Consider the following 70050-nt stretch of genomic DNA (forward strand, 5'->3'; position numbering starts at 1 on the left):
CTAAGTTCGAAAAATCCTACCGAGTGGTGAGAAAGCCTCTCACTCGAGGGCTTAGCTGTAGTCCAGTACTCGCCTAAGTTCGAAAAATCCTACCAAGTGTTGAGCCAGCCTCTCATCTCGGGGGCTTAGCTGCAGTCCAGTACTCGCCTAAGTTTGAAAAATCCTACCGAGTGGTGAGCAACCCTCCCACTCAGAGGCTTAGCTGCAGTCCAGTACTCGCCTAAGTTTGAAAAATCCTACCGAGTGGTGAGCAACCCTCACACTCGGAGGCTTAGCTGCAGTCCAGTACTCGCCAAAGTTTGAAACATCCTACCGAGTGGTGAGCAACCCTCACAGTCGGAGGCTTAGGTGCAGTCTAGTACTTGCCTAAGTTTGAAAAATCCTACCGAGTGGTGAGCAACCGTCACACTCGGAGGCTTAGCTGCAGTCCACTACTCGCCTAAGTTTGAAAAATCCTACCGAGTGGTGAGCAACCCTCACACTCGGAGGCTTAGCTGCAGTCCAGTACTCGCCTATGTTTGAAAAATCCTACCGAGTGGTGAGCAGCCCTCTCACTCGAGGGCTTAGCTGCAGTCCAGTACTTGCCTAAGTTCGAAAAATCCTACCGAGTGGTGAGAAAGCCTCTCACTCGAGGGCTTAGCTGTAGTCCAGTACTCGCCTAAGTTCGAAAAATCCTACCAAGTGTTGAGCCAGCCTCTCATCTCGGGGGCTTAGCTGCAGTTCAGTACTCGCCTAAGTTTGAAAAATCCTACCAAGTGGTGAGCAACCCTCCCACTCGGAGGCTTAGCTGTAGTCCAGTACTTGCCTAAGTTTGAAAAATCCTACTGAGTGGTGAGCAACCCTCACACTCGGAGGCTTAGCTACAGTCTAGTACTCACCTAAGTTTGAAAAATACTACCTAGTGGTGAGCAACCCTCTCACTCGGGGGATTAGCTGCAGTCTAGTACTCACCTAAGTTTAAAAAATCCTACCGAGTGGTGAGCAACCCTCTCACTCGGGGTTTTAGTTCCAGTCCAGTACTCGCCTATGCTTGAAAAATCCTACCGAGTGGTGAGCAACCCTCCCACTCGGGGGCTTAGCTATAGTCCAGTACTCGCCTAAGTTTGAAAAATCCTACCGAGTGGTGAGCAACCCTCACACTCGGAGGCTTAGCTGCAGTCCAGTACTCGCCTATGTTTGAAAAATCCTACCGAGTGGTGAGCAGCCCTCTCACTCGAGGGCTTAGCTGCAGTCCGGTACTTGCCTAAGTTCAAAAAATCCTACCGAGTGGTGAGAAAGCCTCTCACTCGAGGGCTTAGCTGTAGTCCAGTACTCGCCTAAGTTCGAAAAATCCTACCAAGTGTTGAGCCAGCCTCTCATCTCGGGGGCTTAGCTGCAGTCCAGTACTCGCCTAAGTTTGAAAAATCCTACCGAGTGGTGAGCAACCCTCCCACTCAGAGGCTTAGCTGCAGTCCAGTACTCCCCTAAGTTTGAAAAATCCTACCGAGTGGTGAGCAACCCTCACACTCGGAGGCTTAGCTGCAGTCCAGTACTCACCTAAGTTTGAAAAATCCTACCGAGTGGTGAGCAACCCTCACACTCGGAGGCTTAGGTGCGGTCTAGTACTTGCCTAAGTTTGAAAAATCCTACCGAGTGGTGAGCAACCCTCAAACTCGGAGGCTTAGCTGCCGTCCAGTACTCGCCTATGTTTGAAAAATCCTACCGAGTGGTGAGCAACCCTCACACTCGGAGGCTTAGCTGCAGTCCAGTACTCGCCTATGTTTGTAATATCCTACCGAGTGGTGAGAAGCCCTCTCACTCGAGGGCTTAGCTGCAGTCCAGTACTTGCCTAAGTTCGAAAAATCCTACCGAGTGGTGAGAAAGCCTCTCACTCGAGGGCTTAGCTGTAGTCCAGTACTCGCCTAAGTTCAAAAAATCCTACCAAGTGTTGAGCCAGCCTCTCATCTCGGGGGCTTAGCTGCAGTCCAGTACTCACCTACGTTTGAAAAATCCTACCAAGTGGTGAGCAACCCTCCCACTCGGAGGCTTAGCTGCAGTCCAGTACTCGCCTAAGTTTGAAAAATCCTACCGAGTGGTGAGCAACCCTCACACTCGGAGGCTTAGCTGCAGTCCAGTACTCGCCTAAGTTTGAAAAATCCTACCGAGTGGTGAGCAACCCTCACACTCGGAGGCTTAGTTGCAGTCTAGTACTTGCCTAAGTTTGAAAAATCCTACCGAGTGGTGAGCAACCCTCACACTCGGAGGCTTAGCTGCAGTGCAGTACTCGCCTAAGTTTGAAAAATCCTACCGAGTGGTGCGCAACCCTCACACTCGGAGGTTTGTTGTAGTCTAGTACTCGCCTAAGTTAGAAAAATCCTACCGAGTGGTGATCAACCCTCACACTCGGAGGCTTAGCTGCAGTCCAGTACTCGCCTAAGTTTGAAAAATCCTACCCAGTGGTGAGCAACCCTCTCACTCGGGGGCTTAGGTGCAGTCTAGTACTCGCCTAAGTTTGAAAAATCCTACCGAGTGGTGAGCAACCCTCCCACCCGGGGTTTTAGTTGTAGTCCAATACTCTCCTATGTTTGAAAAATCCTACCGAGTGGTGAGCAACCCTCCCACTCGGGGCTTAGCTATAGTCCAGTACTCGCCTAAGTTTGAAAAATCCTACCGAGTGGTGAGCAACCCTCACACTCGGAGGCTTAGCTGCAGTCCAGTACTCGCCTATGTTTGAAAAATCCTACCGAGTGGTGAGCAGCCCTCTCACTCGAGGGCTTAGCTGCAGTCCAGTACTTGCCTAAGTTCGAAAAATCCTACTGAGTGGTGAGAAAGCCTCTCACTCGAGGGCTTAGCTATAGTCCAGTACTCGCCTAAGTTTGAAAAATCCTACCGAGTGTTGAGCAAGCCTCTCATCTCGGGGGCTTAGCTGCAGTCCAGTACTTGCCTAAGTTTGAGAAATCCTACCGAGTGGTGAGCAACCCTCCGACTCGGGGAATTAGCTGCAGTCCAGTACTTGCCTAAGTTCGACAAATCCTACCGAGTGGTGAGAAAGCCTCTCACTCGAGGGCTTAGCTGTAGTCCAGGACTCGCCTAAGTTTGAAAAATCCTACCGAGTGTTGAGCCAGCCTCTCATCTCGGGGTCTTAGCTGCAGTCCAGTACTCGCCGAAGTTTGAAAAATCCTACCGAGTGGTGAGCAACCCTCCCACTTGGAGGCTTAGCTGCAGTCCAGTACTCGCCTAAGTTTGAAAAATCCTACCGAGTGGTGAGCAACCCTCACACTCGGAGGCTTAGCTGCAGTCCAGTACTCGCCTAAGTTTGAGAAATCCTACCGAGTGGTGAGCAACCCTCACACTCGGAGGCTTAGCTGCAGCCCAGTACACGCCTAAGTTTGAAAAATCCTACCGATTAGTGAGCAACCGTCACACTCGGAGGCTTAGCTGCAGCCTAGTACTCGCCTAAGTTTGAGAAATCCTACCGAGTGGTGAGCAAACCTCACACTCGGAGGTTTAGCTGCAGTCCAGTACTCGCCTAAGTTTGAAAAGTCCTACCGAGTGGTGAGCAACCCTCTCACTCGGGGGCTTAGCTGCAGTCCAGTACTCGCCTAAGTTTTAAAAATCCTACCGAGTGGTGAGCAAACCTCTCACTCAGGGGCTTAGCTGCAGTCCAGTACTCGCCTAAGTTTGAAAAATCCTACCGAGTGGAGAGAAACCCTCGCAATTGGGGGTTTAGCTGTAGTCCAGTACTTGCCTATGTTTGAAAAATCCTACCGAGTGGTGACCAACCCTCACACTCGGAGGCTTAGCTGCAGTCCAGTACTCGCCTAAGTTTGAAAAATCCTACCGTGTAGTGAGCAACCCTCACACTTGGAGGTTTAGCTGCAGTCCATTACTCGCCTGAGTTTGAAAAATCCTTCCGAGTGGTGAGCAACCATCACACTCGGAGGCTTAGCTGCAGTCCAGTACTCGCCTAAGTTTGAAAAATCCTACCGTGTTGTGAGCAACCGTCACACTCGGAGGCTTAGCTGCAGTCCAGTACTCGCCTAAGTTTGAAAAATCCTACCGAGGGGTGAGGAACCCTCACACTCGGAGGCTTAGCTGCAGTCCAGTACTCGCCTAAGTTTGAAAAATCCTACTGAGTGTTGAGAAACCCTCTCACTCGGGGTTTTAGTTGCAGTCTAGTACTCGACTATGTTTGAAAAATCCTACCGAGTGGTGAGCAACCCTCTCGCTCGGGGGCTTAGCTATAGTCCAGTACTCGCCTATGTTTGAAAAATCCTACCGAGTGGTGAGCAACCCTCACACTCGGAGGCTTAGCTGCAGTCCAGCACTCGCCTATGTTTGAAAAATCCTACCGAGTAGTGAGCAGCCCTCCCACTCGAGGACTTAGCTGCAGTCCAGTACTTGCCTAAGTTCGAAAAATCCTACCGAGTGGTGAGCAACCCTCCCACTCGGGGGCTTAGCGGCAGTCCAGTACTCGCCTAAGTTTGAAAAATCCTACCGAGTGCTGAGCAACCCTCACACTCGGAGGCTTAGCTGCAGTCCAGTACTCGCCTAAGTTTGAAAAATCCTAGCGAGTGGTGAGAAAGCCTCTCACTCAGGGGCTTAGCTGTACTCCAGTACTCGCCTAAGTTCGAAAAATCCTACCGAGTGGTGAGAAAGCCTCTCACTCGAGGGCTTAGCTGTAGTCCAGTACTCGCCTAAGTTCGAAAAATCCTACCAAGTGTTGAGCCAGCCTCTCATCTCGGGGGCTTAGCTGCAGTTCAGTACTCGCCTAAGTTTGAAAAATCCTACCAAGTGGTGAGGAACCCTCCCACTCGGAGGCTTACCTGTAGTCCAGTACTTGCCTAAGTTTGAAAAATCCTACCGAGTGGTGAGCAACCCTCACACTCGGAGGCTTAGCTACAGTCTAGTACTCACCTAAGTTTGAAAAATACTACCTAGTGGTGAGCAACCCTCTCACTCGGGGGATTAGCTGCAGTCTAGTACTCACCTAAGTTTAAAAAATCCTACCGAGTGGTGAGCAACCCTCTCACTCGGGGTTTTAGTTGCAGTCCAGTACTCGCCTATGTTTGAAAAATCCTACCGAGTGGGGGGCTTAGCTATAGTCCAGTACTCGCCTAAGTTTGAAAAATCCTACCGAGTGGTGAGCAACCCTCACACTCGGAGGCTTAGCTGCAGTCCACTACTCGCCTATGTTTGAAAAATCCTACCGAGTGGTGAGCAGCCCTCTCACTCGAGGGCTTAGCTGCAGTCCGGTACTTGCCTAAGTTCGAAAAATCCTACCGAGTGGTGAGAAAGCCTCTCACTCGAGGGCTTAGCTGTAGTCCAGTACTCGCCTAAGTTCGAAAAATCCTACCAAGTGTTGAGCCAGCCTCTCATCTCGGGGGCTTAGCTGCAGTCCAGTACTCGCCTAAGTTTGAAAAATCCTACCGAGTGGTGAGCAACCCTCCCACTCGGAGGCTTAGCTGCAGTCCAGTACTCCCCTAAGTTTGAAAAATCCTACCGAGTGGTGAGCAACCCTCACACTCGGAGGCTTAGCTGCAGTCCAGTACTCACCTAAGTTTGAAAAATCCTACCGAGTGGTGAGCAACCCTCACACTCGGAGGCTTAGGTGCGGTCTAGTACTTGCCTAAGTTTGAAAAATCCTACCGAGTGGTGAGCAACCCTCAAACTCGGAGGCTTAGCTGCCGTCCAGTACTCGCCTAAGTTTGAAAAATCCTACCGAGTGGTGAGCAACCCTCACACTCGGAGGCTTAGCTGCAGTCCAGTACTCGCCTATGTTTGTAATATCCTACCGAGTGGTGAGCAGCCCTCTCACTCGAGGGCTTAGCTGCAGTCCAGTACTTGCCTAAGTTCAAAAAATCCTACCGAGTGGTGAGAAAGCCTCTCACTCGAGGGCTTAGCTGTAGTCCAGTACTCGCCTAAGTTCAAAAAATCCTACCAAGTGTTGAGCCAGCCTCTCATCTCGGGGGCTTAGCTGCAGTCCAGTACTCACCTACGTTTGAAAAATCCTACCAAGTGGTGAGCAACCCTCCCACTCGGAGGCTTAGCTGCAGTCCAGTACTCGCCTAAGTTTGAAAAATCCTACCGAGTGGTGAGCAACCCTCACACTCGGAGGCTTAGCTGCAGTCCAGTACTCGCCTAAGTTTGAAAAATCCTACCGAGTGGTGAGCAACCCTCACACTCGGAGGCTTAGTTGCAGTCTAGTACTTGCCTAAGTTTGAAAAATCCTACCGAGTGGTGAGCAACCCTCACACTCGGAGGCTTAGCTGCAGTGCAGTACTCGCCTAAGTTTGAAAAATCCTACCGAGTGGTGCGCAACCCTCACACTCGGAGGTTTCTTGTAGTCTAGTACTCGCCTAAGTTAGAAAAATCCTACCGAGTGGTGAGCAACCCTCACACTCGGAGGCTTAGCTGCAGTCCAGTACTCGCCTAAGTTTCAAAAATCCTACCCAGTGGTGTGCAACCCTCTCACTCGGGGGCTTAGCTGCAGTCTAGTACTCGCCTAAGTTTGAAAAATCCTACCGAGTGGTGAGCAACCCTCTCACTCGGGGTTTTAGTTGTAGTCCAATACTCTCCTATGTTTGAAAAATCCTACCGAGTGGTGAGCAACCCTCCCACTCGGGGCTTAGCTATAGTCCAGTACTCGCCTAAGTTTGAAAAATCCTACCGAGTGGGGAGCAACCCTCACACTCGGAGGCTTAGCTGCAGTCCAGTACTCGCCTATGTTTGAAAAATCCTACCGAGTGGTGAGCAGGCCTCTCACTCGAGGGCTTAGCTGCAGTCCAGTACTTGCCTAAGTTCGAAAAATCCTACTGAGTGGTGAGAAAGCCTCTCACTCGAGGGCTTAGCTATAGTCCAGTACTCGCCTAAGTTTGAAAAATCCTACCGAGTGTTGAGCCAGCCTCTCATCTCGGGGGCTTAGCTGCAGTCCAGTACTTGCCTAAGTTTGAGAAATCCTACCGAGTGGTGAGCAACCCTCCCACTCGGGGAATTAGCTGCAGTCCAGTACTTGCCTAAGTTCGACAAATCCTACCGAGTGGTGAGAAAGCCTCTCACTCGAGGGCTTAGCTGTAGTCCAGGACTCGCCTAAGTTTGAAAAATCCTACCGAGTGTTGAGCCAGCCTCTCATCTCGGGGGCTTAGCTGCAGTCCAGTACTCGCCTAAGTTTGAAAAATCCTACCGAGTGATGAGCAACCCTCCCACTCGGAGGCTTAGCTGCAGTCCAGTACTCGCCTAAGTTTGAAAAATCCTACCGAGTGGTGAGCAACCCTCACACTCGGAGGCTTAGCTGCAGTCCAGTACTCGCCTAAGTTTGAGAAATCCTACCGAGTGGTGAGCAACCCTCACACTCGGAGGCTTAGCTGCAGCCCAGTACACGCCTAAGTTTGAAAAATCCTACCGACTAGTGAGCAACCGTCACACTCGGAGGCTTAGCTGCAGCCTAGTACTCGCCTAAGTTTGAGAAATCCTACCGAGTGGTGAGCAAACCTCACACTCGGATGTTTAGCTGCAGTCCAGTACTCGCCTAAGTTTGAAAAGTCCTACCGAGTGGTGAGCAACCCTCTCACTCGGGGGCTTAGCTGCAGTCCAGTACTCGCCTAAGTTTTAAAAATCCTACCGAGTGGTGAGCAAACCTCTCACTCAGGGGCTTAGCTGCAGTCCAGTACTCGCCTAAGTTTGAAAAATCCTACTGAGTGGAGAGAAACCCTCGCAATTGGGGGTTTAGCTGTAGTCCAGTACTTGCCTATGTTTGAAAAATCCTACCGAGTGGTGACCAACCCTCACACTCGGAGGCTTAGCTGCAGTCCAGTACTCGCCTAAGTTTGAAAAATCCTACCGTGTAGTGAGCAACCCTCACACTAGGAGGTTTAGCTGCAGTCCAGTACTCGCCTGAGTTTGAAAAATCCTACCGTGTAGTGAGCAACCATCACACTCGGAGGCTTAGCTGCAGTCCAGTACTCGCCTAAGTTTGAAAAATCCTACCGTGTTGTGAGCAACCGTCACACTCGGAGGCTTAGCTGCAGTCCAGTACTCACCTAAGTTTGAAAAATCCTACCGAGGGGTGAGGAACCCTCACACTCGGAGGCTTAGCTGCAGTCCAGTACTCGCCTAAGTTTGAAAAATCCTATTGAGTGTTGAGAAACCCTCTCACTCGGGGTTTTAGTTGCAGTCCAGTACTCGCCTATGTTTGAAAAATCCTACCGAGTGGTGAGCAACCCTCTCGCTCGGGGGCTTAGCTATAGTCCAGTACTCGCCTAAGTTTGAAAAATCCTACCGAGTGGTGAGCAACCCTCCCACTCGGGGGCTTAGCGGCAGTCTAGTACTCGCCTAAGTTTGAAAAATCCTACCGAGTCCTGAGCAACCCTCACACTCGGAGGCTTAGCTGCAGTCCAGTACTCGCCTAAGTTTGAAAAATCCTAGCGAGTGGTGAGAAAGCCTCTCACTCAGGGGCTTAGCTGTACTCCAGTACTCGCCTAAGTTCGAAAAATCCTACCGAGTGGTGAGCAAGCCTCTCACTCGAGCGCTTAGCTGCAGTCCAGTACTCGCCTAAGATTGAGAAATCCTACCAAGTGTTGAGCAACCCTCCCACTCTTGGCTTAGCTGCAGTCCAGTACTTGCCTAAGTTAGAAAAATCCTACTGATTGGTGAGCAACCCTCACACTCGGAGGCTTAGCTGCAGCCCAGTACACGCCTAAGTTTAAAAATCCTACTGATTGGTGAGCAACCCTCACACTCGGAGGCTTAGCTGCAGCCTAGTACTCACCTAAGTTTGAAAAATCCTACCGAGTGGTGAGCAACCCTCTCACTCGGGGGCTTAGCTGCAGTCTAGTACTCGCCTAAGTTTGAAAATCCTACTGAGTGTTGAGAAACCCTCTCACTCGGGGTTTTAGTTGCAGTCCAGTACTCGCCTATGTTTGAAAAATCCTACCGAGTGGTGAGCAACCCTCCCACTCGGGGGCTTAGCGGCAGTCCAGTACTCGCCTAAGTTTGAAAAATCCTACCGAGTGCTGAGCAACCCTCACACTCGGAGGCTTAGCTGCAGTCCAGTACTCGCCTAAGTTTGAAAAATCCTACCGAGTGGTGAGAAAGCCTCTCACTCAGGGGCTTAGCTGTACTCCAGTACTCGCCTAAGTTCGAAAAATCCTACCGAGTGGTGAGCAAGCCTCTCACTCGAGCGCTTAGCTGCAGTCCAGTACTCGCCTAAGTTTGTAAAATCCTACCGAGTGTTGAGCCTGCCTCTCATCTCGGGGGCTTAGCTGCAGTCCAGTACTTGCCTAAGTTTGAAAAAATCCTACCGAGTGGTGAGCAACCCTCCCACTCGGGGGCTTAGCTGCAGTCCAGTACTTGCCTAAGTTCGAAAAATCGTACCGAGTGGTGAGAAAGCCTCTCACTCGAGGGCTTAGCTATAGTCCAGTACTCGCCTAAGTTTGAAAAATCCTACCGAGTGTTGAGCCAGCCTCTCATCTCGGGGGCTTAGCTGCAGTCCAGTACTCGCCTAAGTTTGAAAAATCCTACCGAGTGGTGAGCAACCCTCCCACTCGGAGGCTTAGCTGCAGTCCAGTACTCGCCAAGTTTGAAAAATCCTACCGAGTGGTGAGCAACCCTCACACTCGGAGGCTTAGCTGCAGTCCAGTACTCGCCTAAGTTTGTGAAATCCTACCGAGTGGTGAGCAACCCTCACACTCGGAGGCTTAGCTGCAGCCCAGTACATGCCTAAGTTTGAAAAATCCTACCGATTGGTGAGCAACCCTCACACTCGGAGGCTTAGCTACAGTCTAGTACTCACCTAAGTTTGAAAAATACTACCTAGTGGTGAGCAACCCTCTCACTCGGGGGATTAGCTGCAGTCTAGTACTCACCTAAGTTTAAAAAATCCTACCGAGTGGTGAGCAACCCTCTCACTCGGGGTTTTAGTTGCAGTCCAGTACTCGCCTATGCTTGAAAAATCCTACCGAGTGGTGAGCAACCCTCCCACTCGGGGGCTTAGCTATAGTCCAGTACTCGCCTAAGTTTGAAAAATCCTACCGAGTGGTGAGCAACCCTCACACTCGGAGGCTTAGCTGCAGTCCAGTACTCGCCTATGTTTGAAAAATCCTACCGAGTAGTGGGCAGCCCTCTCACTCGAGGGCTTAGCTGCAGTCCGGTACTTGCCTAAGTTCGAAAAATCCTACCGAGTGGTGAGAAAGCCTCTCACTCGAGGGCTTAGCTGTAGTCCAGTACTCGCCTAAGTTCGAAAAATCCTACCAAGTGTTGAGCCAGCCTCTCATCTCGGGGGCTTAGCTGCAGTCTAGTACTCGCCTAAGTTTGAAAAATCCTACCGAGTGGTGAGCAACCCTCCCACTCGGAGGCTTAGCTGCAGTCCAGTACTCCCCTAAGTTTGAAAAATCCAACCGAGTGGTGAGCAACCCTCACACTCGGAGGCTTAGCTGCAGTCCAGTACTCACCTAAGTTTGAAAAATCCTACCGAGTGGTGAGCAACCCTCACACTCGGAGGCTTAGGTGCGGTCTAGTACTTGCCTAAGTTTGAAAAATCCTACCGAGTGGTGAGCAACCCTCACACTCGGAGGCTTAGCTGCAGTCCAGTACTCGCCTAAGTTTGAAAAATCCTACCGAGTGGTGAGAAACCCTCACACTCGGAGGCTTAGCTGCAGTCCAGTACTCGCCTATGTTTGTAATATCCTACCGAGTGGTGAGCAGCCCTCTCACTCGAGGGCTTAGCTGCAGTCCAGTACTTGCCTAAGTTCGAAAAATCCTACCGAGTGGTGAGAAAGCCTCTCACTTGAGGGCTTAGCTGTAGTCCAGTACTCGCCTAAGTTCGAAAAATCCTACCAAGTGTTGAGCCAGCCTCTCATCTCGGGGGCTTAGCTGCAGTCCAGTACTCACCTACGTTTGAAAAATCCTACCAAGTGGTGAGCAACCCTCCCACTCGGAGGCTTAGCTGCAGTCCAGTACTCGCCTAAGTTTGAAAAATCCTACCGAGTGGTGAGCAACCCTCACACTCGGAGGCTTAGCTGCAGTCCAGTACTCGCCTAAGTTTGAAAATTCCTACCGAGTGGTGAGCAACCCTCACACTCGGAGGCTTAGTTGCAGTCTAGTACTTGCCTAAGTTTGAAAAATCCTACCGAGTGGTGAGCAACCCTCACACTCGGAGGCTTAGCTGCAGTGCAGTACTCGCCTAAGTTTGAAAAATCCTACCGAGTGGTGCGCAACCCTCACACTCGGAGGTTTGTTGTAGTCTAGTACTCGCCTAAGTTAGAAAAATCCTACCGAGTGGTGAGCAACCCTCACACTCGGAGGCTTAGCTGCAGTCCAGTACTCGCCTAAGTTTGAAAAATCCTACCCAGTGGTGAGCAACCATCTCACTCGGGGGCTTAGCTGCAGTCTAGTACTCGCCTAAGTTTGAAAAATCCTACCGAGTGGTGAGCAACCCTCTCACTCGGGGTTTTAGTTGTAGTCCAATACTCTCCTATGTTTGAAAAATCCTACCGAGTGGTGAGCAACCCTCCCACTCGGGGCTTAGCTATAGTCCAGTACTCGCCTAAGTTTGAAAAATCCTACCGAGTGGTGAGCAACCCTCACACTCGGAGGCTTAGCTGCAGTCCAGTACTCGCCTATGTTTGAAAAATCCTACCGAGTGGTGAGCAGCCCTCTCACTCGAGGGCTTAGCTGCAGTCCAGTACTTGCCTAAGTTTGAAAAAATCCTACCGAGTGGTGAGCAACCCTCCCACTCGGGGGCTTAGCTGCAGTCCAGTACTTGCCTAAGTTCGAAAAATCCTACCGAGTGGTGAGAAAGCCTCTCACTCGAGGGCTTAGCTATAGTCCAGTACTCGCCTAAGTTTGAAAAATCCTACCGAGTGTTGAGCCAGCCTCTCATCTCGGGGGCTTAGCTGCAGTCCAGTACTCGCCTAAGTTTGAAAAATCCTACCGAGTGGTGAGCAACCCTCCCACTCGGAGGCTTAGCTGCAGTCCAGTAGTCGCCTAAGTTTGAAAAATCCTACCGAGTGGTGAGCAACCCTCACACTCGGAGGCTTAGCTGCAGTCCAGTACTCGCTTAAGTTTGTGAAATCCTACCAAGTGGTGAGCAACCCTCACACTCGGAGGCTTAGCTGCAGCCCAGTACATGCCTAAGTTTGAAAAATCCTACCGATTGGTGAGCAACCCTCACACTCGGAGGCTTAGCTACAGCCTAGTACTCGCCTAAGTTTGAGAAATCCTACCGAGTGGTGAGCAAACCTCACACTCGGAGGTTTAGCTGCAGTCCAGTACTCGCCTAAGTTTGAAAAGTCCTACCGAGTGGTGAGCAACCCTCACACTCGGAGGCTTAGCTGCAGTCCAGTACTCGCCTAAGTTTGAAAAATCCTACCGAGTGGTGAGAAACCCTCACACTCGGAGGCTTAGCTGCAGTCCAGTACTCGCCTATGTTTGTAATATCCTACCGAGTGGTGAGCAGCCCTCTCACTCGAGGGCTTAGCTGCAGTCCAGTACTTGCCTAAGTTCGAAAAATCCTACCGAGTGGTGAGAAAGCCTCTCACTCGAGGGCTTAGCTGTAGTCCAGTACTCGCCTAAGATCGAAAAATCCTACCAAGTGTTGAGCCAGCCTCTCATCTCGGGGGCTTAGCTGCAGTCCAGTACTCACCTACGTTTGAAAAATCCTACCAAGTGGTGAGCAACCCTCCCACTCGGAGGCTTAGCTGCAGTCCAGTACTCGCCAAAGTTTGAAAAATCCTACCAAGTGGTGAGCAACCCTCACACTCGGAGGCTTAGCTGCAGTCCAGTACTCGCCTAAGTTTGAAAAATCCTACCGAGTGGTGAGCAACCCTCACACTCGGAGGCTTAGTTGCAGTCTAGTACTTGCCTAAGTTTGAAAAATCCTACCGAGTGGTGAGCAACCCTCACACTCGGAGGCTTAGCTGCAGTGCAGTACTCGCCTAAGTTTGAAAAATCCTACCGAGTGGTGCGCAACCCTCACACTCGGAGGTTTGTTGTAGTCTAGTACTCGCCTAAGTTAGAAAAATCCTACCGAGTGGTGAGCAACCCTCACACTCGGAGGCTTAGCTGCAGTCCAGTACTCGCCTAAGTTTGAAAAATCCTACCCAGTGGTGAGCAACCCTCTCACTCGGGGGCTTAGCTGCAGTCTAGTACTCGCCTAAGTTTGAAAAATCCTACCGAGTGGTGAGCAACCCTCTCACTCGGGGTTTTAGTTGTAGTCCCATACTCTCCTATGTTTGAAAAATCCTACCGAGTGGTGAGCAACCCTCCCACTCGGGGCTTAGCTATAGTCCAGTACTCGCCTAAGTTTGAAAAATCCTACCGAGTGGTGAGCAACCCTCACACTCGGAGGCTTAGCTGCAGTCCAGTACTCGCCTATGTTTGAAAAATCCTACCGAGTGGTGAGCAGCCCTCTCACTCGAGGGCTTAGCTGCAGTCCAGTACTTGCCTAAGTTTGAAAAAATCCTACCGAGTGGTGAGCAACCCTCCCACTCGGGGGCTTAGCTGCAGTCCAGTACTTGCCTAAGCTCGAAAAATCCTACCGAGTGGTGAGAAAGCCTCTCACTCGAGGGCTTAGCTATAGTCCAGTACTCGCCTAAGTTTGAAAAATCCTACCGAGTGTTGAGCCAGCCTCTCATCTCGGGGGCTTAGCTGCAGTCCAGTACTCGCCTAAGTTTGAAAAATCCTACCGAGTGGTGAGCAACCCTCCCACTCGGAGGCTTAGCTGCAGTCCAGTAGTCGCCTAAGTTTGAAAAATCCTACCGAGTGGTGAGCAACCCTCACACTCGGAGGCTTAGCTGCAGTCCAGTACTCGCCTAAGTTTGTGAAATCCTACCGAGTGGTGAGCAACCCTCACACTCGGAGGCTTAGCTGCAGCCCAGTACATGCCTAAGTTTGAAAAATCCTACCGATTGGTGAGCAACCCTCACACTCGGAGGATTAGCTACAGCCTAGTACTCGCCTAAGTTTGAGAAATCCTACCGAGTGGTGAGCAAACCTCACACTCGGAGGTTTAGCTGCAGTCCAGTACTCGCCTAAGTTTGAAAAGTCCTACCGAGTGGTGAGCAACCCTCTCACTCGGGGGCTTAGCTGCAGTCCAGTACTCGCCTAAGTTTGAAAAATCCTACCGAGTGGTGAGCAAACCTCTCACTCAGGGGCTTAGCTGCAGTCCAGTACTCGCCTAAGTTTGAAAAATCCTACCGAGTGGAGAGAAACCCTCGCACTCGGGGGCTTAGCTGTAGTCCAGTACTTGCCTATGTTTGAAAAATCCTACCGAGTGGTGACCAACCCTCACACTCGGAGGCTTAGCTGCAGTCCAGTACTCACCTAAGTTTGAAAAATCCTACCGAGTGGAGAGAAACCCTCGCACTCGGGGGCTTAGCTGTAGTCCAGTACTTGCCTATGTTTGAAAAATCCTACCGAGTGGTGACCAACCCTCACACTCGGAGGCTTAGCTGCAGTCCAGTACTCGCCTAAGTTTGAAAAATCCTACCGTGTAGTGAGCAACCCTCACACTCGGAGGCTTAGCTGCAGTCCAGTACTCGCCTAAGTTTGAAAAATCCTACCGACTGGTGAGCAACCCTCACACTCGGAGGCTTAGTTGCAGTCTAGTACTTGCCTAAGTTTGAAAAATCCTACCGAGTGGTGAGCAACCCTCACACTCGGAGGCTTAGCTGCAGTGCAGTACTCGCCTAAGTTTGAAAAATCCTACCGAGTGGTGCGCAACCCTCACACTCGGAGGTTTGTTGTAGTCTAGTACTCGCCTAAGTTAGAAAAATCCTACCGAGTGGTGAGCAACCCTCACACTCGGAGGCTTAGCTGCAGTCCAGTACTCGCCTAAGTTTGAAAAATCCTACCCAGTGGTGAGCAACCCTCTCACTCGGGGGCTTAGCTGCAGTCTAGTACTCGCCTAAGTTTGAAAAATCCTACCGAGTGGTGAGCAACCCTCTCACTCGGGGTTTTAGTTGTAGTCCAATACTCTCCTATGTTTGAAAAATCCTACCGAGTGGTGAGCAACCCTCCCACTCGGGGCTTAGCTATAGTCCAGTACTCGCCTAAGTTTGAAAAATCCTACCGAGTGGTGAGCAACCCTCACACTCGGAGGCTTAGCTGCAGTCCAGTACTCGCCTATGTTTGAAAAATCCTACCGAGTGGTGAGCAGCCCTCTCACTCGAGGGCTTAGCTGCAGTCCAGTACTTGCCTAAGTTTCAAAAAATCCTACCGAGTGGTGAGCAACCCTCCCACTCGGGGGCTTAGCTGCAGTCCAGTACTTGCCTAAGCTCGAAAAATCCTACCGAGTGGTGAGAAAGCCTCTCACTCGAGGGCTTAGCTATAGTCCAGTACTCGCCTAAGTTTGAAAAATCCTACCGAGTGTTGAGCCAGCCTCTCATCTCGGGGGCTTAGCTGCAGTCCAGTACTCGCCTAAGTTTGAAAAATCCTACCGAGTGGTGAGCAACCCTCCCACTCGGAGGCTTAGCTGCAGTCCAGTAGTCGCCTAAGTTTGAAAAATCCTACCGAGTGGTGAGCAACCCTCACACTCGGAGGCTTAGCTGCAGTCCAGTACTCGCCTAAGTTTGTCAAATCCTACCGAGTGGTGAGCAACCCTCACACTCGGAGGCTTAGCTGCAGCCCAGTACATGCCTAAGTTTGAAAAATCCTACCGATTGGTGAGCAACCCTCACACTCGGAGGCTTAGCTACAGCCTAGTACTCGCCTAAGTTTGAGAAATCCTACCGAGTGGTGAGCAAACCTCACACTCGGAGGTTTAGCTGCAGTCCAGTACTCGCCTAAGTTTGAAAAGTCCTACCGAGTGGTGAGCAACCCTCTCACTCGGGGGCTTAGCTGCAGTCCAGTACTCGCCTAAGTTTGAAAAATCCTACCGAGTGGTGAGCAAACCTCTCACTCAGGGGCTTAGCTGCAGTCCAGTACTCGCCTAAGTTTGAAAAATCCTACCGAGTGGAGAGAAACCCTCGCACTCGGGGGCTTAGCTGTAGTCCAGTACTTGCCTATGTTTGAAAAATCCTACCGAGTGGTGACCAACCCTCACACTCGGAGGCTTAGCTGCAGTCCAGTACTCACCTAAGTTTGAAAAATCCTACCGAGTGGAGAGAAACCCTCGCACTCGGGGGCTTAGCTGTAGTCCAGTACTTGCCTATGTTTGAAAAATCCTACCGAGTGGTGACCAACCCTCACACTCGGAGGCTTAGCTGCAGTCCAGTACTCGCCTAAGTTTGAAAAATCCTACCGTGTAGTGAGCAACCCTCACACTTGGAGGTTTAGCTGCAGTCCAGTACTCGCCTAAGTTTGAAAAATCCTTCCGAGTGGTGAGCAACCATCACACTCGGAGGCTTAGCTGCAGTCCAGTACTCGCCTAAGTATGAAAAATCCTACTGAGTGGTGAGAAACCCTCTCACTCGGGGTTTTAGGTGCAGTCCAGTACTCGCCTATGTTTGAAAAATCCTACCGAGTGGTGAGCAACCCTCTCGCTCGGGGGCTTAGCTATAGTCCAGTACTCGCCTAAGTTTGAAAAATCCTACCGAGTGGTGAGCAACCCTCACACTCGGAGGCTTAGCTGCAGTCCAGCACTCGCCTATGTTTGAAAAATCCTACCGAGTAGTGAGCAGCCCTCCCACTCGAGGGCTTAGCTGCAGTCCAGTACTTGCCTAAGTTCGAAAAATCCTACCGAGTGGTGAGCAACCCTCCCACTCGTGGGCTTAGCGGCAGTCTAGTACTCGCCTAAGTTTGAAAAATCCTACCGAGTGCTGAGCAACCCTCACACTCGGAGGCTTAGCTGCAGTCCAGTACTCGCCTAAGTTTGAAAAATCCTACCGAGTGGTGAGAAAGCCTCTCACTCAGGGGCTTAGCTGTACTCCAGTACTCGCCTAAGTTCGAAAAATCCTACCGAGTGGTGAGCAAGCCTCTCACTCGAGCGCTTAGCTACAGTCCAGTACTCGCCTAAGATTGAGAAATCCTACCGAGTGGTGAGCAACCCTCTCACTCGGGGTTTTAGTTGTAGTCCAGTACTCGCCTATGTTTGAAAATTCCTACCGAGTGGTGAGCAATCCTCCCACTCGAGGGCTTAGCTATAGTGCAGTACTCGCCTAAGTTTGAAAAATGCTAGCGAGTGGTGAGCAACCCTCACACTCGGAGGCTTAGCTGCAGTCCAGTACTCGCCTATGTTTGAAAAATCCTACCGAGTGGTGAGCAGCCCTCTCACTCGAGGCCTTAGCTGCAGTCCAGTACTTGCCTAAGTTCGAAAAATCCTACTGAGTGGTGAGAAAGCCTCTCACTCGAGGGCTTACCTGTAGTCCAGTACTCCCCTAAGTTTGAAAAATCCTACCGAGTGTTGAGCCTGCCTCTCATCTCGGGGGCTTAGCTGTAGTCCAGTACTTGCCTAAGTTTGAAAAATCCTACCGAGTGGTGAGCAACCCTCCCACTCGGGGGCTTAGCTGCAGTCCAGTACTTGCCTAAGTTCGAAAAATCCTACCCAGTGGTGAGCAACCCTCTCACTCGGGGGCTTAGCTGCAGTCTAGTACTCGCCTAAGTTTGAAAAATCCTACCGAGTGGTGAGCAACCCTCTCACTCGGGGTTTTAGTTGTAGTCCAATACTCTCCTATGTTTGAAAAATCCTACCGAGTGGTGAGCAACCCTCCCACTCGGGGCTTAGCTATAGTCCAGTACTCGCCTAAGTTTGAAAAATCCTACCGAGTGGTGAGCAACCCTCACACTCGGAGGCTTAGCTGCAGTCCAGTACTCGCCTATGTTTGAAAAATCCTACCGAGTGGTGAGCAGCCCTCTCACTCGAGGGCTTAGCTGCAGTCCAGTACTTGCCTAAGTTTGAAAAAATCCTACCGAGTGGTGAGGAACCCTCCCACTCGGGGGCTTAGCTGCAGTCCAGTACTTGCCTAAGCTCGAAAAATCCTACCGAGTGGTGAGAAAGCCTCTCACTCGAGGGCTTAGCTATAGTCCAGTACTCGCCTAAGTTTGAAAAATCCTACCGAGTGTTGAGCCAGCCTCTCATCTCGGGGGCTTAGCTGCAGTCCAGTACTCGCCTAAGTTTGAAAAATCCTACCGAGTGGTGAGCAACCCTCCCACTCGGAGGCTTAGCTGCAGTCCAGTAGTCGCCTAAGTTTGAAAAATCCTACCGAGTGGTGAGCAACCCTCACACTCAGAGGCTTAGCTGTAGTCCAGTACTCGCCTAAGTTTGTGAAATCCTACCGAGTGGTGAGCAACCCTCACACTCGGAGGCATAGCTGCAGCCCAGTACATGCCTAAGTTTGAAAAATCCTACCATTGGTGAGCAACCCTCACACTCGGAGGCTTAGCTACAGCCTAGTACTCGCCTAAGTTTGAGAAATCCTACCGAGTGGTGAGCAAACCTCACACTCGGAGGTTTAGCTGCAGGCCAGTACTCGCCTAAGTTTGAAAAGTCCTACCGAGTGGTGAGCAACCCTCTCACTCGGGGGCTTAGCTGCAGTCCGGTACTCGCCTAAGTTTGAAAAATCCTAGCGAGTGGTGAGCAAACCTCTCACTCAGGGGCTTAGCTGCAGTCCAGTACTCGCCTAAGTTTGAAAAATCCTACCGAGTGGAGAGAAACCCTCGCACTCGGGGGCTTAGCTGTAGTGCAGTACTTGCCTATGTTTGAAAAATCCTACCGAGTGGTGACCAACCCTCACACTCGGAGGCTTAGCTGCAGTCCAGTACTCACCTAAGTTTGAAAAATCCTACCGAGTGGAGAGAAACCCTCGCACTCGGGGGCTTAGCTGTAGTCCAGTACTTGCCTATGTTTGAAAAATCCTACCGAGTGGTGACCAACCCTCACACTCGGAGGCTTAGCTGCAGTCCAGTACTCGCCTAAGTTTGAAAAATCCTACCGTGTAGTGACCAACCCTCACACTTGGAGGTTTAGCTGCAGTCCAGTACTCGCCTAAGTTTGAAAAATCCTTCCGAGTGGTGAGCAACCATCACACTCGGAGGCTTAGCTGCAGTCCAGTACTCGCCTAAGTTTGAAAAATCCTACTGAGTGGTGAGAAACCCTCTCACTCGGGGTTTTAGGTGCAGTCCAGTACTCGCCTATGTTTGAAAAATCCTACCGAGTGGTGAGCAACCCTCTCGCTCGGGGGCTTAGTTATAGTCCAGTACTCGCCTAAGTTTGAAAAATCCTACCGAGTGGTGAGCAACCCTCACACTCGGAGGCTTAGCTGCAGTCCAGCACTCGCCTATGTTTGAAAAATCCTACCGAGTAGTGAGCAGCCCTCCCACTCGAGGGCTTAGCTGCAGTCCAGTACTTGCCTAAGTTCGAAAAATCCTACCGAGTGGTGAGCAACCCTCCCACTCGGGGGCTTAGCGGCAGTCCAGTACTCGCCTAAGTTTGAAAAATCCTACCGAGTGCTGAGCAATCCTCACACTCGGAGGCTTAGCTGCAGTCCAGTACTCGCCTAAGTTTGAAAAATCCTACCGAGTGGTGAGAAAGCCTCTCACTCAGGGGCTTAGCTGTACTCCAGTACTCGCCTAAGTTCGAAAAATCCTACCGAGTGGTGAGCAAGCCTCTCACTCGAGCGCTTAGCTGCAGTCCAGTACTCGCCTAAGATTGAGAAATCCTACCGAGTGTTGAGCAACCCTCCCACTCTTGGCTTAGCTGCAGTCCAGTACTTGCCTAAGTTAGAAAAATCCTACTGATTGGTGAGCAACCCTCACACTCGGAGGCTTATCTGCAGCCCAGTACACGCCTAAGTTTAAAAATCCTACGGATTGGTGAGCAACCCTCACACTCGGAGGCTTAGCTGCAGCCTAGTACTCACCTAAGTTTGAAAAATCCTACCGAGTGGTGAGAAACCCTCTCACTCGAGGGCTTAGCTGCAGTCTAGTACTCGCCTAAGTTTGAAAAATCCTACCGAGTGGTGAGCAACCCTCTCACTCGGGGTTTTAGTTGTAGTCCAGTACTCGCCTATGTTTGAAAATTCCTACCGAGTGGTGAGCAATCCTCCCACTCGAGGGCTTAGCTATAGTGCAGTACTCGCCTAAGTTTGAAAAATCCTAGCGAGTGGTGAGCAACCCTCACACTCGGAGGCTTAGCTGTAGTCCAGTACTCGCCTATGTTTGAAAAATCCTACCGAGTGGTGAGCAGCCCTCTCACTCGAGGCCTTAGCTGCAGTCCAGTACTTGCCTAAGTTCGAAAAATCCTACTGAGTGGTGAGAAAGCCTCTCACTCGAGGGCTTACCTGTAGTCCAGTACTCCCCTAAGTTTGAAAAATCCTACCGAGTGTTGAGCCTGCCTCTCATCTCGGGGGCTTAGCTGCAGTCCAGTACTTGCCTAAGTTTGAAAAATCCTACCGAGTGGTGAGCAACCCTCCCACTCGGGGGCTTAGCTGCAGTCCAGTACTTGCCTAAGTTCGAAAAATCCTACCGAGTGGTGAGAAAGCCTCTCACTCGAGGGCTTAGCTATAGTCCAGTACTCGCCTAAGTTTGAAAAATCCTACCGAGTGTTGAGCCAGCCTCTCATCTCGGGGGCTTAGCTGCAGTCCAGTACTCGCCTAAGTTTGAAAAATCCTACCGAGTGGTGAGCAACCCTCCCACTCGGAGGCTTAGCTGTAGTCCAGTACTCGCCTAAGTTTGAAAAATCCTACCGAGTGGTGAGCAACCCTCACACTCGGAGGCTTAGCTGCAGTCCAGTACTCGCCTAAGTTTGAGAAATCCTACCGATTGGTGAGCAACCCTCACACTCGGAGGCTTAGCTGCAGCCCAGTACACGCCTAAGTTCGAAAAATCCTACCGATTGGTGAAAAACCCTCACACTCGGAGGCTTAGCTGTAGCCTAGTACTCGCCTAAGTTTGAGAAATCCTACCGAGTGGTGAGCAAACCTCACACTCGGAGGTTTAGCTGCAGTCCAGTACTCGCCTAAGTTTGAAAAGTCCTACCGAGTGGTGAGCAACCCTCTCACTCGGGGGCTTAGCTGCAGTCCAGTACTCACCTAAGTTTGAAAAATCCTACCGAGTGGTGAGCAAAACTCTAACTCAGGGGCTTAGCTGCAGTCCAGTACTCGCCTAAGTTTGAAAAATCCTACCGAGTGGAGAGAAACCCTCTCACTCGGGGGCTTAGCTGTAGTCCAGTACTTGCCTAAGTTTGAAAAATCCTACCGAGTGGTGACCAACCCTCACACTCTGAGGCTTAGCTGCAGTCCAGTACTCGCCTAAGTTTGAAAAATCCTACCGTGTAGTGAGCAACCCACACACTTGGAGGTTTAGCTGCAGTCCAGTACTCGCCTAAGTTTGAGAAATCCTACCGAGTGGTGAGCAAACCTCACACTCGGAGGTTTAGCTGCAGTCCAGTACTCGCCTAAGTTTGAAAAGTCCTACCGAGTGGTGAGCAACCCTCTCACTCGGGGGCTTAGCTGCAGTCCAGTACTCACCTAAGTTTGAAAAATCCTACCGAGTGGTGAGCAAAACTCTAACTCAGGGGCTTAGCTGCAGTCCTGTACTCGCCTAAGTTTGAAAAATCCTACCGAGTGGAGAGAAACCCTCTCACTCGGGGGCTTAGCTGTAGTCCAGTACTTGCCTAAGTTTGAAAAATCCTACCGAGTGGTGACCAACCCTCACACTCTGAGGCTTAGCTGCAGTCCAGTACTCGCCTAAGTTTGAAAAATCCTACCGTGTAGTGAGCAACCCACACACTTGGAGGTTTAGCTGCAGTCCAGTACTCGCCTAAGTTTGAAAAATCCTTCCGAGTGGTGAGCAACCATCACACTCGGAGGCTTAGCTGCAGTCCAGTACTCGCCTATGTTTGAAAAATCCTACCGTGTTGTGAGCAACCGTCACACTCGGAGGCTTAGCTGCAGTCCAGTACTCGCCTAAGTTTGAAAAATCCTACCGAGGGGTGAGGAACCCTCACACTCGGTGGCTTAGCTGCAGTCCAGTACTCGCCTAAGTTTGAAAAATCCTACCGAGTGGTGAGCAACCCTCTCACTCGGGGTTTTAGTTGCAGTCCAGTACTCGCCTATGTTTGAAAAATCGTACCGAGTGGTGAGCAACCCTCTCGCTCGGGGGCTTAGCTATAGTCCAGTACTCGCCTAAGTTTGAAAATCCTACCGAGTGGTGAGCAACCCTCACACTCGGAGGCTTAGCTGCAGTCCAGCACTCGCCTATGTTTGAAAAATCCTACCGAGTAGTGAGCAGCCCTCTCACTCGAGGGCTTAGCTGCAGTCCAGTACTTGCCTAAGTTCGAAAAATCCTATCGAGTGGTGAGCAACCCTCCCACTCGGGGGCTTAGCTGCAGTCCAGTACTCGCCTAAGTTTGAAAAATCCTATCGAGTGCTGAGCAACCCTCACACTCGGAGGTTTAGCTGCAGTCCAGTACTCGCCTAAGTTTGAAAAATCCTACCGAGTAGTGAGAAAGCCTCTCACTCAGGGGCTTAGCTGTACTCCAGTACTCGCCTAAGTTCGAAAAATCCTACCGAGTGGTGAGCAAGCCTCTCACTCGAGCGCTTAGCTGCAGTCCAGTACTCGCCTAAGATTGAGAAATCCTACCGAGTGTTGAGCAACCCTCCCACTCTTGGCTTAGCTGCAGTCCAGTACTTGCCTAAGTTAGAAAAATCCTACTGATTGGTGAGCAACCCTCACACTCGGAGGCTTATCTGCAGCCCAGTACACGCCTAAGTTTAAAAATCCTACGGATTGGTGAGCAACCCTCACACTCGGAGGCTTAGCTGCAGCCTAGTACTCACCTAAGTTTGAAAAATCCTACCGAGTGGTGAGAAACCCTCTCACTCGAGGGCTTAGCTGCAGTCTAGTACTCGCCTAAGTTTGAAAAATCCTACCGAGTGGTGAGCAACCCTCTCACTCGGGGTTTTAGTTGTAGTCCAGTACTCGCCTATGTTTGAAAATTCCTACCGAGTGGTGAGCAATCCTCCCACTCGAGGGCTTAGCTATAGTGCAGTACTCGCCTAAGTTTGAAAAATCCTAGCGAGTGGTGAGCAACCCTCACACTCGGAGGCTTAGCTGTAGTCCAGTACTCGCCTATGTTTGAAAAATCCTACCGAGTGGTGAGCAGCCCTCTCACTCGAGGCCTTAGCTGCAGTCCAGTACTTGCCTAAGTTCGAAAAATCCTACTGAGTGGTGAGAAAGCCTCTCACTCGAGGGCTTACCTGTAGTCCAGTACTCCCCTAAGTTTGAAAAATCCTACCGAGTGTTGAGCCTGCCTCTCATCTCGGGGGCTTAGCTGCAGTCCAGTACTTGCCTAAGTTTGAAAAATCCTACCGAGTGGTGAGCAACCCTCCCACTCGGGGGCTTAGCTGCAGTCCAGTACTTGCCTAAGTTCGAAAAATCCTACCGAGTGGTGAGAAAGCCTCTCACTCGAGGGCTTAGCTATAGTCCAGTACTCGCCTAAGTTTGAAAAATCCTACCGAGTGTTGAGCCAGCCTCTCATCTCGGGGGCTTAGCTGCAGTCCAGTACTCGCCTAAGTTTGAAAAATCCTACCGAGTGGTGAGCAACCCTCCCACTCGGAGGCTTAGCTGTAGTCCAGTACTCGCCTAAGTTTGAAAAATCCTACCGAGTGGTGAGCAACCCTCACACTCGGAGGCTTAGCTGCAGTCCAGTACTCGCCTAAGTTTGAGAAATCCTACCGATTGGTGAGCAACCCTCACACTCGGAGGCTTAGCTGCAGCCCAGTACACGCCTAAGTTCGAAAAATCCTACCGATTGGTGAAAAACCCTCACACTCGGAGGCTTAGCTGTAGCCTAGTACTCGCCTAAGTTTGAGAAATCCTACCGAGTGGTGAGCAAACCTCACACTCGGAGGTTTAGCTGCAGTCCAGTACTCGCCTAAGTTTGAAAAGTCCTACCGAGTGGTGAGCAACCCTCTCACTCGGGGGCTTAGCTGCAGTCCAGTACTCACCTAAGTTTGAAAAATCCTACCGAGTGGTGAGCAAAACTCTAACTCAGGGGCTTAGCTGCAGTCCAGTACTCGCCTAAGTTTGAAAAATCCTACCGAGTGGAGAGAAACCCTCTCACTCGGGGGCTTAGCTGTAGTCCAGTACTTGCCTAAGTTTGAAAAATCCTACCGAGTGGTGACCAACCCTCACACTCTGAGGCTTAGCTGCAGTCCAGTACTCGCCTAAGTTTGAAAAATCCTACCGTGTAGTGAGCAACCCACACACTTGGAGGTTTAGCTGCAGTCCAGTACTCGCCTAAGTTTGAGAAATCCTACCGAGTGGTGAGCAAACCTCACACTCGGAGGTTTAGCTGCAGTCCAGTACTCGCCTAAGTTTGAAAAGTCCTACCGAGTGGTGAGCAACCCTCTCACTCGGGGGCTTAGCTGCAGTCCAGTACTCACCTAAGTTTGAAAAATCCTACCGAGTGGTGAGCAAAACTCTAACTCAGGGGCTTAGCTGCAGTCCTGTACTCGCCTAAGTTTGAAAAATCCTACCGAGTGGAGAGAAACCCTCTCACTCGGGGGCTTAGCTGTAGTCCAGTACTTGCCTAAGTTTGAAAAATCCTACCGAGTGGTGACCAACCCTCACACTCTGAGGCTTAGCTGCAGTCCAGTACTCGCCTAAGTTTGAAAAATCCTACCGTGTAGTGAGCAACCCACACACTTGGAGGTTTAGCTGCAGTCCAGTACTCGCCTAAGTTTGAAAAATCCTTCCGAGTGGTGAGCAACCATCACACTCGGAGGCTTAGCTGCAGTCCAGTACTCGCCTATGTTTGAAAAATCCTACCGTGTTGTGAGCAACCGTCACACTCGGAGGCTTAGCTGCAGTCCAGTACTCGCCTAAGTTTGAAAAATCCTACCGAGGGGTGAGGAACCCTCACACTCGGTGGCTTAGCTGCAGTCCAGTACTCGCCTAAGTTTGAAAAATCCTACCGAGTGGTGAGCAACCCTCTCACTCGGGGTTTTAGTTGCAGTCCAGTACTCGCCTATGTTTGAAAAATCGTACCGAGTGGTGAGCAACCCTCTCGCTCGGGGGCTTAGCTATAGTCCAGTACTCGCCTAAGTTTGAAAATCCTACCGAGTGGTGAGCAACCCTCACACTCGGAGGCTTAGCTGCAGTCCAGCACTCGCCTATGTTTGAAAAATCCTACCGAGTAGTGAGCAGCCCTCTCACTCGAGGGCTTAGCTGCAGTCCAGTACTTGCCTAAGTTCGAAAAATCCTATCGAGTGGTGAGCAACCCTCCCACTCGGGGGCTTAGCTGCAGTCCAGTACTCGCCTAAGTTTGAAAAATCCTATCGAGTGCTGAGCAACCCTCACACTCGGAGGTTTAGCTGCAGTCCAGTACTCGCCTAAGTTTGAAAAATCCTACCGAGTAGTGAGAAAGCCTCTCACTCAGGGGCTTAGCTGTACTCCAGTACTCGCCTAAGTTCGAAAAATCCGACCGAGTGGTGAGCAAGCCTCTCACTCGAGCGCTTAGCTGCAGTCCAGTACTCGCCTAAGATTGAGAAATCCTACCGAGTGTTGAGCAACCCTCCCACTCTTGGCTTAGCTGCAGTCCAGTACTTGCCTAAGTTAGAAAAATCCTACTGATTGGTGAGCAACCCTCACACTCGGAGGCTTAGCTGCAGCCCAGTACACGCCTTAGTTTGAAAAATCCTACTGATTGGTGAGCAACCCTCACACTCGGAGGCTTAGCTGCAGTCCAGTACTCGCCTATGTTTGAAAAATCCTACCGAGTGGTGAGCAGCCCTCTCACTCGAGGCCTTAGCTGTAGTCCAGTACTCGCCTAAGTTTGAAAAATCCTACCAAGTGTTGAGCCTGCCTCTCATCTCGGGGGCTTAGCTGCAGTCCAGTACTTGCCTAAGTTTGAAAAATCCTACCGAGTGTTGAGCAACCCTCCCACTCGGGGGCTTAGCTGCAGTCCAGTACTTGCCTAAGTTCGAAAAATCCTACCGAGTGGTGAGAAAGCCTCTCACTCGAGAGCTTAGCTATAGTCCAGTACTCGCCTAAGTTTGAAAAATCCTACCGAGTGTTGAGCCAGCCTCTCATCTCGGGGGCTTAGCTGCAGTCCAGTACTCGCCTAAGTTTGAAAAATCCTACCGAGTGGTGAGCAACCCTCCCACTCGGAGGCTTAGCTGCAGTCCAGTACTCACCTAAGTTTGAAAAATCCTACCGAGTGGTGAGCAACCCTCACACTCGGAGGCTTAGCTGCAGTCCAGTACTCGCCTAAGTTTGAGAAATCCTACCGAGTGGTGAGCAACCCTCACACTCGGAGGCTTAGCTGCAGCCCAGTACACGCCTAAGTTCGAAAAATCCTACCGATTGGTGAGCAACCCTCACACTCGGAGGCTTAGCTGCAGCCTAGTACTCGCCTAAGTTTGAGAAATCCTACCGAGTGGTGAGCAAACCTCACACTCGGAGGTTTAGCTGTAGTCCAGTACTCGCCTAAGTTTGAAAAGTCCTACCGAGTGATGAGCAACCCTCTCACTCGGGGGCTTAGCTGCAGTCCAGTATTCGCCTAAGTTTGAAAAATCCTACCGAGTGGTGAGCAAACCTCTCACTCAGGGGCTTAGCTGCAGTCCAGTACTCGCCTAAGTTTGAAAAATCCTACCGAGTGGAGAGAAACCCTCTCACTCGGGGGCTTAGCTGTAGTCCAGTACTTGCCTAAGTTTGAAAAATCCTACCGAGTGGTGACCAACCCTCACACTCTGAGGCTTAGCTGCAGTCCAGTACTCGCCTAAGTTTGAAATTTCCTACCGTGTAGTGAGCAACCCTCACACTTGGAGGTTTAGCTACAGTCCAGTACTCGCCTATGTTTGAAAAATCCTTCCGAGTGGTGAGCAACCATCACACTCGGAGGCTTAGCTGCAGTCCAGTACTCGCCTAAGTTTGAAAAATCCTACCGTGTTGTGAGCAACCGTCACACTCGGAGGCTTAGCTGCAGTCCAGTACTCGCCTAAGTTTGAAAAATCCTACCGAGGGGTGAGGAACCCTCACACTCGGAGGCTTAGCTGCAGTCCAGTACTCGCCTTTGTTTGAAAAATCCTACCGAGTGGTGAGCAACCCTCTCGCTCGGGGGCTTAGCTATAGTCCAGTACTCGCCTAAGTTTGAAAAATCCTACCGAGTGGTGAGCAACCCTCACACTCGGAGGCTTAGCTGCAGTCCAGCACTCGCCTATGTTTGAAAAATCCTACCGAGTAGTGAGCAGCCCTCTCACTCGAGGGCTTAGCTGCAGTCCAGTACTTGCCTAAGTTCGAAAAATCCTATCGAGTGGTGAGCAACCCTCCCACTCGGGGGCTTAGCTGCAGTCCAGTACTCTCCTAAGTTTGAAAAATCCTACCGAGTGCTGAGCAACCCTCACACTCGGAGGCTTAGCTGCAGTCCAGTACTCGCCTAAGTTTGAAAAATCCTACCGAGTGGTGAGAAAGCCTCTCACGCAGGGGCTTAGCTGTACTCCAGTACTCGCCTAAGTTCGAAAAATCCTACCGAGTGGTGAGCAAGCCTCACACTCGAGCGCTTAGCTGCAGTCCAGTACTCGCCTAAGATTGAGAAATCCTACCGAGTGTTGAGCAACCCTCCCACTCTTGGCTTAGCTGCAGTCCAGTACTTGCCTAAGTTAGAAAAATCCTACTGATTGGTGAGCAACCCTCACACTCGGAGGCTTAGCTGCAGCCCAGTACACGCCTAAGTTTGAAAAATCCTACTGATTGGTGAGCAACCCTCACACTCGGAGGCTTAGCTGCAGCCTACTACTCACCTAAGTTTGAAAAATCCTACCGAGTGGTGAGCGAACCTCACACTCGGAGGTTTAGCTGCAGTCCAGTACTCGCCTAAGTTTGAAAAGTCCTACCGAGTGGTGAGCAACCCTCTCACTCGGGGGCTTAGCTGCAGTCCAGTACTCGCCTATGTTTGAAAAATCCTACAGAGTGGTGAGCGAAGCTCTCACTCAAGGGCTTAGTTGCAGTCCAGTACTCGCCTAAGTTTGAAAAATCCTACCGAGTGGAGAGAAACCCTCTCACTCGGGGGCTTAGCTGTAGTTCAGTACTTGCCTAAGTTTGAAAAATCCTACCGATGGTGACCAACCCTCACACTCGGAGGCTTAGCTACAGTCCAGTACTCGCCTAAGTTTGAAAAATCCTACCGTGTAGTGAGCAACCCTCACACTTGGAGGTTTAGCTGCAGTCCAGTACTTGCCTAAGTTTGAAAAATCCTTCCGAGTGGTGAGCAACCATCACACTCGGAGGCTTAGCTGCAGTCAACTACTCGCCTAAGTTTGAAAAGTCCTACCGTGTTGTGAGCAACCCTCACACTAGGAGGCTTAGCTGTAGTCCAGTACTCGCCTAAGTTTGAAAAATCCTACCGAGTGGTGAGGAACCCTCACACTCGGAGGCTTAGCTGCAGTCCAGTACTCGCCTAAGTTGGAAAAATCCTACCGAGTGGTGAGCAACCCTCTCACTCGGGGTTTTAGTGGCAGTCCAGTACTCGCCTATGTTTGAAAAATCCTACCGAGTGGTGAGCAACCCTCCCGCTCGGGGGCTTAGCTATAGTCCAGTACTCGCCTAAGTTTGAAATATCCTTCCGAGTGGTGAGCAACCCTCACACTCGGAGGCTTAGCTGCAGTCCAGTACTCGCCTATGTTTGAAAACTCCTACCGAGTAGTGAGCAGCCCTCTCACTCGAGGGCTTAGCTGCAGTCCAGTACTCGCCTAAGTTTGAAAAATCCTACCAAGTGGTGAGCAACCCTCACACTCGGATGCTTAGTTGCAGTCTAGTACTCGCCTAAGTTTGAAAAATCCTACCGAGTGGTGAGCAACCCTCCCACTCGGGGGCTTAGCTGCAGTCCAGTACTCGCCTAAGTTTGAGAAATACTACCAAGTGGTGAGCAACCCTCACACTCGGATGCTTAGTTTCAGTCTAGTACTCGCCTAAGTTTGAAAAATCCTACCGAGTGGTGAGCAACCCTCACACTCGGAGGCTTAGCTGCAGTCCAGTACTCGCCCAAGTTTGAAAAATACTACCAAGTGGTGAGCAACCCTCTCACTCGGGCGCTTAGCTACAGTCTAGTACTCGCCTAAGTTTGAAAAATCCTACCGAGTGGTGAGCAACCCTCTCACTCGGGATTTTAGTTGCAGTCCAGTACTCGCCTATGTTTGAAAAATCCTACCGAGTGGTGAGCAACCCTCCCACTCGGGGGCTTAGCTATAGTCCAGTACTCGCCTAAGTTTGAAAAATCCTACCGAGTGGTGAGCAACCCTCACACTCGGAGGCTTAGCTGCAGTCCAGTACTCGCCTATGTTTGAAAAATCCTACCGAGTGGTGAGCAGCCCTCTCACTCGAGGGCTTAGCTGCAGTCCAGTACTTGCCTAAGTTCGAAAAATCCTACTGAGTGGTGAGAAAGCCTCTCACTCGAGGGCTTAGCTATAGTCCAGTACTCGCCTAAATTCAAAAAATCCTACCGAGTGTTGAGCCAGCCTCTCATCTCGGGGGCTTAACTGCAGTCCAGTACTCGCCTAAGTTTGAAAAATCCTACCGAGTGGTGAGCAACCCTCCCACTCGGAGGCTTAGCTGCAGTCCAGTACTCGCCTAAGTTTGAAAAATCCTACCGAGTGGTGAGCAACCCTCACACTCGGAGGCTTAGCTGCAGTCCATTACTCGCCTAAGTTTGAAAAATCCTACCGAGGGGTGAGGAACCCTCACACTCGGAGGCTTAGCTGCAGTCCAGTAGTCGCCTAAGTTTGAAAAATCCTACCGAGTGGTGAGCAACCCTCCCACTCGGGGCTTAGCTATAGTCCAGTACTCACCTAAGTTTGAAAAATCCTACCGAGTGGTGAGCAACCCTCTCGCTCGGAGGCTTAGCTGAAGTCCAGTACTCGCCTAAGTTTGAAAAATCCTACCGAGTGGTGAGCAGCCCTCTCACTCGAGGGCTTAGCTGCAGTCCAGTACTTGCCTAAGTTCGAAAAATCCTACTGAGTGGTGAGAAAGCCTCTCAATCGAGGGCTTAGCAATTGTCCAGTACTCGCCTAAGTTCGAAAAATCCTACCGAGTGGTGAGCAACCCTCACACTCGGAGGCTTAGCTGCAGTCCAGTACTCGCCTAAGTTTGAAAAATCCTAACGTGTTGTGAGCAACAGTCACACTCGGAGGCTTAGCTGTAGTCCATTACTCGCCTAAGTTTGAAAAATCCTACCGAGGGGTGAGGAACCCTCACACTCGGAGGCTTAGCTGCAGTCCAGTACTCGCCTAAGTTTGAAAAATCCTACCGAGTGGTGAGCAACCCTCCCACTCGGGGCTTAGCTATAGTCCAGTACTCGCCTAAGTTTGAAAAATCCTACCGAGTGGTGAGCAACCCTCTCGCTCGGAGGCTTAGCTGAAGTCCAGTACTCGCCTAAGTTTGAAAAATCCTACCGAGTGGTGAGCAGCCCTCTCACTCGAGGGCTTAGCTGCAGTCCAGTACTTGCCTAAGTTCGAAAAATCCTACTAAGTGGTGAGAAAGCCTCTCAATCGAGGGCTTAGCTATTGTCCAGTACTCGCCTAAGTTCGAAAAATCCTACCGAGTGGTGAGCAACCCTCCCACTCGGGGGCTTAGCTGCAGTCCAGTACTCGCCTAAGTTTGAAAAATCCTACCGAGTGCTGAGCAACCCTCACACTCGGAGGCTTAGCTGCAGTCCAGTACTCGCCTAAGTTTGAAAAATCCTACCGAGTGGTGAGAAAGCCTCTCACTCAGGGGCTTAGTTGTACTCCAGTACTCGCCTAAGTTCGAAAAATCCTACCGAGTGGTGAGCAAGCCTCTCACTCGAGCGCTTAGCTGCAGTCCAGTACTCGCCTAAGATTGAGAAATCCTACCGACTGTTGAGCAACCCTCCCACTCTTGGCTTAGCTGCAGTCCAGTACTTGCCTAAGTTAGAAAAATCCTACTGATTGGTGAGCAACCCTCACACTCGGAGGCTTAGCTGCAGTCCAGTACACGCCTAAGTTTGAAAAATCCTACTGACTGGTGAGCAACCCTCACACTCGGAGGCTTAGCTGCAGCCTAGTACTCACCTAAGTTTGAAAAATCCTACCGTGTGGTGAGCAAACCTCACACTCGGAGGTTTAGCTGCAGTCCAGTACTCGCCTAAGTTTGAAAAGTCCTACCGAGTGGTGAGCAACCCTCTCACTCGGGGGCTAAGCTGCAGTCCAGTACTCGCCTATGTTTGAAAAATCCTACAGAGTGGTGAGCAAACCTCTCACTCAGGGGCTTAGTTGCAGTCCAGTACTCGCCTAAGTTTGAAAAATCCTACCGAGTGGTGAGAAACCCTCTCACTCGGGGGCTTAGCTGTAGTCCAGTACTTGCCTAAGCTTGAAAAATCCTACCGAGTGGTGACCAACCCTCACACTCGGAGGCTTAGCTGCAGTCCAGTACTCACCTAAGTTTGAAAAATCCTACCGAGTGGTGAGCAACCCTCACACTCGGAGGCTTAGCTGCAGTCCAGTACTCGCCTAAGTTTGAAAAATCCTACCGTGTTGTGAGCAACCGTCACACTCGGAGGCTTAGCTGCAGTCCATTACTCGCCTATGTTTGAAAAATCCTACCGAGGGGTGAGGAACCCTCACACTCGGAGGCTTAGCTGCAGTCCAGTACTCGCCTAAGTTTGAAAAATCCTACCGAGTGGTGAGCAACCCTCCCACTCGTGGCTTAGCTATAGTCCAGTACTCGCCTAAGTTTGAAAAATCCTACCGAGTGGTGAGCAACCCTCTCGCTCGGTGGCTTAGCTGAAGTCCAGTACTCGCCTAAGTTTGAAAAATCCTACCGAGTGGTGAGCAGCCCTCTCACTCGAGGGCTTAGCTGCAGTCCAGTACTTGCCTAAGTTCGAAAAATCCTACTGAGTGGTGAGAAAGCCTCTCAATCGAGGGCTTAGCTATTGTCTAGTACTCGCCTAAGTTCGAAAAATCCTACCGAGTGGTGAGCAACCCTCCCACTCGGGGGCTTAGCTGCAGTCCAGTACTCGCCTAAGTTTGAAAAATCCTACCGAGTGCTAAGCAACCCTCACACTCGGAGGCTTAGCTGCAGTCCAGTACTCGCCTAAGTTTGAAAAATCCTACCGAGTGGTGAGAAAGCCTCTCACTCTGGGGCTTAGCTGTACTCCAGTACTCGCCTAAGTTCGAAAAATCCTACCGAGTGGTGAGCAAGCCTCTCACTCGAGCGCTTAGCTGCAGTCCAGTACTCGCCTAAGATTGAGAAATCCTACCGAGTGTTGAGAAACCCTCCCACTCTTGGCTTAGCTGCAGTCCAGTACTTGCCTAAGTTAGAAAAATCCTACTGATTGGTGACAAACCCTCACACTCGGAGGCTTAGCTGCAGCCCAGTACACGCCTAAGTTTGAAAAATCCTACTAATTGGTGAGCAACCCTCACACTCGGAGGCTTAGCTGCAGCCTAGTACTCACCTAAGTTTGAAAAATCCTACCGAGTGGTGAGCAAACCTCACACTCGGAGGTTTAGCTGCAGTCCAGTACTCGCCTAAGTTTGAAAAGTCCTATCGAGTGGTGAGCAACCCTCTCACTCGGGGGCTTAGCTGTAGTCCAGTACTCGCCTATGTTTGAAAAATCCTACAGAGTGGTGAGCAAACCTCTCACTCAGGGGCTTAGTTGCAGTCCAGTACTCGCCTAAGTTTGAAAAATCCTACCGAGTGGAGAGAAACCGTCTCACTCGGGGGCTTAGCTGTAGTCCAGTACTTGCCTAAGTTTGAAAAATCCTACCGAGTGGTGACCAACCCTCACACTCGGAGGCTTAGCTGCAGTCCTGTACTTGCCTAAGTTTGAAAAATCCTACCGAGTGGTGACCAACCCTCACACTCGGAGGCTTAGCTGTAGTCCAGTACTCGCCTAAGTTTGAAAAATCCTACCGAGTTGTGAGGAACCCTCTCACTCGGAGGCTTAGCTGCAGTCCAGTACTCGCCTAAGCTTGAAAAATCCTACCGAGGGGTGAGGAACCCTCACACTCGGAGGCTTAGCTGCAGTCCAGTACTCGCCTATGTTTGAAAAATCCTACCGAGTGGTGAGCAACCCTCCCGCTCGGGGGCTTAGCTATAGTCCAGTACTCGCCTAAGTTTGAAAAATCCTACCGAGTGGTGAGCAACCCTCACACTCGGAGGCTTAGCTGCAGTCCAGTACTCGCCTATGTTTGAAAACTCCGACCGAGTAGTGAGCAGCCCTCTCACTCGAGGGCTTAGCTGAAGTCAAGTACTTGCCTAAGTTCGAAAAATCCTACCGGGTGGTGAGCAACCCTCCCACTCGGGGGCTTAGCTGCAGTCCAGTACTCGCCTAAGTTTGAAAAATCCTACCAAGTGGTGAGCAACCCTCACACTCAGATGCTTAGTTGCAGTCTAGTACTCGCCTAAGTTTGAAAAATCCTACCGAGTGGTGAGAAACCCTCACACTCGGAGACTTAGCTGCAGTCCAGTACTCGCCCAAGTTTGAAAAATCCTACCGAGTGGTGAGCAACCCTCTCACTCGGGCGCTTAGCTACAGTCTAGTACTCGCCTAAATTTGAAAAATCCTACCGAGTGGTGAGCAACCCTCTCACTCGGGGTTTTAGTTGCAGTCCAGTACTCGCCTATGTTTGAAAAATCCTACCGAGTGGTGAGCAACCCTCCCACTCGGGGGCTTAGCTATAGTCCAGTACTCGCCTAAGTTTGAAAAATCCTACCGAGTGGTGAGCAACCCTCACACTCGGAGGCTTAGCTGCAGTCCAGTACTCGCCTATGTTTGAAAAATCCTACCGAGTGGTGAGCAGCCCTCTCACTCGAGGGCTTAGCTGCAGTCCAGTACTTGCCTAAGTTCGAAAAATCCTACTGAGTGGTGAGAAAGCCTCTCACTCGAGGGCTTAGCTATAGTCCAGTACTCGCCTAAGTTCGAAAAATCCTACCGAGTGTCGAGCCAGCCTCTCATCTCGGGGGCTTAACTGCAGTCCCGTACTCGCCTAAGTTTGAAAAATCCTACCGAGTGGTGAGCAACCCTCCCACTCGGAGGATTAGCTGCAGTTCAGTACTCGCCTAAGTTTGAAAAATCCTACCGAGTGGTGAGCAACCCTCACACTCGGAGGCTTAGCTGCAGTCCAGTACTCGCCTAAGTTTGAGAAATCCTACCGAGTGGTGAGCAACCCTCACACTCGGAGGCTTAGCTGCAGCCCAGTACACGCCTAAGTTTGAAAAATCCTACCGATTGGTGAGCAACCCTCACACTCGGAGGCTTAGCTGCAGCCTAGTACTCGCCTAAGTTTGAGAAATCCTACCGAGTGGTGAGCAAACCTCACACTCGGAGGTTTAGCTGTAGTCCAGTACTCGCCTAAGTTTGAAAAGTCCTACCGAGTGGTGAGCAACCGTCTCACTCGGGGGCTTAGCTGAAGTCCAGTACTCGCCTAAGTTTGAAAAATCCTACCGAGTGGTGAGCAAACCTCTCACTCAGGGGCTTAGCTGCGGTCTAGTACTCGCCTAAGTTTGAAAAATCCTACCGAGTGGAGAGAAACCCTCTCACTCGGGGGCTTAGCTGTAGTCCAGTACTTGCCTAAGTTTGAAAAATCCTACCGAGTGGTGACCAATCCTCACACTCGGAGGCTTAGCTGCAGTCCAGTACTCGCCTAAGTTTGAAAAATCCTACCGTGTAGTGAGCAACCCTCACACTCGGGGGCTTAGCTGTAGTCCAGTACTTGCCTAAGTTTGAAAAATCCTACCGAGTGGTGACCAACCCTCACACTCGGAGGCTTAGCTGCAGTCCAGTACTCGCCTAAGTTTGAAAAATCCTACCGAGTGGTGACCAACCGTCACACTCGGAGGCTTAGCTGCAGTCCATTACTCGCCTAAGTTTGAAAAATCCTACCGAGGGGTGAGGAACCCTCACACTCGGAGGCTTAGCTGCAGTCCAGTACTCGCCTGAGCTTGAAAAATCCTACCGAGGGGTGAGGAACCCTCACACTCGGAGGCTTAGCTGCAGTCCAGTACTCGCCTATGTTTGAAAAATCCTACCGAGTGGTGAGCAACCCTCCCGCTCGGGGGCTTAGCTATAGTCCAGTACTCGCCTAAGTTTGAAAAATCCTACCGAGTGGTGAGCAGCCCTCTCACTCGAGGGCTTAGCTGCAGTCCAGTACTTGCCTAAGTTCGAAAAATCCTACTGAGTGGTGAGAAAGCCTCTCAATCGAGGGCTTAGCTATTGTCCAGTACTCGCCTAAGTTCGAAAAATCCTACCGAGTGGTGAGCAACCCTCCCACTCGGGGGCTTAGCTGCAGTCCAGTACTCGCCTAAGTTTGAAAAATCCTACCGAGTGCTGAGCAACCCTCACACTCGAAGGCTTAGCTGCAGTCCAGTACTCGCCTAAGTTTGAAAAATCCTACCGAGTGGTGAGAAAGCCTCTCACTCAGGGGCTTAGCTGTACTCCAGTACTCGCCTAAGTTTGAAAAATCCTACCGAGTGGTGAGCAAGCCTCTCACTCGAGCGCCTAGCTGCAGTCCAGTACTCGCCTAAGATTGAGAAATCCTACCGAGTGTTGAGCAACCCTCCCACTCTTGGCTTAGCTGCAGTCCAGTACTTGCCTAAGTTAGAAAAATCCTACTGATTGGTGAGCAACCCTCACACTCGGAGGCTTAGCTGCAGCCCAATACATGCCTAAGTTTGAAAAATCCTACTGATTGGTGAGCAACCCTCACACTCGGAGGCTTAGCTGCAGCCTAGTACTCACCTAAGTTTGAAAAATCCTACCGAGTGGTGAGCAAACCTCACACTCGGAGGTTTAGCTGCAGTCCAGTACTCGCCTAAGTTTGAAAAGTCCTACCGAGTGGTGAGCAACCCTCTCACTCGGGGGCTTAGCTGCAGTCCAGTACTCGCCTATGTTTGAAAAATCCTACAGAGTGGTGAGAAAACCTCTCACTCAGGGGCTTAGTTGCAGTCCAGTACTCGCCTAAGTTTGAAAAATCCTACCGAGTGGAGAGAAACCCTCTCACTCGGGGGCTTAGCTGTAGTCCAGTACTTGCCTAAGTTTGAAAAATCCTACCGAGTGGTGACCAACCCTCACACTCGGAGGCTTAGCTGCAGTCCAGTACTCGCCTAAGTTTGAAAAATCCTACCGAGTGGTGAGCAACCCTCACACTCGGAGGCTTAGCTGCAGTCCAGTACTCGCCTAAGTTTGAAAAATCCTACCGTGTTGTGAGCAACCGTCACACTCGGAGGCTTAGCTGCAGTCCATTACTCGCCTATGTTTGAAAAATCCTACCGAGGGGTGAGGAACCCTCACAGTCGGAGGCTTAGCTGCAGTCCAGTACTCGCCTAAGTTTGAAAAATCCTACCGAGTGGTGAGCAACCCTCCCACTCGTGGCTTAGCTATAGTCCAGTACTCGCCTAAGTTTGAAAAATCCTACCGAGTGGTGAGCAACCCTCTCGCTCGGTGGCTTAGCTGAAGTCCAGTACTCGCCTAAGTTTGAAAAATCCTACCGAGTGGTGAGCAGCCCTCTCACTCGAGGGCTTAGCTGCAGTCCAGTACTTGCCTAAGTTCGAAAAATCCTACTGAGTGGTGAGAAAGCCTCTCAATCGAGGGCTTAGCTATTGTCTAGTACTCGCCTAAGTTCGAAAAATCCTACCGAGTGAGCAACCCTCCCACTCGGGCGCTTAGCTGCAGTCCAGTACTCGCCTAAGTTTGAAAAATCCTACCGAGTGCTAAGCAACCCTCACACTCGGAGGCTTAGCTGCACTCCAGTACTCGCCTAAGTTTGAAAAATCCTACCGAGTGGTGAGAAAGCCTCTCACTCTGGGGCTTAGCTGTACTCCAGTACTCGCCTAAGTTCGAAAAATCCTACCGAGTGGTGAGCAAGCCTCTCACTCGAGCGCTTAGCTGCAGTCCAGTACTCGCCTAAGATTGAGAAATCCTACCGAGTGTTGAGAAACCCTCCCACTCTTGGCTTAGCTGCAGTCCAGTACTTGCCTAAGTTAGAAAAATCCTACTGATTGGTGACAAACCCTCACACTCGGAGGCTTAGCTGCAGCCCAGTACACGCCTAAGTTTGAAAAATCCTACTAATTGGTGAGCAACCCTCACACTCGGAGGCTTAGCTGCAGCCTAGTACTCACCTAAGTTTGAAAAATCCTACCGAGTGGTGAGCAAACCTCACACTCGGAGGTTTAGCTGCAGTCCAGTACTCGCCTAAGTTTGAAAAGTCCTACCGAGTGGTGAGCAACCCTCTCACTCGGGGGCTTAGCTGTAGTCCAGTACTCGCCTATGTTTGAAAAATCCTACAGAGTGGTGAGCAAACCTCTCACTCAGGGGCTTAGTTGCAGTCCAGTACTCGCCTAAGTTTGAAAAATCCTACCGAGTGGAGAGAAACCGTCTCACTCGGGGGCTTAGCTGTAGTCCAGTACTTGCCTAAGTTTGAAAAATCCTACCGAGTGGTGACCAACCCTCACACTCGGAGGCTTAGCTGCAGTCCAGTACTTGCCTAAGTTTGAAAAATCCTACCGAGTGGTGACCAACCCTCACACTCGGAGGCTTAGCTGTAGTCCAGTACTCGCCTAAGTTTGAAAAATCCTACCGAGTTGTGAGGAACCCTCTCACTCGGAGGCTTAGCTGCAGTCCAGTACTCGCCTAAGCTTGAAAAATCCTACCGAGGGGTGAGGAACCCTCACACTCGGAGGCTTAGCTGCAGTCCAGTACTCGCCTATGTTTGAAAAATCCTACCGAGTGGTGAGCAACCCTCCCGCTCGGGGGCTTAGCTATAGTCCAGTACTCGCCTAAGTTTGAAAAATCCTACCGAGTGGTGAGCAACCCTCACACTCGGAGGCTTAGCTGCAGTCCAGTACTCGCCTATGTTTGAAAACTCCGACCGAGTAGTGAGCAGCCCTCTCACTCGAGGGCTTAGCTGCAGTCAAGTACTTGCCTAAGTTCGAAAAATCCTACCGGGTGGTGAGCAACCCTCCCACTCGGGGGCTTAGCTGCAGTCCAGTACTCGCCTAAGTTTGAAAAATCCTACCAAGTGGTGAGCAACCCTCACACTCAGATGCTTAGTTGCAGTCTAGTACTCGCCTAAGTTTGAAAAATCCTACCGAGTGGTGAGAAACCCTCACACTCGGAGGCTTAGCTGCAGTCCAGTACTCGCCCAAGTTTGAAAAATCCTACCGAATGGTGAGCAACCCTCTCACTCGGGCGCTTAGCTACAGTCTAGTACTCGCCTAAATTTGAAAAATCCTACCGAGTGGTGAGCAACCCTCTCACTCGGGGTTTTAGTTGCAGTCCAGTACTCGCCTATGTTTGAAAAATCCTACCGAGTGGTGAGCAACCCTCCCACTCGGGGGCTTAGCTATAGTCCAGTACTCGCCTAAGTTTGAAAAATCCTACCGAGTGGTGAGCAACCCTCACACTCGGAGGCTTAGCTGCAGTCCAGTACTCGCCTATGTTTGAAAAATCCTACCGAGTGGTGAGCAGCCCTCTCACTCGAGGGCTTAGCTGCAGTCCAGTACTTGCCTAAGTTCGAAAAATCCTACTGAGTGGTGAGAAAGCCTCTCACTCGAGGGCTTAGCTATAGTCCAGTACTCGCCTAAGTTCGAAAAATCCTACCGAGTGTCGAGCCAGCCTCTCATCTCGGGGGCTTAACTGCAGTCCCGTACTCGCCTAAGTTTGAAAAATCCTACCGAGTGGTGAGCAACCCTCCCACTCGGAGGATTAGCTGCAGTTCAGTACTCGCCTAAGTTTGAAAAATCCTACCGAGTGGTGAGCAACCCTCACACTCGGAGGCTTAGCTGCAGTCCAGTACTCGCCTAAGTTTGAGAAATCCTACCGAGTGGTGAGCAACCCTCACACTCGGAGGCTTAGCTGCAGCCTAGTACTCGCCTAAGTTTGAGAAATCCTACCGAGTGGTGAGCAAACCTCACACTCGGAGGTTTAGCTGTAGTCCAGTACTCGCCTAAGTTTGAAAAGTCCTACCGAGTGGTGAGCAACCGTCTCACTCGGGGGCTTAGCTGCAGTCCAGTACTCGCCTAAGTTTGAAAAATCCTACCGAGTGGTGAGCAAACCTCTCACTCAGGGGCTTAGCTGCGGTCTAGTACTCGCCTAAGTTTGAAAAATCCTACCGAGTGGAGAGAAACCCTCTCACTCGGGGGCTTAGCTGTAGTCCAGTACTTGCCTAAGTTTGAAAAATCCTACCGAGTGGTGACCAATCCTCACACTCGGAGGCTTAGCTGCAGTCCAGTACTCGCCTAAGTTTGAAAAATCCTACCGTGTAGTGAGCAACCCTCACACTTGGAGGTTTAGCTGCAGTCCAGTACTCGCCTAAGTTTGAAAAATCCTTCTGTGTGGTGAGCAACCATCACACTCGGAGGCTTAGCTGCAGTCCAGTACTCGCCTAAGTTTGAAAAATCCTACCGTGTTGTGAGCAACCGTCACACTCGGAGGCTTAGCTGCAGTCCATTACTCGCCTAAGTTTGAAAAATCCTACCGAGGGGTGAGGAACCCTCACACTCGGAGGCTTAGCTGCAGTCCAGTACTCGCCTAAGTTTGAAAAATCCTACCGAGTGGTGAGCAACCCTCCCACTCGGGGCTTAGCTGTAGTCCAGTACTCGCCTAAGTTTGAGAAATCCTACCGAGTGGTGAGCAACCCTCTCGCTCGGAGGCTTAGCTGCAGTCCAGTACTCGCCTAAGTTTGAAAAATCCTACCGAGTGGTGAGCAGCCCTCTCACTCGAGGGCTTAGCTGCAGTCCAGTACTTGCCTAAGTTCGAAAAATCCTACTGAGTGGTGAGAAAGCCTCTCAATCGAGGGCTTAGCTATTGTCCAGTACTCGCCTAAGTTCGAAAAATCCTACCGAGTGGTGAGCAACCCTCCCACTTGGGGGCTTAGCTGCAGTCCAGTACTCGCCTAAGTTTGAAAAATCCTACCGAGTGCTGAGCAACCCTCACACTCGGAGGCTTAGCTGCAGTCCAGTACTCGCCTAAGTTTGAAAAATCCTACCGAGTGGTGAGAAAGCCTCTCACTCAGGGGCTTAGCTGTACTCCAGTACTCGCCTAAGTTCGAAAAATCCTACCGAGTGGTGAGCAAGCCTCACACTCGAGCGCTTAGCTGCAGTCCAGTACTCACCTAAGATTGAGAAATCCTACCGAGTGTTGAGCAACCCTCCCACTCTTGGCTTAGCTGCAGTCCAGTACTTGCCTAAGTTAGAAAAATCCTACTGATTGGTGAGCAACCCTCACACTCGGAGGCTTAGCTGCAGCCCAGTACACGCCTAAGTTTGAAAAATCCTACTGATTGGTGAGCAACCCTCACACTCGGAGGCTTAGCTGCAGCCTACTACTCACCTAAGTTTGAAAAATCCTACCGAGTGGTGAGCAAACCTCACACTCGGAGGTTTAGCTGCAGTCCAGTACTCGCCTAAGTTTGAAAAGTCCTACCGAGTGGTGAGCAACCCTCTCACTCGGGGGCTTAGCTGCAGTCCAGTACTCGCCTATGTTTGAAAAATCCTACAGAGTGGTGAGCAAACCTCTCACTCAGGGGCTTAGTTGCAGTCCAGTACTCGCCTAAGTTTGAAAAATCCTACCGAGTGGAGAGAAACCCTCTCACTCGGGGGCTTAGCTGTAGTCCAGTACTTGCCTAAGTTTGAAAAATCCTACCGAGTGGTGACCAACCCTCACACTCGGAGGCTTAGCTGCAGTCCAGTACTTGCCTAAGTTTGAAAAATCCTACCGAGTGGTGAAAAACCCTCACACTCGGAGGCTTAGCTGCAGTCGAGTACTCGCCTAAGTTTGAAAAATCCTACCGAGTTGTGAGGAACCCTCACACTCGGAGGCTTAGCTGTAGTCCAGTACTCGCCTAAGTTTGAAAAATCCTACCGAGTGGTGAGCAACCCTCTCACTCGGGGTTTTAGTTGCAGTCCAGTACTCGCCTATGTTTGAAAAATCCTACCGAGTGGTGAGCAACCCTCCCGCTCGGGGGCTTAGCTATAGTCCAGTACTCGCCTAAGTTTGAAAAATCCTACCGAGTGGTGAGCAACCCTCACACTCGGAGGCTTAGCAGCAGTCCAGTACTCGCCTATGTTTGAAAACTCCTACCGAGCAGTGAGCAGCCCTCTCACTCGAGGGCTTAGCTGCAGTCAAGTACTTGCCTAAGTTTGAAAAATCCTACCGAGTGGTGAGCAACCCTCCCACTCGGGGGCTTAGCTTCAGTCCAGTACTCGCCTAAGTTTGAAAAATCCTACCAAGTGGTGAGCAACCCTCACACTCGGATGCTTAGCTATAGTCCAGTACTCGCCTAAGTTTGAAAAATCCTACCGAGTGGTGAGCAACCCTCACACTCGGAGGCTTAGCTGCAGTCCAGTACTCGCCTATGTTTGAAAAATCCTACCGAGTGGTGAGCAGCCCTCTCACTCGAGGGCTTAGCTGCAGTCAAGTACTTGCCTAAGTTCGAAAAATCCTACCGAGTGGTGAGAAAGCCTCTCACTCGAGGGCTTAGCTGTAGTCCAGTACTCGCCTAAGTTCGAAAAATCCTACCAAGTGTTGAGCCAGCCTCTCATCTCGGGGGCTTAGCTGCAGTCCAGTACTCGCCTAAGTTTGAAAAATCCTACCGAGTGGTGAGCAAACCTCACACTCGGAGGCTTAGCTGCAGTCCAGTACTCGCCTAAGTTTGAAAAATCCTACCGAGTGGTGAGCAACCCTCTCACTCGGGGTTTTAGTTGCAGTCCAGTACTCGCCTATGTTTGAAAAATCCTACCGAGTGGTGAGCAACCCTCCCACTCGGGGGCTTAGCTATAGTCCAGTACTCGCCTAAGTTTGAAAAATCCTACCGAGTGGTGAGCAACCCTCACACTCGGAGGCTTAGCTACAGTCTAGTACTCGCCTATGTTTGAAAAATCCTACCGAGTGGTGAGCAGCCCTCACACTCGGAGGCTTAGCTGCAGTCCAGTACTCGCCTAAGTTTGAAAAATCCTATCGAGTGGTGAGCAACCCTCTCACTCGGGGTTTTAGTTGTAGTCCAGTACTTGCCTAAGTTAGAAAAATCCTACTGATTGGTGAGCAACCCTCACACTCGGAGGCTTAGCTGCAGCCCAGTACATGCCTAAGTTTGAAAAGTCCTACCGAGTGGTGAGCAACCCTCTCACTGGGGGGCTTAGCTGCAGTCCAGTACTCGCCTATGTTTGAAAAATCCTACAGAGTGGTGAGCAAACCTCTCACTCAGGGGCTTAGTTGCAGTCCAGTACTCGCCTAAGTTTGAAAAATCCTACCGAGTGGAGAGAAACCCTCTCACTCGGGGGCTTAGCTGTAGTCCAGTACTTGCCTAAGTTTGAAAAATCCTACCGAGTGGTGACCAACCCTCACACTCGGAGGCTTAGCTGCAGTCCAGTACTTGCCTAAGTTTGAAAAATCCTACCGAGTGGTGACAAACCCTCACACTCGGAGGCTTAGCTGCAGTCCAGTACTCGCCTAAGTTTGAAAAATCCTACCGAGTTGTGAGGAACCCTCACACTCGGAGGCTTAGCTGCAGTCCAGTACTCGCCTAAGTTTGAAAAATCCTATCGAGTGGTGAGCAACCCTCTCACTCGGGGTTTTAGTTGCAGTCCAGTACTCGCCTATGTTTGAAAAATCCTACCGAGTGGTGAGTAACCCTCCCGCTCGGGGGCTTAGCTATAGTCCAGTAATCGCCTAAGTTTGAAAAATCCTACCGAGTGGTGAGCAACCCTCAGACTCGGAGGCTTAGCTGTAGTCCAGTACTCGCCTATGTTTGAAAACTCCTACGGAGTAGGGAGCAGCCCTCTCACTCGAGGGCTTAGCTGCAGTCAAGTACTTGCCTAAGTTCGAAAAATCCTACCGAGTGGTGAGCAACCCTCCCACTCGGGGGCTTAGCTGCAGTCCAGTACTCGCCTAAGTTTGAAAAATCCTACCAAGTGGTGAGCAACCCTCACACTCGGATGCCTAGCTATAGTCCAGTACTCGCCTAAGTTTGAAAAATCCTACCGAGTGGTGAGCAACCCTCACACTCGGAGGCTTAGCTGCAGTCCAGTACTCGCCTATGTTTGAAAAATCCTACCGAGTGGTGAGCAGCCCTCTCACTCGAGGGCTTAGCTGCAGTCAAGTACTTGCCTAAGTTCGAAAAATCCTACCGAGTGTTGAGAAAGCCTCTCACTCGAGGGCTTAGCTATAGTCCAGTACTCGCCTAAGTTCGAAAAATCCTACCAAGTGTTGAGGCAGCCTCTCATCTCGGGGGCTTAGCTGCAGTCCAGTACTCGCCTAGGTTTGAAAAATCCTACCGAGTGGTGAGCAACCCTCACACTCGGAGGCTTAGCTGCAGTCCAGTACTCGCCTAACTTTGAAAAATCCTACCGAGTGGTGAGCAACCCTCACACTCGGAGGCTTAGCTGCAGTCCAGTACTCGCCTAAGTTTGAAAAATCCTACCGAGTGGTGAGCAACCCTCTCACTCGGGGGCTTAGCTGCTGTCTAGTACTCGCCTAAGTTTGAAAAATCCTACCGAGTGGTGAGCAACCCTCTCACTCGGGGTTTTAGTTGCAGTCCAGTACTCGCCTATGTTTGAAAAATCCTACTGAGTGGTGAGCAACCCTCCCACTCGGGGGCTTAGCTATAGTCCAGTACTCGCCTAAGTTTGAAAAATCCTACCGAGTGGTGAGCAACCCTCACACTCGGAGGTTTAGCTACAGTCCAGTACTCACCTATATTTGAAAAATCCTACCGAGTGGTGAGCAGCCCTCTCACTCGAGGGCTTAGCTACAGTCCAGTAGTTGCCTAAGTTCGAAAAATCCTACCGAGTGGTGAGAAAGCCTCTCACTCGAGGGCTTAGCTGTAGTCCAGTACTCGCCTAAGTTCGAAAAATCCTACCAAGTGTTGAGCTAGCCTCTCATCTCGGGGGCTTAGCTGCAGTCCAGTACTCGCCTAAGTTTGAAAAATCCTACCGAGTGGTGAGCAACCCTCCCACTCGGGGGCTTAGCTGCAGTCCAGTAGTCGCCTAAGTTTGAAAAATCCTACCGAGTGGTGAGCAACCCTCACACTCGGAGGCTTAGCTGCAGTCTAGTACTCGCCTAAGTTTGAAAAATCCTACCGAGTGGTGAGCTACCCTCACACTCGGAGGCTTAGCTGCAGTCCAGTACTCGCCTAAGTTTGAAAAATCCTACCGAGTGGTGAGCAGCCCTCTCACTCGAGGGCTTAGCTGCAGTCCAGTACTTGCCTAAGTTCGAAAAATCCTACTGAGTGGTGAGAAAGCCTCTCAATCGAGGGCTTAGCTATTGTCCAGTACTCGCCTAAGTTCGAAAAATTCTACTGAGTGGTGAGCAACCCTCCCACTCGGGGGCTTAGCTGCAGTCCAGTACTCGCCTAAGTTTGAAAAATCCTACCGAGTGCTGAGCAACCCTCACACTCGGAGGCTTAGCTGCAGTCCAGTACTCGCCTAAGTTTGAAAAATCCTACCGAGTGGTGAGAAAGCCTCTCACTCAGGGGCTTAGCTGTACTCCAGTACTCGCCTAAGTTCGAAAAATCCTAACGAGTGGTGAGCAAGCGTCTCACTCGAGCGCTTAGCTGTAGTCCAGTACTCGCCTAAGATTGAGAAATCCTACCGAGTGTTGAGCAACCCTCCCACCCTTATCTTAGCTGTAGTCCAGTACTTGCCTAAGTTAGAAAAATCCTACTGATTGGTGAGCAACCCTCACACTCGGAGGCTTAGCTGCAGCCCAGTACACGCCTAACTTTGAAAAATCCTACTGATTGGTGAGCAACCCTCACACTCGGAGGCTTAGCTGCAGCCTAGTACTCACCTAAGTTTGAAAAATCCTACCGAGTGGTGAGCAAACCTCAGACTTGGAGGTTTAGCTGCAGTCCAGTACTCGCCTAAGTTTGAAAAATCCTACAGAGTGGTGAGCAAACCTCTCACTCAGGGGCTTAGTTGCAGTCCAGTACTCGCCTAAGTTTGAAAAATCCTACCGAGTGGAGAGAAACCCTCTCACTCGGGGGCTTAGCTGTAGTCCAGTACTTGCCTAAGTTTGAAAAATCCTACCGAGTGGTGACCAACCCTCACACTCGGAGGCTTAGCTGCAGTCCAGTACTTGCCTAAGTTTGAAAAATCCTACCGAGTGGTGACAAACCCTCACACTCGGAGGCTTAGCTGCAGTCCAGTACTCGCCTAAGTTTGAAAAATCCTACCGAGTTGTGAGGAACCCTCACACTCGGAGGCTTAGCTGCAGTCCAGTACTCGCCTAAGTTTGAAAAATCCTACCGAGTGGTGAGCAACCCTCTCACTCGGGGTTTTAGTTGCAGTCCAGTACTCGCCTATGTTTGAAAAATCCTACCGAGTGGTGAGTAACCCTCCCGCTCGGGGGCTTAGCTATAGTCCAGTACTCGCCTAAGTTTGAAAAATCCTACCGAGTGGTGAGCAACCCTCAGACTCGGAGGCTTAGCTGCAGTCCAGTACTCGCCTATGTTTGAAAACTCCTACGGAGTAGGGAGCAGCCCTCTCACTCGAGGGCTTAGCTGCAGTCAAGTACTTGCCTAAGTTCGAAAAATCCTACCGAGTGGTGAGCAACCCTCCCACTCGGGGGCTTAGCTGCAGTCCAGTACTCGCCTAAGTTTGAAAAATCCTACCAAGTGGTGAGCAACCCTCACACTCGGATGCTTAGCTATAGTCCAGTACTCGCCTAAGTTTGAAAAATCCTACCGAGTGGTGAGCAACCCTCACACTCGGAGGCTTAGCTGCAGTCCAGTACTCGCCTATGTTTGAAAAATCCTACCGAGTGGTGAGCAGCCCTCTCACTCGAGGGCTTAGCTGTAGTCAAGTACATGCCTAAGTTCGAAAAATCCTACCGAGTGTTGAGAAAGCCTCTCACTCGAGGGCTTAGCTGTAGTCCAGTACTCGCCTAAGTTCGAAAAATCCTACCAAGTGTTGAGCCAGCCTCTCATCTCGGGGGCTTAGCTGCAGTCCAGTACTCGCCTAGGTTTGAAAAATCCTACCGAGTGGTGAGCAACCCTCACACTCGGAGGCTTAGCTGCAGTCCAGTACTCGCCTAAGTTTGAAAAATCCTACCGAGTGGTGAGCAACCCTCACACTCGGAGGCTTAGCTGCAGTCCAGTACTCGCCTAAGTTTGAAAAATCCTACCGAGTGGTGAGCAACCCTCTCACTCGGGGGCTTAGCTGCTGTCTAGTACTCGCCTAAGTTTGAAAAATCCTACCGAGTGGTGAGCAACCCTCTCACTCGGGGTTTTAGTTGCAGTCCAGTACTCGCCTATGTTTGAAAAATCCTACTGAGTGGTGAGCAACCCTCCCACTCGGGGGCTTAGCTATAGTCCAGTACTCGCCTAAGTTTGAAAAATCCTACCGAGTGGTGAGCAACCCTCACACTCGGAGGTTTAGCTACAGTCCAGTACTCACCTATATTTGAAAAATCCTACCGAGTGGTGAGCAGCCCTCTCACTCGAGGGCTTAGCTACAGTCCAGTAGTTGCCTAAGTTCGAAAAATCCTACCGAGTGGTGAGAAAGCCTCTCACTCGAGGGCTTAGCTGTAGTCCAGTACTCGCCTAAGTTCGAAAAATCCTACCAAGTGTTGAGCTAGCCTCTCATCTCGGGGGCTTAGCTGCAGTCCAGTACTCGCCTAAGTTTGAAAAATCCTACCGAGTGGTGAGCAACCCTCCCACTCGGGGGCTTAGCTGCAGTCCAGTAGTCGCCTAAGTTTGAAAAATCCTACCGAGTGGTGAGCAACCCTCACACTCGGAGGCTTAGCTGCAGTCTAGTACTCGCCTAAGTTTGAAAAATCCTACCGGGTGGTGAGCTACCCTCACACTCGGAGGCTTAGCTGCAGTCTAGTACTCGCCTAAGTTTGAAAAATCCTACCGAGTGGTGAGCAACCCTCTCACTCGGAGGCTTAGCTGCAGTCTATTACTCGCCTAAGTTTGATAAAATCCTACCGAGTGGTGAGCAACCCTCCCACTCGGGGGCTTAGCTGCAGTCCAGTACTCGCCTAAGTTTGAAAAATCCTACAGAGTGGTGAGCAAACCTCTCACTCATGGGCTTAGTTGCAGTCCAGTACTCGCCTAAGTTTGAAAAATCCTACCGAGTGGAGAGAAACCCTCTCACTCGGGGGCTTAGCTGTAGTCCAGTACTTGCCTAAGTTTGAAAAATCCTACCGAGTGGTGACCAACCCTCACACTCGGAGGCTTAGCTGCAGTCCAGTACTTGCCTAAGTTTGAAAAATCCTACCGAGTGGTGACAAACCCTCACACTCGGAGGCTTAGCTGCAGTCCAGTACTCGCCTAAGTTTGAAAAATCCTACCGAGTTGTGAGGAACCCTCACACTCGGAGGCTTAGCTGCAGTCCAGTACTCGCCTAAGTTTGAAAAATCCTACCGAGTGGTGAGCAACCCTCTCACTCGGGGTTTTAGTTGCAGTCCAGTACTCGCCTATGTTTGAAAAATCCTACCGAGTGGTGAGTAACCCTCCCGCTCGGGGGCTTAGCTATAGTCCAGTACTCGCCTAAGTTTGAAAAATCCTACCGAGTGGTGAGCAACCCTCAGACTCGGAGGCTTAGCTGCAGTCCAGTACTCGCCTATGTTTGAAAACTCCTACGGAGTAGGGAGCAGCCCTCTCACTCGAGGGCTTAGCTGCAGTCAAGTACTTGCCTAAGTTCGAAAAATCCTACCGAGTGGTGAGCAACCCTCCCACTCGGGGGCTTAGCTGCAGTCCAGTACTCGCCTAAGTTTGAAAAATCCTACCAAGTGGTGAGCAACCCTCACACTCGGATGCTTAGCTATAGTCCAGTACTCGCCTAAGTTTGAAAAATCCTACCGAGTGGTGAGCAACCCTCACACTCGGAGGCTTAGCTGCAGTCCAGTACTCGCCTATGTTTGAAAAATCCTACCGAGTGGTGAGCAGCCCTCTCACTCGAGGGCTTAGCTGTAGTCAAGTACATGCCTAAGTTCGAAAAATCCTACCGAGTGTTGAGAAAGCCTCTCACTCGAGGGCTTAGCTGTAGTCCAGTACTCGCCTAAGTTCGAAAAATCCTACCAAGTGTTGAGCCAGCCTCTCATCTCGGGGGCTTAGCTGCAGTCCAGTACTCGCCTAGGTTTGAAAAATCCTACCGAGTGGTGAGCAACCCTCACACTCGGAGGCTTAGCTGCAGTCCAGTACTCGCCTAAGTTTGAAAAATCCTACCGAGTGGTGAGCAACCCTCACACTCGGAGGCTTAGCTGCAGTCCAGTACTCGCCTAAGTTTGAAAAATCCTACCGAGTGGTGAGCAACCCTCTCACTCGGGGGCTTAGCTGCTGTCTAGTACTCGCCTAAGTTTGAAAAATCCTACCGAGTGGTGAGCAACCCTCTCACTCGGGGTTTTAGTTGCAGTCCAGTACTCGCCTATGTTTGAAAAATCCTACTGAGTGGTGAGCAACCCTCCCACTCGGGGGCTTAGCTATAGTCCAGTACTCGCCTAAGTTTGAAAAATCCTACCGAGTGGTGAGCAACCCTCACACTCGGAGGTTTAGCTACAGTCCAGTACTCACCTATATTTGAAAAATCCTACCGAGTGGTGAGCAGCCCTCTCACTCGAGGGCTTAGCTACAGTCCAGTAGTTGCCTAAGTTCGAAAAATCCTACCGAGTGGTGAGAAAGCCTCTCACTCGAGGGCTTAGCTGTAGTCCAGTACTCGCCTAAGTTCGAAAAATCCTACCAAGTGTTGAGCTAGCCTCTCATCTCGGGGGCTTAGCTGCAGTCCAGTACTCGCCTAAGTTTGAAAAATCCTACCGAGTGGTGAGCAACCCTCCCACTCGGGGGCTTAGCTGCAGTCCAGTAGTCGCCTAAGTTTGAAAAATCCTACCGAGTGGTGAGCAACCCTCACACTCGGAGGCTTAGCTGCAGTCTAGTACTCGCCTAAGTTTGAAAAATCCTACCGGGTGGTGAGCTACCCTCACACTCGGAGGCTTAGCTGCAGTCTAGTACTCGCCTAAGTTTGAAAAATCCTACCGAGTGGTGAGCAACCCTCTCACTCGGAGGCTTAGCTGCAGTCTATTACTCGCCTAAGTTTGAAAAATCCTATCGAGTGGTGAGCAACCCTCTCACTCGGGGTTTTGGTTACAGTCCAGTACTCGCCTATGTTTGAAAAATCCTACCGAGTGGTGAGCAACCCTCCCACTCGGGGGCTTAGCTATAGTCCAGTACTCGCCTAACTTTGAAAATTCCTACCGAGTGGTGAGCAACCCTCACACTCGGAGGCTTAGCTGTAGTCCAGTACTCGCCTATGTTTGAAAAATCCTACCGAGTGGTGAGCAGCCCTGTCACTCGAGGGCTTAGCTGCAGTCCAGTACTTGCCTAAGTTTGAAAAATCCTACCGAGTGGTGAGAAAGCCTCTCACTCAAGGGCTTAGCTGTAGTCCAGTACTCGCCCAAGTTCGAAAAATCCTACCGAGTGTTGAGCCAGCCTCTCATCTCGGGGGCTTAGCTGCAGTCCAGTACTCGCCTAAGTTTGAAAAATCCTATCGACTGGTGAGCAACCCTCCCACTCGGGGGCTTAGCTGCACTCCAGTACTTGCCTAAGTTTGAAAAATCCTACTGAGTGGTGAGCAACCCTCACACTCGGAGGCTTAGCTGCAGTCCAGCACTCGCCTAAGTTTGAAAAATCCTACCGAGTGGTGAGCAACCCTCACACTCGGAGATTTAGCTGCAGTCCAGTACTCGCGTACGTTCGAAAATTCCTACCGAGTGGTGAGCAACCCTCTCACTTAGGGGTTAGCTGCAGTCTAGTACTCGCCTAAGTTTGAAAAATCCTACCGAGTGGTGGGCAACCCTCTCACTCGGGGGCTTAGCCGCAGTCTAGTACTCGCCTAAGTTTGAAAAATCCTACCATGTGGTGAGCAACCCTCACACTCTGAGGCTTAGCTGCAGTCCAGTACTCGCCTAAGTTTGAAAAATCCTACTGACTGGTGAGTAACCCACTCACTTAGGGGTTTAGCTCCAATACAGTACTCGCCTAAGTTTGATAAAATCCTACCGAGTGGTGAGCAACCCTCCCACTCGGGGGCTTAGCTGCAGTTCAGTACTCGCCTAAGTTTGAAAAATCCTACCGAGTGGTGAGCAACCCTCACACTCGGAGGCTTAGCTGCAGTCCAGTACTCGCCTAAGTTTGAAAAATCCTACCGAGTGGTGAGGAACCCTCACACTCGGAGGCTTAGCTGCAGTCCATTACTCGCCTAAGTTTGAAAAATCCTACCGAGTGGTGAGCAACCCTCTCACTCGGGGTTTTAGTTGCAGTCCAGTACTCGCCTATGTTTGAAAAATCCTACCGAGTGGTGAGCAACCCTCCCGCTCGGGGGCTTAGCTATAGTCCAGTACTCGCCTAAGTTTGAAAAATCCTACCGAGTGGTGAGCAACCCTCACACTCGGAGGCTTAGCTGCAGTCCAGTACTCGCCTAAGTTTGAAAAATCCTACCGAGTGGTGAGCAACCCTCTCACTCGGGGTTTTAGTTGCAGTCCAGTACTCGCCTAAGTTCAAAAAATCCTACCGAGTGGTGAGCAACCCTCCCACTCGGGGGCTTAGCTGCAGTCCAGTACTCGCCTATGTTTGAAAAATCCTACCGAGTGGTGAGCAACCCTCACACTCGGATTCTTAGTTGCAGTCTAGTACTCGCCAAAGTTTGAAAAATCCTACGGAGTGGTGAGCAACCCTCACACTCGGAGGCTTAGCTGCAGTCCAGTACTCGCCCAAGTTTGAAAAATCCTACTGAGTGGTGAGCAACCCTCTCACTCGGGGGCTTAGCTACAGTCTAGTACTCGCCTAAGTTTGAAAAATCCTACCGAGTGGTGAGCAACCCTCTCACTCGGGGTTTTAGTTGCAGTCCAGTACTCGCCTATGTTTGAAAAATCCTACCGAGTGGTGAGCAACCCTCCCACTCAGGGGCTTAGCTATAGTCCAGTACTCGCCTAAGTTTGAAAAATCCTACCGAGTGGTGAGCAACCCTCACACTCGGACGCTTAGCTGCAGTCCAGTACTCGCCTATGTTTGAAAAATCCTACCGAGTGGTGAGCAGCCCTCTCACTCGAGGGCTTAGCTGCAGTCCAGTACTTGCCTAAGTCCGAAAAATCCTACTGAGTGGTGAGAAAGCCTCTCACTCGAGGGCTTAGCTATAGTCCAGTACTCGCCTAAGTTTGAAAAATCCTACCGAGTGTTGAGCCAGCCTCTCATCTCGGGGGCTTAACTGCAGTCCAGTACTCGCCTAAGTTTGAAAAATCCTACCAAGTGGTGAGCAACCCTCCCACTCCGGGGCTTAGCTGCAGTCCAGTACTCGCCTAAGTTTGAAAAATCGTACTGACTGGTGAGTAACCCACTCACTTAGGGGTTTAGCTCCAATCCAGTACTCGCCTAAGTTTGATAAAATCCTACCGAGTGGTGAGCAACCCTCCCACTCGGGGGCTTAGCTGCAGTCCAGTACTCGCCTAAGTTTGAAAAATCCTACCGAGTGGTGAGCAACCCTCACACTCGGAGGCTTAGCTGCAGTCCAGTACTCACCTAAGTTTGAAAAATCCTACCGAGTGGTGAGGAACCCTCACACTCGGAGGCTTAGCTGCAGTCCAGTACTCGCCTAAGTTTGAAAAATCCTACCGAGTGGTGAGCAACCCTCTCACTCGGGGTTTTAGTTGCATCCAGTACTCGCCTATGTTTGAAAAATCCTACCGAGTGGTGAGTAACCCTCCCGCTCGGGGGCTTAGCTATAGTCCAGTACTCGCCTAAGTTTGAAAAATCCTACCGAGTGGTGAGCAACCCTCAGACTCGGAGGCTTAGCTGCAGTCCGGTACTCGCCTATGTTTGAAAACTCCTACGGAGTAGGGAGCAGCCCTCTCACTCGAGGGCTTAGCTGCAGTCAAGTACTTGCCTAAGTTCGAAAAATCCTACCGAGTGGTGAGCAACCCTCCCACTCGGGGGCTTAGCTGCAGTCCAGTACTCGCCTAAGTTTGAAAAATCCTACCAAGTGGTGAGCAACCCTCACACTCGGATGCTTAGCTATAGTCCAGTACTCGCCTAAGTTTGAAAAATCCTACCGAGTGGTGAGCAACCCTCACACTCGGAGGCTTAGCTGCAGTCCAGTACTCGCCTATGTTTGAAAAATCCTACCGAGTGGTGAGCAGCCCTCTCACTCGAGGGCTTAGCTGCAGTCAAGTACATGCCTAAGTTCGAAAAATCCTACCGAGTGTTGAGAAAGCCTCTCACTCGAGGGCTTAGCTGTAGTCCAGTACTCGCCTAAGTTCGAAAAATCCTACCAAGTGTTGAGCCAGCCTCTCATCTCGGGGGCTTAGCTGCAGTCCAGTACTCGCCTAGGTTTGAAAAATCCTACCGAGTGGTGAGCAACCCTCACACTCGGAGGCTTAGCTGCAGTCCAGTACTCGCCTAAGTTTGAAAAATCCTACCGAGTGGTGAGCAACCCTCACACTCGGAGGCTTAGCTGCAGTCCAGTACTCGCCTAAGTTTGAAAAATCCTACCGAGTGGTGAGCAACCCTCTCACTCGGGGGCTTAGCTGCTGTCTAGTACTCGCCTAAGTTTGAAAAATCCTACCGAGTGGTGAGCAACCCTCTCACTCGGGGTTTTAGTTGCAGTCCAGTACTCGCTTATGTTTGAAAAATCCTACTGAGTGGTGAGCAACCCTCCCACTCGGGGGCTTAGCTATAGTCCAGTACTCGCCTAAGTTTGAAAAATCCTACCGAGTGGTGAGCAACCCTCACACTCGGAGGTTTAGCTACAGTCCAGTACTCACCTATATTTGAAAAATCCTACCGAGTGGTGAGCAGCCCTCTCACTCGAGGGCTTAGCTACAGTCCAGTAGTTGCCTAAGTTCGAAAAATCCTACCGAGTGGTGAGAAAGCCTCTCACTCGAGGGCTTAGCTGTAGTCCAGTACTCGCCTAAGTTCGAAAAATCCTACCAAGTGTTGAGCTAGCCTCTCATCTCGGGGGCTTAGCTGCAGTCCAGTACTCGCCTAAGTTTGAAAAATCCTACCGAGTGGTGAGCACCCCTCCCACTCGGGGGCTTAGCTGCAGTCCAATAGTCGCCTAAGTTTGAAAAATCCTACCGAGTGGTGAGCAACCCTCACACTCGGAGGCTTAGCTGCAGTCTAGTACTCGCCTAAGTTTGAAAAATCCTACCGAGTGGTGAGCTACCCTCACACTCGGAGGCTTAGCTGCAGTCCAGTACTCGCCTAAGTTTGAAAAATCCTACCGAGTGGTGAGCAACCCTCTCACTCGGAGGCTTAGCTGCAGTCTATTACTCGCCTAAGTTTGAAAAATCCTATCGAGTGGTGAGCAACCCTCTCACTCGGGGTTTTGGTTACAGTCCAGTACTCGCCTATGTTTGAAAAATCCTACCGAGTGGTGAGCAACCCTCCCACTCGGGGGCTTAGCTATAGTCCAGTACTCGCCTAACTTTGAAAATTCCTACCGAGTGGTGAGCAACCCTCACACTCGGAGGCTTAGCTGTAGTCCAGTACTCGCCTATGTTTGAAAAATCCTACCGAGTGGTGAGCAGCCCTGTCACTCGAGGGCTTAGCTGCAGTCCAGTACTTGCCTAAGTTTGAAAAATCCTACCGAGTGGTGAGAAAGCCTCTCACTCGAGGGCTTAGCTGTAGTCCAGTACTCGCCCAAGTTCGAAAAATCCTACCGAGTGTTGAGCCAGCCTCTCATCTCGGAGGCTTAGCTGCAGTCCAGTACTCGCCTAAGTTTGAAAAATCCTATCGAGTGGTGAGCAACCCTCCCACTCGGGGGCTTAGCTGCACTCCAGTACTTGCCTAAGTTTGAAAAATCCTACTGAGTGGTGAGCAACCCTCACACTCGGAGGCTTAGCTGCAGTCCAGCACTCGCCTAAGTTTGAAAAATCCTACCGAGTGGTGAGCAACCCTCACACTCGGAGATTTAGCTGCAGTCCAGTACTCGCGTACGTTCGAAAATTCCTACCGAGTGGTGAGCAACCCTCTCACTTAGGGGTTAGCTGCAGTCTAGTACTCGCCTAAGTTTGAAAAATCCTACCGAGTGGTGGGCAACCCTCTCACTCGGGGGCTTAGCCGCAGTCTAGTACTCGCCTAAGTTTGAAAAATCCTACCATGTGGTGAGCAACCCTCACACTCTGAGGCTTAGCTGCAGTCCAGTACTCGCCTAAGTTTGAAAAATCCTACTGACTGGTGAGTAACCCACTCACTTAGGGGTTTAGCTCCAATCCAGTACTCGCCTAAGTTTGATAAAATCCTACCGAGTGGTGAGCAACCCTCCCACTCGGGGGCTTAGCTGAAGTTCAGTACTCGCCTAAGTTTGAAAAATCCTACCGAGTGGTGAGCAACCCTCACACTCGGAGGCTTAGCTGCAGTCCAGTACTCGCCTAAGTTTGAAAAATCCTACCGAGTGGTGAGGAACCCTCACACTCGGAGGCTTAGCTGCAGTCCATTACTCGCCTAAGTTTGAAAAATCCTACCGAGTGGTGAGCAACCCTCTCACTCGGGGTTTTAGTTGCAGTCCAGTACTCGCCTATGTTTGAAAAATCCTACCGAGTGGTGAGCAACCCTCCCGCTCGGGGGCTTAGCTATAGTCCAGTACTCGCCTAAGTTTGAAAAATCCTACCGAGTGGTGAGCAACCCTCACACTCGGAGGCTTAGCTGCAGTCCAGTACTCGCCTATGTTTGAAAACTCCTACCGAGTAGTCAGCAGCCCTCTCATTTGAGGGCTTAGCTGCAGTCAAGTACTTGCCTAAGTTCAAAAAATCCTACCGAGTGGTGAGCAACCCTCCCACTCGGGGGCTTAGCTGCAGTCCAGTACTCGCCTATGTTTGAAAAATCCTACCGAGTGGTGAGCAACCCTCACACTCGGATTCTTAGTTGCAGTCTAGTACTCGCCAAAGTTTGAAAAATCCTACGGAGTGGTGAGCAACCCTCACACTCGGAGGCTTAGCTGCAGTCCAGTACTCGCCCAAGTTTGAAAAATCCTACTGAGTGGTGAGCAACCCTCTCACTCGGGGGCTTAGCTACAGTCTAGTACTCGCCTAAGTTTGAAAAATCCTACCGAGTGGTGAGCAACCCTCTCACTCGGGGTTTTAGTTGCAGTCCAGTGCTCGCCTATGTTTGAAAAATCCTACCGAGTGGTGAGCAACCCTCCCACTCAGGGGCTTAGCTATAGTCCAGTACTCGCCTAAGTTTGAAAAATCCTACCGAGTGGTGAGCAACCCTCACACTCGGACGCTTAGCTGCAGTCCAGTACTCGCCTATGTTTGAAAAATCCTACCGAGTGGTGAGCAGCCCTCTCACTCGAGGGCTTAGCTGCAGTCCAGTACTTGCCTAAGTCCGAAAAATCCTACTGAGTGGTGAGAAAGCCTCTCACTCGAGGGCTTAGCTATAGTCCAGTACTCGCCTAAGTTTGAAAAATCCTACCGAGTGTTGAGCCAGCCTCTCATCTCGGGGGCTTAACTGCAGTCCAGTACTCGCCTAAGTTTGAAAAATCCTACCAAGTGGTGAGCAACCCTCCCACTCCGGGGCTTAGCTGCAGTCCAGTACTCGCCTAAGTTTGAAAAATCGTACTGACTGGTGAGTAACCCACTCACTTAGGGGTTTAGCTCCAATCCAGTACTCGCCTAAGTTTGATAAAATCCTACCGAGTGGTGAGCAACCCTCCCACTCGGGGGCTTAGCTGCAGTCCAGTACTCGCCTAAGTTTGAAAAATCCTACCGAGTGGTGAGCAACCCTCACACTCGGAGGCTTAGCTGCAGTCCAGTACTCGCCTAAGTTTGAAAAATCCTACCGAGTGGTGAGGAACCCTCACACTCGGAGGCTTAGCTGCAGTCCAGTACTCGCCTAAGTTTGAAAAATCCTACCGAGTGGTGAGCAACCCTCTCACTCGGGGTTTTAGTTGCAGTCCAGTACTCGCCTATGTTTGAAAAATCCTACCGAGTGGTGAGCAACCCTCACACTCGGAGGCTTAGCTGCAGTCCAGTACTCGCCTAAGTTTGAAAAATCCTACCGAGTGGTGAGCAACCCTCTCACTCGGGGTTTTAGTTGCAGTCCAGTACTCGCCTATGTTTGAAAAATCCTACTGAGTGGTGAGCAACCCTCCCGCTCGGGGGCTTAGCTATAGTCCAGTACTCGCCTAAGTTTGAAAAATCCTACCGAGTGGTGAGCAACCCTCAGACTCGGAGGCTTAGCTGCAGTCCAGTACTCGCCTATGTTTGAAAACTCCTACGGAGTAGTGAGCAGCCCTCTCACTCGAGGGCTTAGCTGCAGTCAAGTACTTGCCTAAGTTCGAAAAATCCTACCGAGTGGTGAGCAACCCTCCCACTCGGGGGCTTAGCTGCAGTCCAGTACTCGCCTAAGTTTGAAAAATCCTACCAAGTGGTGAGCAACCCTCACACTCGGATGCTTAGCTATAGTCTAGTACTCGCCTAAGTTTGAAAAATCCTACCGAGTGGTGAGCAACCCTCACACTCGGAGGCTTAGCTACAGTCCAGTACTCCCCTATGTTTGAAAAATCCTACCGAGTGGTGAGCAGCCCTCTCACTCGAGGGCTTAGCTGCAGTCAAGTACATGCCTAAGTTCGAAAAATCCTACCGAGTGGTGAGAAAGCCTCTCACTCGAGGGCTTAGCTGTAGTCCAGTACTCGCCTAAGTTCGAAAAATCCTACCAAGTGTTGAGCCAGCCTCTCATCTCGGGGGCTTAGCTGCAGTCCAGTACTCGCCTAGGTTTGAAAAATCCTACCGAGTGGTGAGCAACCCTCACACTCGGAGGCTTAGCTTCAGTCCAGTACTCGCCTAAGTTTGAAAAATCCTACCGAGTGGTGAGCAACCCTCACACTCGGAGGCTTAGCTGCAGTCCAGTACTCGCCTAAGTTTGAAAAATCCTACCGAGTGTTGAGCAACCCTCTCACTCGGGGGCTTAGCTGCTGTCTAGTACTCGCCTAAGTTTGAAAAATCCTACCGAGTGGTGAGCAACCCTCTCACTCGGGGTTTTAGTTGCAGTCCAGTACTCGCCTATGTTTGAAAAATCCTACCGAGTGGTGAGCAACCCTCCCACTCGGGGGCTTAGCTATAGTCCAGTACTCGCCTAAGTTTGAAAAATCCTACCGAGTGGTGAGCAACCCTCACACTCGGAGGTTTAGCTACAGTCCAGTACTCACCTATATTTGAAAAATCCTACCGAGTGGTGAGCAGCCCTCTCACTCGAGGGCTTAGCTACAGTCCAGTAGTTGCCTAAGTTCGAAAAATCCTACCGAGTGGTGAGAAAGCCTCTCACTCGAGGGCTTAGCTGTAGTCCAGTACTCGCCTAAGTTCGAAAAATCCTACCAAGTGTTGAGCCAGCCTCTCATCTCGGGGGCTTAGCTGCAGTCCAGTACTCGCCTAAGTTTGAAAAATCCTACCGAGTGGTGAGCAACCCTCAGACTCGGAGGCTTAGCTGCAGTCCAGTACTCGCCTATGTTTGAAAACTCCTACGGAGTAGTGAGCAGCCCTCTCACTCGAGGGCTTAGCTGCAGTCAAGTACTTGCCTAAGTTCGAAAAATCCTACCGAGTGGTGAGCAACCCTCCCACTCGGGCGCTTAGCTGCAGTCCAGTACTCGCCTAAGTTTGAAAAATCCTACCAAGTGGTGAGCAACCCTCACACTCGGATGCTTAGCTATAGTCCAGTACTCGCCTAAGTTTGAAAAATCCTACCGAGTGGTGAGCAACCCTCACACTCGGAGGCTTAGCTACAGTCCAGTACTCCCCTATGTTTGAAAAATCCTACCGAGTGGTGAGCAGCCCTCTCACTCGAGGGCTTAGCTGCAGTCAAGTACATGCCTAAGTTCGAAAAATCCTACCGAGTGGTGAGAAAGCCTCTCACTCGAGGGCTTAGCTGTAGTCCAGTACTCGCCTAAGTTCGAAAAATCCTACCAAGTGTTGAGCCAGCCTCTCATCTCGGGGGCTTAGCTGCAGTCCAGTACTCGCCTAGGTTTGAAAAATCCTACCGAGTGGTGAGCAACCCTCACACTCGGAGGCTTAGCTGCAGTCCAGTACTCGCCTAAGTTTGAAAAATCCTACCGAGTGGTGAGCAACACTCACACTCGGAGGCTTAGCTGCAGTCCAGTACTCGCCTAAGTTTGAAAAATCCTACCGAGTGGTGAGCAACCCTCTCACTCGGGGGCTTAGCTGCTGTCTAGTACTCGCCTAAGTTTGAAAAATCCTACCGAGTGGTGAGCAACCCTCTCACTCGGGGTTTTAGTTGCAGTCCAGTACTCGCCTATGTTTGAAAAATCCTACCGAGTGTTGAGCAACCCTCCCACTCGGGGGCTTAGCTATAGTCCAGTACTCGCCTAAGTTTGAAAAATCCTACCGAGTGGTGAGCAACCCTCACACTCGGAGGTTTAGCTACAGTCCAGTACTCACCTATATTTGAAAAATCCTACCGAGTGGTGAGCAGCCCTCTCACTCGAGGGCTTAGCTACAGTCCAGTAGTTGCCTAAGTTCGAAAAATCCTACCGAGTGGTGAGAAAGCCTCTCACTCGAGGGCTTAGCTGTAGTCCAGTACTCGCCTAAGTTCGAAAAATCCTACCAAGTGTTGAGCCAGCCTCTCATCTCGGGGGCTTAGCTGCAGTCCAGTACTCGCCTAAGTTTGAAAAATCCTACCGAGTGGTGAGCAACCCTCCCACTCGGGGGCTTAGCTGCAGTCCAGTAGTCGCCTAAGTTTGAAAAATCCTACCGAGTGGTGAGCAACCCTCACACTCGGAGGCTTAGCTGCAGTCTAGTACTCGCCTAAGTTTGAAAAATCCTACCGAGTGGTGAGCTACCCTCACACTCGGAGGCTTAGCTGCAGTCCAGTACTCGCCTAAGTTTGAAAAATCCTACCGAGTGGTGAGCAACCCTCTCACTCGGAGGCTTAGCTGCAGTCTATTACTCGCCTAAGTTTGAAAAATCCTATCGAGTGGTGAGCAACCCTCTCACTCGGGGTTTTGGTTACAGTCCAGTACTCGCCTATGTTTGAAAAATCCTACCGAGTGGTGAGCAACCCTCCCACTCGGGGGCTTAGCTATAGTCCAGTACTCGCCTAACTTTGAAAATTCCTACCGAGTGGTGAGCAACCCTCACACTCGGAGGCTTAGCTGTAGTCCAGTACTCGCCTATGTTTGAAAAATCCTACCGAGTGGTGAGCAGCCCTGTCACTCGAGGGCTTAGCTGCAGTCCAGTACTTGCCTAAGTTTGAAAAATCCTACCGAGTGGTGAGAAAGCCTCTCACTCGAGGGCTTAGCTGTAGTCCAGTACTCGCCCAAGTTCGAAAAATCCTACCGAGTGTTGAGCCAGCCTCTCATCTCGGGGGCTTAGCTGCAGTCCAATACTCGCCTAAGTTTGAAAAATCCTATCGAGTGGTGAGCAACCCTCCCACTCGGGGGCTTAGCTGCACTCCAGTACTTGCCTAAGTTTGAAAAATCCTACTGAGTGGTGAACAACCCTCACACTCGGAGGCTTAGCTGCAGTCCAGCACTCGCCTAAGTTTGAAAAATCCTACCGAGTGGTGAGCAACCCTCACACTTGGAGATTTAGCTGAAGTCCAGTACTCGCGTACGTTCGAAAATTCCTACCGAGTGGTGAGCAACCCTCTCACTTAGGGGTTAGCTGCAGTCTAGTACTCGCCTAAGTTTGAAAAATCCTACCGAGTGGTGGGCAACCCTCTCACTCGGGGGCTTAGCCGCAGTCTAGTACTCGCCTAAGTTTGAAAAATCCTACCATGTGGTGAGCAACCCTCACACTCTGAGGCTTAGCTGCAGTCCAGTACTCGCCTAAGTTTGAAAAATCCTACTGACTGGTGAGTAACCCACTCACTTAGGGGTTTAGCTCCAATCCAGTACTCGCCTAAGTTTGATAAAATCCTACCGAGTGGTGAGCAACCCTCCCACTCGGGGGCTTAGCTGCAGTCCAGTACTCGCCTAAGTTTGAAAAATCCTACCGAGTGGTGAGCAACCCTCACACTCGGAGGCTTAGCTGCAGTCCAGTACTCGCCTAAGTTTGAAAAATCCTACCGAGTGGTGAGCAACCCTCACACTCGGAGGCTTAGCTGCAGTCCAGTACTCGCCTAAGTTTGAAAAATCCTACCGAGTGGTGAGGAACCCTCACACTCGGAGGCTTAGCTGCAGTCCAGTACTCGCCTAAGTTTGAAAAATCCTACCGAGTGGTGAGCAACCCTCTCACTCGGGGTTTTAGTTGCAGTCCAGTACTCGCCTATGTTTGAAAAATCCTACCGAGTGGTGAGCAACCCTCCCGCTCGGGGGCTTAGCTATAGTCCAGTACTCGCCTAAGTTTGAAAAATCCTACCGAGTGGTGAGCAACCCTCACACTCAGAGGCTTAGCTGCAGTCCAGTACTCGCCTATGTTTGAAAACTCCTACCGAGTAGTGAGCAGCCCTCTCATTTGAGGGCTTAGCTGCAGTCAAGTACTTGCCTAAGTTCAAAAAATCCTACCGAGTGGTGAGCAACCCTCCCACTCGGGGGCTTAGCTGCAGTCCAGTACTCGCCTATGTCTGAAAAATCCTACCGAGTGGTGAGCAACCCTCACACTCGGATTCTTAGTTGCAGTCTAGTACTCGCCAAAGTTTGAAAAATCCTACGGAGTGGTGAGCAACCCTCACACTCGGAGGCTTAGCTGCAGTCCAGTACTCGCCCAAGTTTGAAAAATCCTATTGAGTGGTGAGCAACCCTCTCACTCGGTGGCTTAGCTACAGTCTAGTACTCGCCTAAGTTTGAAAAATCCTACCGAGTGGTGAGCAACCCTCTCACTCGGGGTTTTAGTTGCAGTCCAGTACTCGCCTATGTTTGAAAAATCCTACCGAGTGGTGAGCAACCCTCCCACTCGGGGGCTTAGCTATAGTCCAGTACTCGCCTAAGTTTGAAAAATCCTACCGAGTGGTGAGCAACCCTCACACTTGGAGGCTTAGCTGCAGTCCAGTACTCGCCTATGTTTGAAAAACCCTACCGAGTGGTGAGCAGCCCTCTCACTCGAGGGCTTAGCTGCAGTCCAGTACTTGCCTAAGTTCGAAAAATCCTACTGAGCGGTGAGAAAGCCTCTCACTCGAGGGCTTAGCTATAGTCCAGTACTCGCCTAAGTTTGAAAAATCCTACCGAGTGGTGAGGAACCCTCACACTCGGAGGCTTAGCTGCAGTCCAGTACTCGCCTAAGTTTGAAAAATCCTACCGAGTGGTGAGGAACCCTCACACTCGGAGGCTTAGCTGCAGTCCAGTACTCGCCTAAGTTTGAAAAATCCTACCGAGTGGTGAGGAACCCTCACACTCGGAGGCTTAGCTGCAGTCCAGTACTCGCCTAAGTTTGAAAAATCCTACCGAGTGGTGAGCAACCCTCACACTCGGAGGCTTAGCTGCAGTCCAGTACTCGCCTAAGTTTGAAAAATCCTACCGAGTGGTGAGGAACCCTCACACTCGGAGGCTTAGCTGCAGTCCAGTACTCGCCTAAGTTTGAAAAATCCTACCGAGTGGTGAGCAACCCTCTCACTCGGGGTTTTAGTTGCAGTCCAGTACTCGCCTATGTTTGAAAAATCCTACCGAGTGGTGAGCAACCCTCCCGCTCGGGGGCTTAGCTATAGTCCAGTACTCGCCTAAGTTTGAAAAATCCTACCGAGTGGTGAGCAACCCTCACACTCAGAGGCTTAGCTGCAGTCCAGTACTCGCCTATGTTTGAAAACTCCTACCGAGTAGTGAGCAGCCCTCTCATTTGAGGGCTTAGCTGCAGTCAAGTACTTGCCTAAGTTCAAAAAATCCTACCGAGTGGTGAGCAACCCTCCCACTCGGGGGCTTAGCTGCAGTCCAGTACTCGCCTATGTCTGAAAAATCCTACCGAGTGGTGAGCAACCCTCACACTCGGATTCTTAGTTGCAGTCTAGTACTCGCCAAAGTTTGAAAAATCCTACGGAGTGGTGAGCAACCCTCACACTCGGAGGCTTAGCTGCAGTCCAGTACTCGCCCAAGTTTGAAAAATCCTATTGAGTGGTGAGCAACCCTCTCACTCGGTGGCTTAGCTACAGTCTAGTACTCGCCTAAGTTTGAAAAATCCTACCGAGTGGTGAGCAACCCTCTCACTCGGGGTTTTAGTTGCAGTCCAGTACTCGCCTATGTTTGAAAAATCCTACCGAGTGGTGAGCAACCCTCCCACTCGGGGGCTTAGCTATAGTCCAGTACTCGCCTAAGTTTGAAAAATCCTACCGAGTGGTGAGCAACCCTCACACTTGGAGGCTTAGCTGCAGTCCAGTACTCGCCTATGTTTGAAAAACCCTACCGAGTGGTGAGCAGCCCTCTCACTCGAGGGCTTAGCTGCAGTCCAGTACTTGCCTAAGTTCGAAAAATCCTACTGAGTGGTGAGAAAGCCTCTCACTCGAGGGCTTAGCTATAGTCCAGTACTCGCCTAAGTTTGAAAAATCCTACCGAGTGTTGAGCCAGCCTCTCATCTCGGGGGCTTAACTGCAGTCCAGTACTCGCCTAAGTTTGAAAAATCCTACCAAGTGGTGAGCAACCCTCCCACTCCGGGGCTTAGCTGCAGTCCAGTACTCGCCTAAGTTTGAAAAATCCTACTGACTGGTGAGTAACCCACTCACTTAGGGGTTTAGCTCCAATCCAGTACTCGCCTAAGTTTGATAAAATCCTACCGAGTGGTGAGCAACCCTCCCACTCGGGGGCTTAGCTGCAGTCCAGTACTCGCCTAAGTTTGAAAAATCCTACCGAGTGGTGAGCAACCCTCACACTCGGAGGCTTAGCTGCAGTCCAGTACTCGCCTAAGTTTGAAAAATCCTACCGAGTGGTGAGGAACCCTCACACTCGGAGGCTTAGCTGCAGTCCAGTACTCGCCTAAGTTTGAAAAATCTTACCGAGTGGTGAGCAACCCTCTCACTCGGGGTTTTAGTTGCAGTCCAGTACTCGCCTATGTTTGAAAAATCCTACCGAGTGGTGAGCAACCCTCCCGCTCGGGGGCTTAGCTATAGTCCAGTACTCGCCTAAGTTTGAAAAATCCTACCGAGTGGTGAGCAACCCTCACACTCGGAGGCTTAGCTGCAGTCCAGTACTCGCCTATGTTTGAAAACTCCTACCGAGTAGTGAGCAGCCCTCTCATTTGAGGGCTTAGCTGCAGTCAAGTACTTGCCTAAGTTCAAAAAATCCTACCGAGTGGTGAGCAACCCTCCCACTCGGGGGCTTAGCTGCAGTCCAGTACTCGCCTATGTTTGAAAAATCCTACCGAGTGGTGAGCAACCCTCACACTCGGATTCTTAGTTGCAGTCTAGTACTCGCCAAAGTTTGAAAAATCCTACGGAGTGGTGAGCAACCCTCACACTCGGAGGCTTAGCTGCAGTCCAGTACTCGCCCAAGTTTGAAAAATCCTACTGAGTGGTGAGCAACCCTCTCACTCGGGGGCTTAGCTACAGTCTAGTACTCGCCTAAGTTTGAAAAATCCTACCGAGTGGTGAGCAACCCTCTCACTCGGGGTTTTAGGTGCAGTCCAGTACTCGCCTATGTTTGAAAAATCCTACCGAGTGGTGAGCAACCCTCCCACTCGGGGGCTTAGCTATAGTCCAGTACTCGCCTAAGTTTGAAAAATCCTACCGAGTGGTGAGCAACCCTCACACTTGGAGGCTTAGCTGCAGTCCAGTACTCGCCTATGTTTGAAAAATCCTACCGAGTGGTGAGCAGCCCTCTCACTCGAGGGCTTAGCTGCAGTCCAGTACTTGCCTAAGTTCGAAAAATCCTACTGAGTGGTGAGAAAGCCTCTCACTCGAGGGCTTAGCTATAGTCCAGTACTCGCCTAAGTTTGAAAAATCCTACCGAGTGTTGAGCCAGCCTCTCATCTCGGGGGCTTAACTGCAGTCCAGTACTCGCCTAAGTTTGAAAAATCCTACCAAGTGGTGAGCAACCCTCCCACTCCGGGGCTTAGCTGCAGTCCAGTACTCGCCTAAGTTTGAAAAATCCTACTGACTGGTGAGTAACCCACTCACTTAGGGGTTTAGCTCCAATCCAGTACTCGCCTAAGTTTGATAAAATCCTACCGAGTGGTGAGCAACCCTCCCACTCGGGGGCTTAGCTGCAGTCCAGTACTCGCCTAAGTTTGAAAAATCCTACCGAGTGGTGAGCAACCCTCACACTCGGAGGCTTAGCTGCAGTCCAGTACTCGCCTAAGTTTTAAAAATCCTACCGACTGGTGAGGAACCCTCACACTCGGAGGCTTAGCTGCAGTCCAGTACTCGCCTAAGTTTGAAAAATCCTACCGAGTGGTGAGCAACCCTCTCACTCGGGGTTTTAGTTGCAGTCCAGTACTCGCCTATGTTTGAAAAATCCTACCGAGTGGTGAGCAACCCTCCCGCTCGGGGCCTTAGCTATAGTCCAGTACTCGCCTAAGTTTGAAAAATCCTACCGAGTGGTGAGCAACCCTCACACTCGGAGGCTTAGCTGCAGTCCACTACTCGCCTATGTTTGAAAACTCCTACCGAGTAGTGAGCAGCCCTCTCATTTGAGGGCTTAGCTGCAGTCAAGTACTTGCCTAAGTTCAAAAAATCCTACCGAGTGGTGAGCAACCCTCCCACTCGGGGGCTTAGCTGCAGTCCAGTACTCGCCTATGTTTGAAAAATCCTACCGAGTGGTGAGCAACCCTCACACTCGGAGGCTTAGCTGCAGTCCAGTACTCGCCCAAGTTTGAAAAATCCTACTGAGTGGTGAGCAACCCTCTCACTCGGGGGCTTAGCTACAGTCTAGTACTCGCCTAAGTTTGAAAAATCCTACCGAGTGGTGAGCAACCCTCTCACTCGGGGTTTTAGTTGCTGTCCAGTACTCGCCTATGTTTGAAAAATCCTACCGAGTGGTGAGCAACCCTCCCACTCGGGGGCTTAGCTATAGTCCAGTACTCGCCTAAGTTTGAAAAATCCTACCGAGTGGTGAGCAACCCTCACACTCGGAGGCTTAGCTGCAGTCCAGTACTCGCCTATGTTTGAAAAATCCTACCGAGTGGTGAGCAGCCCTCTCACTCGAGGGCTTAGCTGCAGTCCAGTACTTGCCTAAGTTCGAAAAATCCTACTGAGTGGTGAGAAAGCCTCTCACTCGAGGGCTTAGCTATAGTCCAGTACTCGCCTAAGTTTGAAAAATCCTACCGAGTGTTGAGCCAGCCTCTCATCTCGGGGGCTTAACTGCAGTCCAGTACTCGCCTAAGTTTGAAAAATCCTACCAAGTGGTGAGCAACCCTCCCACAACGGGGCTTAGCTGCAGTCCAGTACTCGCCTAAGTTTGAAAAATCCTACTGACTGGTGAGTAACCCACTCACTTAGGGGTTTAGCTCCAATCCAGTACTCGCCTAAGTTTGATAAAATCCTACCGAGTGGTGAGCAACCCTCCCACTCGGGGGCTTAGCTGCAGTCCAGTACTCGCCTAAGTTTGAAAAATCCTACCGAGTGGTGAGCAACCCTCACACTCGGAGGCTTAGCTGCAGTCCAGTACTCGCCTAAGTTTGAAAAATCCTACCGAGTGGTGAGGAACCCTCACACTCGGAGGCTTAGCTGCAGTCCAGTACTCGCCTAAGTTTGAAAAATCCTACCGAGTGGTGAGCAACCCTCTCACTCGGGGTTTTAGTTGCAGTCCAGTACTCGCCTATGTTTGAAAAATCCTACCGAGTGGTGAGCAGCCCTCCCGCTCGGGGGCTTAGCTATAGTCCAGTACTCGCCTAAGTTTGAAAAATCCTACCGAGTGGTGAGCAACCCTCACACTCGGAGGCTTAGCTGCAGTCCAGTACTCGCCTAAGTTTGAAAAATCCTACCGAGTGGTGAGGAACCCTCACACTCGGAGGCTTAGCTGCAGTCCAGTACTCGCCTAAGTTTGAAAAATCCTACCGAGTGGTGAGCAACCCTCTCACTCGGGGTTTTAGTTGCAGTCCAGTACTCGCCTATGTTTGAAAAATCCTACCGAGTGGTGAGCAACCCTCCCGCTCGGGGGCTTAGCTATAGTCCAGTACTCGCCTAAGTTTGAAAAATCCTACCGAGTGGTGAGCAACCCTCACACTCGGAGGCTTAGCTACAGTCCAGTACTCGCCTATGTCTGAAAACTCCTACCGAGTAGTGAGCAGCCCTCTCATTTGAGGGCTTAGCTGCAGTCAAGTACTTGCCTAAGTTCAAAAAATCCTACCGAGTGGTGAGCAACCCTCCCACTCGGGGGCTTAGCTGCAGTCCAGTACTCGCCAATGTTTGAAAAATCCTACCGAGTGGTGAGCAACCCTCACACTCGGATTCTTAGTTGCAATCTAGTACTCGCCAAAGTTTGAAAAATCCTACGGAGTGGTGAGCAACCCTCACACTCGGAGGCTTAGCTGCAGTCCAGTACTCGCCCAAGTTTGAAAAATCCTACTGAGTGGTGAGCAACCCTCTCACTCGGGGGCTTAGCTACAGTCTAGTACTCGCCTAAGTTTGAAAAATCCTACCGAGTGGTGAGCAACCCTCTCACTCGGGGTTTTAGTTGCACTCCAGTACTCGCCTATGTTTGAAAAATCCTACCGAGTGGTGAGCAACCCTCCCACTCGGGGGCTTAGCTATAGTCCAGTACTCGCCTAAGTTTGAAAAATCCTACCGAGTGGTGAGCAACCCTCACACTCGGAGGCTTAGCTGCAGTCCAGTACTCGCCTATGTTTGAAAAATCCTACCGAGTGGTGAGCAGCCCTCTCACTCGAGGGCGTAGCTGCAGTCCAGTACTTGCCTAAGTTCGAAAAATCCTACTGAGTGGTGAGAAAGCCTCTCACTCGAGGGCTTAGCTATAGTCCAGTACTCGCCTAAGTTTGAAAAATCCTACCGAGTGTTGAGCCAGCCTCTCATCTCGGGGGCTTAACTGCAGTCCAGTACTCGCCTAAGTTTGAAAAATCCTACCAAGTGGTGAGCAACCCTCCCACTCCGGGGCTTAGCTGCAGTCCAGTACTCGCCTAAGTTTGAAAAATCCTACCGAGTGGTGAGCAACCCTCACACTCGGAGGCTTAGCTGCAGTCCAGCACTCGCCTAAGTTTGAAAAATCCTACCGAGTGGTGAGCAACCCTCACACTTGGAGGCTTAGCTGCAGTCCAGTACTCGCCTAAGTTTGAAAAATCCTACTAAGTGGTGAGCAACCCTCCCACTCCGGGGCTTAGCTGCAGTCCAGTACTCGCCTAAGTTCGAAAAATTCTACCGAGTGGTGAGCAACCCTCCCACTCGGGGGCTTAGCTGCAGTCCAGTACTCGCCTAAGTTTGAAAAATCCTACCAAGTGGTGAGCAACCCTCACACTCGGAGGCTTAGCTGCAGTCCAGTACTCGCCTATGTTTGAAAAATCCTACCGAGTGGTGAGCAACCCTCACACTCGGATTCTTAGTTGCAGTCTAGTACTCGCCTAAGTTTGAAAAATCCTACCGAGTGGTGAGCAACCCTCACACTCGGAGGCTTAGCTGCAGTCCAGTACTCGCCCAAGTTTGAAAAATCCTACCGAGTGGTGAGCAACCCTCCCACTCCGGGGCTTAGCTGCAGTCCAGTACTCGCCTAAGTTTGAAAAATCCTACCGAGTAGTGAGCAACCCTCACACTCGGAGGCTTAGCTGCAGTCCAGTACTCGCCTAAGTTTGAAAAATCCTACCGAGTGGTGAGCAACCCTCTCACTCGGGGACTTAGCTGCAGTGTAGTACTCGCCTAAGTTTGAAAAATCCTACCGAGTGGTGAGCAACCCTCTCACTCGGGGTTTTAGTTGCAGTCTAGTACTCGCCTATGTTTGAAAAATCCTACCGAGTGGTGAGCAACCCTCCCACTCGGGGGCTTAGCTATAGTCCAGTACTCGCCTAAGTTTGAAAAATCCTACCGAGTGGTGAGCAACCCTCACACTCGGAGGCTTAGCTGCAGTCCAGTACTCGCCTATGTTTGAAAAATCCTACCGAGTGGTGAGCAGCCCTCTCACTCGAGGGCTTAGCTGCAGTCCAGTACTTGCCTAAGTTCGAAAAATCCTACTGAGTGGTGAGAAAGCCTCTCACTCGAGGGCTTAGCTATAGTCCAGTACTCGCCTAAGTTCGAAAAATCCTACCGAGTGTTGAGCCAGCCTCTCATCTCGGGGGCTTAACTGCAGTCCAGTACTCGCCTAAGTTTGAAAAATCCTACCGAGTGGTGAGCAACCCTCACACTCGGAGGCTTAGCTGCAGTCCAGTACTCGCCCAAGTTTGAAAAATCCTACCGAGTGGTGAGCAACCCTCCCACTCCGGGGCTTAGCTGCAGTCCAGTACTCGCCTAAGTTTGAAAAATCCTACCGAGTGGTGAGCAACCCTCACACTCGGAGGCTTAGCTGCAGTCCAGTACTCGCCTAAGTTTGAAAAATCCTACTGAGTGGTGAGCAACCCTCTCACTCGGGGGCTTAGCTGCAGTGTAGTACTCGCCTAAGTTTGAAAAATCCTACCGAGTGGTGAGCAACCCTCTCACTCGGGGTTTTAGTTGCAGTCCAATACTCGCCTATGTTTGAAAAATCCTACCGAGTGGTGAGCAACCCTCCCACTCGGGGGCTTAGCTATAGTCCAGTACTAGCCTAAGTTTGAAAAATCCTACCGAGTGGTGAGCAACCCTCACACTCGGAGGCTTAGCTGCAGTCCAGTACTCGCCTATGTTTGAAAAATCCTACTGAGTGGTGAGCAGCCCTCTCACTCGGGGTTTTAGTTGCAGTCCAGTACTCGCCTATGTTTGAAAAATCCAACCGAGTGGTGAGCAACCCTCCCACTCGGGGGCTTAGCTATAGTCCAGTACTCGCCTAAGTTTGAAAAATCCTACCGAGTGGTGAGCAAGCCTCACACTCGGAGGCTTAGCTGCAGTCCAGTACTCGCCTAAGTTTGAAAAATCCTACCGAGTGGTGAGCAACCCTCACACTCGGAGGCTTAGCTGCAGTCCAGTACTCGCCTATGTTTGAAAAATCCTACCGAGTGGTGAGCAACCCTCACACTCGGATTCTTAGTTGCAGTCTAGTACTCGCCTAAGTTTGAAAAATACTACCGAGTGGTGAGCAACCCTCACACTCGGAGGCTTAGCTGCAGTCCAGTACTCGCCCAAGTTTGAAAAATCCTACCGAGTGGTGAGCAACCCTCTCACTCGGGGGCTTAGCTACAGTCTAGTACTCGCCTCAGTTTGAAAAATCCTACCGAGTGGTGAGCAACCCTCTCACTCGGGGTTTTAGTTGTAGTCCAGTACTCGCCTATGTTTGAAAAATCCTACCGAGTGGTGAGCAACCCACCCACTCGGGGGCTTAGCTATAGTCCAGTACTCGCCTAAGTTTGAAAAATCCTACCGAGTGGTGAGCAACCCTCACACTCGGAGGCTTAGCTGCAGTCCAGTACTCGCCTATGTTTGAAAAATCCTACCGAGTGGTGAGCAGCCCTCTCACTCGAGGGCTTAGCTGCAGTCCAGTACTTGCCTAAGTTCGAAAAATCCTACTGAGTGGTGAGAAAGCCTCTCACTCGAGGGCTTAGCTATAGTCCAGTACTCGCCTAAGTTCGAAAAATCCTACCGAGTGTTGAGCCAGCCTCTCATCTCGGGGGCTTAACTGCAGTCCAGTACTCGCCTAAGTTTGAAAAATCCTACCGAGTGGTGAGCAACCCTCACACTCGGAGGCTTAGCTGCAGTCCAGTACTCGCCCAAGTTTGAAAAATCCTACCGAGTGGTGAGCAACCCTCCCACTCCGGGGCTTAGCTGCACTCCAGTACTCGCCTAAGTTTGAAAAATCCTACCGAGTGGTGAGCAACCCTCACACTCGGAGGCTTAGCTGCAGTCCAGTACTCGCCTAAGTTTGAAAAATCCTACCGAGTGGTGAGCAACCCTCTCAATCGGGGGCTTAGCTGCAGTGTAGTACTCGCCTAAGTTTGAAAAATCCTACCGAGTGGTGAGCAACCCTCTCACTCGGGGTTTTAGTTGCAGTCCAGTACTCGCCTATGTTTGAAAAATCCTACCGAGTGGTGAGCAACCCTCCCACTCGGGGGCTTAGCTATAGTCCAGTACTCGCCTAAGTTTGAAAAATCCTACCGAGTGGTGAGCAGCCCTCTCACTCAGGGTTTTAGTTGCAGTCCAGTACTCGCCTATGTTTGAAAAATCCTACCGAGTGGTGAGCAACCCTCCCACTCGGGGGCTTAGCTATAGTCCAGTACTCGCCTAAGTTTGAAAAATCCTACCGAGTGGTGAGCAACCC

Source organism: Triticum urartu, chromosome 6A (genome assembly GCF_056163025.1).
Source record: "Triticum urartu cultivar PI428250 chromosome 6A, HENAU_Tu73, whole genome shotgun sequence".
Taxonomy (NCBI): domain Eukaryota; kingdom Viridiplantae; phylum Streptophyta; class Magnoliopsida; order Poales; family Poaceae; genus Triticum; species Triticum urartu.